The 72089-nt window shown below is 39.7% G+C and overlaps 1 long non-coding RNA gene across 1 annotated transcript; it reads left to right on the forward strand.

The window, feature by feature from the left end:
- Positions 1 to 36722: 36722 nt before the first annotated feature.
- Positions 36723 to 55634, forward strand: LOC142600742 (uncharacterized). Its single transcript, XR_012834304.1, has 3 exons — positions 36723 to 36947; positions 53630 to 53733; positions 54579 to 55634. It is a non-coding gene; the product is annotated as an uncharacterized LOC142600742 (long non-coding RNA).
- Positions 55635 to 72089: the final 16455 nt, after the last annotated feature.

The following is a 72089-nucleotide window of genomic DNA, read 5'->3' on the forward strand; positions in this document are numbered from 1 at the left end:
CCAAAAAACCCTTCCAAAAAACCCCTTGCTTTTCCAATATTCTGTCATAATCTATCTATAGCTTCCCTTTTAACATGAAAAATTAAATCTGTCAGATGGAACAAAGTATGGTGAATATGATAATGCCTGTGCTGTTTTATTATGGGAAGGACAGATATGGCCTCTAAACACCAATGAGATCAAGGGAAGAGAGAAAATTTTCTACTAGAAAAGATATATCTCTGGTCAGAGAAGGTATATCTATGTAAACAACTAGTGCAGTGTGAAGAGGGTAGCATTGGAGTAGTGTAGGTGCAAGGCAAACATGTACCAAAAAAGAGACCCTACCGTGCACTTGTGCAGACAGACTCATTCAGTGTCTCAGTGACAAACACGTGTCAAGTGTTAAATGGAGGGACAGTAAAATTTTCTTCCTCGGGATGCTGCATCAAGTCTAGCAGTGATGATATTAATTGTAGAGAAATTTCAGAAGTCAGAGATGAATGTGTAAATGCCAATAATACATTGTCATGACCCAAACTGGATAACCCAGGGAACCATAACAATTTTGTCCGTTTTGAATCTGGTCGATTGTTTTTCACTTGAATTCTGCTGCTCTCCATTCACCCAGATTACCTGCAAGATTGCTGGTCATTATTTGTCCTTTTCTGCAGGTAATGCCAGATTGAAGAAGCTTTCCTAAATGTGCCTCCTGTAATAATTACCTGTTACATTTTGAGCCCTCTCTGCCTTGCTTATCTGTTTCAGTTTATGACTCAAGCCCACTTAAATGAATGTACAGTTCTCTGGCTCAGTCCTAGTCTGAGAAGTTACTTGCAGCTTCCAGTAATTCAGCCAGAGCTGTCAGATCCCCGCAGTAGACCAGTCCGTTCTCTGTCACTCGGGGAACGTGCTGCAAGGTGGCAAGAGTTTGTTTGCTCTGAGCACTAAGCTTAACGGGTATAGGTTTCTATACATGCTGAAGGCAATCTCTGTTCTGTCATGGATGTCTACCACCTGGCATCCTGTACAGATAATTCCCCAGCTGCAGCGCTTGGGAGACCTATAGAATAACTGTTCCTTTGTCTGTGTCGCTGGGTTTCCTCCCAAAGGAAACCAGCTTATATAAATATGTGCACTTATGCTGTGTCCCACATACATTTAAGAGGTGCAAGGCGTGTGCTCAGGCATGAGAGCATCAGTGCTGTGGTACAGGCACAGCCACTGTTAGTGTTAGATAGACGTCTGCCTGACTCCTTGCTAACTACTTCTCCGCTATCAAAGAATTCTTGTTCTCCTGTGATGCAAATAATTTCTACTGCACACTTGACCTGTAGGAAAGGAGAGAGATTAACAAGACATTCATGATGCTTATCTCTGCTGAGCTGTATTGTATGGCAGAATCAGTTCATTTTGCCAAATTTTATAAATTTTATAGAATCTGAACACTTTCAAAGCAACACGTTTGGCTGCTTTAGCTTCTTAGGAAGTTATATACATAGGTGGATAAACTGACAAAAACATAAATTTGAAAGTGTTTTATTTTTAAACCAGGAAATAATGAAGTGATTGTAAAAATGTATGTATTATAGGAAAAGCGTGAGAAAATTCGATTGTCTTCTTTTTTCTTCACATTGAACTGGATAATTTAATTGTGAAGTTTACCGTTCAGTATTTCTTATTTTAGTTGTAAAATTTGCCATTTAATTTGCCATTGCTTGCTTTAACTGTAAGAGTACAAAACATTGTGCTACCCTGATTGTAACTTAAGTTGTTGAGCCTTTTGAACATAGTGTACATGGCAAAACACAAGACAGGTTGTCAGAACTGGAATGGCAAAACCTGTGTCCAAATATTTTGTTGCATATACTGTGTTTACTGCAATGAATGCTGTACTGGACTGTACACTTTATGTACTTTACCTAAAACAAAAACCCCCACACTTTAATCTTACTTGCAAATGCCACAAATTCTAAACATTTGGCAAGCTTGACTCAGATGTCCTATTTTTATACGTTATTTACGGTGTAAACACAAAGTAGTCACTAGTCAATTTTTTATTATAGTTAGTGAAGTCATGCTTGTCCCAAACATTTGCCTTTGAGAGAAATGAGGGTATAAAAATGAAGGGAAATTTGCTGTGACATGCATCTTTCATTGATTAGCTTGAAAGAAAGGTTGTTACTGTATTATGGCAAAAGTAATTTGACTTGCAAATATGGATTCAGCGTGTCTTTTAAGTATCATTTTTGTGGTTGCTTTTCATGTTGGTTGTAACCAGAGTCACTCTCTTAGTGCAGTTTAACAAGGTTGCATGGTGTAACTGACTACAGAATTATCTACCTAATGCAAAGCCAGTGGAAGAGATTTGGATTTTAGTAACCTTGAATTGTGTCTTCAGAACACTGACTTGGCATAGGGCGGAAAGCAAGATGTTTTCATGTTGCTTGTACAGTTCTGCAGTGGTCAGTGTGTGCAAAATTAATTGCTACAAAGTCAAGAAACTAACATCATGCAGGCTACCTTCCTTGTGAAGGAAAGATTTCTTTCTCTTAGAGGATGATTTAAGAATCTTTCCTCTTTTTTTTACAGTGGCAATCCTTATTTCTAACCTCAAACTTCTCTGCTGATGTAAATATCTTTTCCAGTTAAAAACAACTCTGACCTCTAGGGTAAGGTAAGCAAGCAAGCAAGCAGGACTTCTAGTAAATATTAGGGCTTTTATATGAAATCATGGATGCTGCTGATTTTTTTTTTCCTAGTGATAGGAAAGTCAATGAAATTTCTATGTCAAGTGCCATAGTGATCAGAAAGGCATGCTATTGAAAAGGAGAATTATTTGCTCTTTGACAGAGGTCCCATTTGATGGAAAGTGTAAGAAATACCCTCCTAGTTGAGAGTGGCGGTCTGTCAGTCTTCGTGCGCAATCTCAGGTGGTGACAATGGAAGATGGAGGTTAGGGAGTGCTTGTGTGCTTGTTTGTGTTCTCTGATCCTTTCTCCTTGTACTTTTCCAGGATCTACAGCTGTATTAGACACATAGAGGGTGCATCTTTGGCCAGTCCTTTTAGTACCTACCAAGCACAGTGCCTGAATTTCTGTCACCGTGTCTTAAAGCTGCTAATATTGTCTGCCTCCACAGCTTCCTGTGGCAGCAAGGTCTACAAGCTCTCTGCTTGCTCTCCAAAGAAGGACTTTTATCTGTTTTGGGCTGCCTCCCACTGGTGTCATCAAATGACTGCCTTGTTCTTGTATTGCAGGATTTGCTGAATGACAGCTTATCTATTGCTTTTGCAACTTTGTAAACTGTGATCCTACCCTCCCTCAGGCTTCTTCTATTCAGACTTAGGGGGGACAGTGGTGGTGGGGTTTTTTTGTTGGGTTTTTGTTTGGTTTTTAGTCCCCAAGCTCTGTGTGTGTATCCCAGCCATCTGCCTGTGCTCTGTTTGTGAACATAGCACATACAGATGAAGTCCAGCCCTATGGTGTTGAACAGTCTTGAGGTAACCAGACTGCTGGTACTGAGTTTCAAGTATGATTTCTATGAAGTCTATGAAGTTTCTTCTACTGAAGTCTGTCACCTCCCAGATCAGTGAAACCATTTTTTAATTTTTTTTTTCCCCACCTCTGTAGAAGTTTCCATATGAAAATCTGGAAATGTTTATATAGATATTACTGAGTTGTACTTTAAAGGAGCTTTATGAGGGTTGCAGTAAGAAAGAAAGAGAAGCATAATATATTTCTAAGTGGAGCATCCTAAAATATACTGTACATTAAGTGATATTCTGCACTGTCTAATTCTTTTTGCATAAACTATTAAATCTGATTTTATTACATTATAGGTTAAAATTGCTTCAATCAAGACATTGCTTTGGGATTTGAGTTGGGTTTTTTTAACTATGATCTTTTGATTATACCCATTAAATCTGCAGAGTAAAAGTGATTAAAATGTTGTGTTCTGCATATGTCCCCCAAGTATACTGAGTTTTTCCGCTTGTTAAAATAGGAAAGTGATGACGTTGTTATGAGGTAGCCTGTATATAAGCTACTTAATATAAGATGATACTGAGCAAATGAAACTTAAACGTCAGAGAGCACATAGATTCCTGTATTATAAGTATTTTTAGGATTTCTTAGAAATCCATATTGTTTCCATTATGAATAGAATATTACCCATATTGTGGTTATTAAGGTACAATAACTCTAAAATTTCCAGCTGATCATCCAAATGTTTGGAGAATTTCTTCTTGAAGCTTGATTAAATGCTTGCCTAAAATGCAAGTTTTGCCCACACTTAAATGTAATCCTCAAATTTAATTGAAATTACTTTAAGAATATTTTTACTCTAGAATAATAATTCTGTACTAGAATATCTATCCTAGAACTATTCTTATTATCCAGTGTCATGACAGTATAAAAGAGGTAATGTGAAAAAGGAACGTACTCTCTGAATATACTGTTACTACAAACTAACCTCTGAGTTCAGATTTCAGGAGAATAGGTTTCTTTCCAACTCCAGGAATGTTCACAATTGATGATGGGGAATATATTGTATTTTTTTTCTCTTTGCATGCCAGAGCCACCAGGAATGAGTTGATAAGGGAGGGACATAAGGATAACACTGTAGTACTGCAATTCTAAATAAACCTGATAATAAAAGTATTTGCTCCTATTGAAAGACACTACCTATGCGAAGTGGACACCTGTTTTGTCCAAAAACCTTAATGGTAATATTACAATACATTGTATTATCGAGAGACCTTTTCTTATGTATTGCCTTCAAGTGGCATCCTCCCTTGCAACTATGCACTTACATTTCTAGTGACTAGCCCATTTTAAATTGGCTCCATGGACATATGGAATAGTGCGTGCGTCTGCAGTATGAAACTGTTCATAAAGCAGAAAACAAAGGCTATTTCAAGAAGAAATAGCTGTTTCTTAGGATTCATCTTTGGTTTCCTGGCATTATGTTGCCCACAGATGCTGCAGATTTCTCTAGCTCACCTTGTTGTTTGATGACTGCTTACACACTGCAATTTTATTCATACATCTTCTCTGAATATTGCTTTTTTCTTGGTAGCTTACTTCTTTACCCACTTCAGGAAGAGCCTTTGTACCTGTGATTTCAGACTCTGGACTCCACTAAATACAAATCACTTGCCTTTACTCTGGCTTATGAGAAAATATTTGTCACAGGCAATGCTAGAAGGAGAATTTGCTGCTTAAATAGAGGTAATGAAGAGCTGACCCTCACCATTTTGCAGGGGAAACCATCTGGGCTTGGGGGAGAGGAAGGATGTAGGAGGGCAGAAAGAAGTCAACTCAGGTTTAAGATATATACTGCTTTTAAATTTCCCTACAGGCTCAGTGCATTAGTTGGCTTGTCACATCACATTTTCTGAGCTTCTTTGTATTATGTCACATAATATGACAGATATAACCCTTGTGACAAATCACACAAGCCAGTGTGTCAGCAGGGAAACAGGAAACTGACAGTTTTCTGAACAGTCCCATAAAAACACTCGATAGAATTCTGTAAAAAGGAACTTTTTAGAAATCTAGACCTATGTTTTTTCTTGCTGAAAGCCTTCTCTTCAAACAAACTTCAGAGTGCTAATTTAAAAAAAATTAAGAATAAATATTAAAATAACTGACGCAGTATGGGCTCTGGCTGATGCGTGGGAAAAGCTTAGACTGGGGTGGTGGATAGGGGATTCAGCCCCAGTTTTTCGTTCTGCCCCGACCCCCCCACAAATGTCTGAGCTGCTCACCCCTTGCTCCTGACCTGCAGTTTTACAGTCTTAAAGCACAGCGCTGGAAATTACACTGACTGATGAGCAGCTCATGAGCAGCTTCTGTATGAGGAAAACTAGGCAGCATTTTGCCAGCCATACTAAAACGAGTAGCTGTTACTTGCCCTCTTACAGAGGTGGGCAGAATTGGTAGATCCTCCCTCCCATCCCTAACTCACTTCCTGTCTTTGCACTTAATAGTAAGGAAACGTTTACGCTCTTTTTTTCTGTTATAAGATGCTGATGTTGTTTGTGGATTCATACTCATTATTTGTATTCATTCATGGTTTGCAGTTTCTATTTCAGACCCACCTTTTTCCTCTTTAGTTTTCTCTTGAGCAAGTGGCTCTATAATGGGTGGGGGGGGAGTGGTTTTGACAAAATGTCTTTGATTCTTGGGCGGTACAACCCTGAAGCTGTTATAAAAAGAGAGAGCTATTAGAGATGAACTTTCACATTTTGAAAAACCTTTGCTGAATATTGCACCTGGTTTCTATTCTGCTTTTTATTTTATTTTTTTCCCAGCGTGTGGTGTGTGCCTATAAATTAAAGCAACACATACCTCTGCTCAGTCTGTTGAAATCTAGCTGTAGCATTCTCACTGAAATTACACGGACAGTCATAAATCTAGAAGGTTTGGGGGAACCTTTGTCCTGAAATCAAAAAGAGGAGTTATGGCTTACTGGAAATGGTAGCTATTTACACATGTAATGGGCTCTGTTTAATGTTGTCAGTGGCTCTTTCCAAATAATAGGAAAAAAACAACTTCAGTACAGTCGGTGCTAAAGTTATGTACAAATATAGGACCTAGAACAACTGATATACCATTGCTCTCATTGCTTTCTTGTAGTTTTAAAATTTAAAGGAAGTTGAGTGATTGATAAAGCCCTCAGGCTCTTCAAAAAAATATGATTATGTTTCTCTCTGCTACAATTACTTTTGCCAGTTCTTGTTTTCCATGTTCCTGGACAGCTAAAGTAGTAGCATTACTTAGAGAGCTTTATGAGCAATTTGACAAACTCATCTGTGGGTGGCATATCCCCATTTATTTTCTATTATTGTTTAAAATAAATAAAAGATATCGTAGTTTCTCTATCTCTCAGGGCTGTGACTTATGTTCCCTAAAATAAAAATATTACAGTAGTTTGGGATGCTACTGCAACTGTGAATGCTACTCTTGTCTTCTCCTAGAAGTTATGATTCCCAGGGCAGTCAGCACTTCCATCAATCCTGTTACAAAGCAATCATCTCTGGCAGAGGGGTATAATGGACAGTCGGAAGGGATATCTTCTTAAACTCTTGCAATTAGATATATATATATACACCAGGGTGTGTGCGGAGTTCAGTTTAACCAGGTTTGTATGGATAAGCAGGAGGTTTGTTGCTGTTGTACTCTGTTTGGTACTGAGATCCGAGAGGATGAGCAATGATAGGATGTTTGTTTTTGTAGAACTTCTGTATGTGAATGATGTCTGCATCATTATTCTGCACCAGGAGGAGGCAGAAGATAAGAGGGAGAGAGAAGTGGTGCAGGATTCTTTCTGGAACTCAGTAAGAAAGACCTGACAACAAATAGAGTAATAAAATAGCTGTTTTAATAACATAGAATAAAAAGAGGAATACAGCAAGTTAAATCTTACGTTTGTTCTGCTGGTATGCCGTGGTTTCATGCAGCATCAGGCAGATCCTGGACGGACTTTCCCACAGGATGCTGCACAGATCCCGTTCTTGGAGGGGTTGCTCCTCCCTCACATACCCTTGTGCCTTTTATTTTGTGTAACAACCAGAATCGTGCATCCTCTCCTGAGAGGTCGGATGTTATCTCTTCCTAACATCCACCAGTGTGCAGCACAGGCTGGCGCAGGGCGCTCCAGCACATTCCCTTACAGCAGCTACTCACGCTAACATACGGGTTTCTCACACCAGTTTCTCAGCAGCTGCTCATGCTAACGTACAGGTTTCTCTCAAGGTATAAGGATGAGTAGAGCAGACATGGCCTTTTCAAGACCTTGAAGCTTCTGCAAGGTTCACAGTACAATCCTCTAGTGGATGTTGGCTATTAGTTTTCAAAACATTTTTAACCAGGGCTATGTTGAAGTTGAATGGGGAGGAGAGGCTGGAATCCTGGAGAAAAGGTGGAAATTACATTTTTCCTGAATCCTTCATGAGTGGTCACTTGTGAACTTAAAAGCCATAGTTACGTATTTTGTCATTTCTACTGTAGTGAACCTTGATGACGTGCAAAATAAATCTCTGATGGAAACAGCTCAGGGATTATTCTTTGCTCAGATAACTGCAAATATTATGAGCCAGAGATGTAGTTCTCTGTTCCCAAATTTGTTTTCTGGTGTGATAGAATCAATTGCATTTACTCATGCTGATTCTGAAATAGGAAAATAATTTGTTAGATGACTCTTACTGTTGCCATAAATTTTTAAAAGTTCCTAAGAATTTGTAAAATAAGCTCCTGTTTTGCACTTGCAGAAAACTTTCCTGCACTCACAGGAGACTGTGTAGGAGGTCCTGTAGAATTTGTTACTGACTTCTCTTCTTTAGGAAGATATTGCAATCTGTAATCCAAACCCAATCAAATTCTGTGCCTGTACAGAGGGGAAATTCAATAAGGTGTATGTGCAACACAGACAATAAAAAGAGTTCAATACATTTTGGGGGCAGAAGGATCATTTAATGTAATCTCTTGTAGATCGCAGGTTGTTAAACTTCAATTATCTCTGTTTTGAGCCCAGCAGCCTGACTAAAATACATCCATCAGAATAGGATCCACTATCAACTTCCCTACTTCCATTAGTGATGCCATATACATCTCTGTAAGAGGAAGAAAGAATGTCCGAAATCACAATTTTCCTGCGTTCCTGTAGTTTGGTGTGTCACTTATGTAAAATGGCTTTAGCAGTGTCTCATGCTCCCTCCAAAACAGCTTAATCTGGTTTTTGTTTGTTAATATTTATAAATTGCTCTATAGAAAAAGATTGCCTATTGCTGATTACGTGCAGCGCTTGCATTGGTTAAGATAACTTTATTTTTCTTCATTTTTTTTACGTGATATTTAAAAGCACCATAAACCATGATATATTTCTGCAGCTTTTGCAGGAAAGCATAAGAATAACTCCTTTCTTCCTGGTGTTCAGTGGTGATGTTTTAGGAGTCACTTCTGTTAAACAAATTGCTTCTTGACCTCTTTTATTTCCGTTTTGCAGTCCAAGTGTGTGAAATTCTGTGGACTTCACCTTCAGCTGAATCTTTCATTCTTCCAAGCCAACTTCAGTCTGTGATAGCACCTGGCATTTGAAATTTATGACAATTCTGAACTCACCTTCAGCAGTGGTGTTATATTCCCTCACTGTTAACTATTCTGTTGTACAAACATAAATACTCTTCCATTAAAATATTAGCTAGCCAGGAGTTTTTAAAGTTCAGTGCTGTGCTGTATCAGTGTACGGGTGGGATAGTTACGCAGTACTGCAAAGTGTTAGGTAATTCTGTCAAGTGTGGTATGTCCATACAGTTCTATGATACGCTATTATAACTAACACTTTCCTGATCTGATTTTCTTTATTTTCCTATGTGGTTTTGTAGGATCTGCAATACAATTAATTCCTCCCAAAGATGAGGTTTTGCATGTTAATGCCTATTTGTTTTTAATACTCATTGCCTTTCCTACTTCCTGACTATTTTCTTTTTTGTAGTTCTTACATGTATAGCCTTACCATAGCTATGCTCAGTAGTAATATGATATACTGAATACTGTGTTGAATGCACCCCTTTTTTTTCCCTCTGGAGTGGGGCATTTTCTCTGGTGGGGATGCAGCAACAGAAAAGTGTTAATGAATAGCTCCTTCACATAAATGAGACCATTTAGTGTTCTGTGTACTCTGTTTTACAAAACACACAAATATTACAAAATCGGCATGGTTTATTATGTAATCCCATGAAAACGTCTGGATCATGTGAAGGATATTTGGCTGACAAATTCATAGAAACATCAGTTGAAGCTTAACTAAAATCTTAATCCAGTTTTTGGGGTTTGGGACAAGGATCAGTTAGTTGAGAAGCACCTCAGTAAAGGAAATTGCACTGGTTTTGGCTGGGGTAGTTAGTTTTCTTCATGGTAGTTAGTATGGAGCGATGTTTTGCATTTGTGCTGAAAACAGTGTTGATAACACAGGGATGTTTTTGTTCCTGCTGAGCAGTGCTTACACAGAGCCAAGGCCTTCGCTGCTTCTCACACCACCCCACCTGGGAGCGGGCTGGGTGTGCACAAGGAGTTGGGAGGGGACACAGCTGGGACAGCTGACCCAGCTGACCAAAGGGATATTCCATACCATATGACGTCATGCTCAGCATATACAGCTGGAGGAAGAGGAAGGAAGGCGGGAACATTCAGAGTGATGGCATTTGTCTTCTCAAGTCACCGTTACGCGTGATGGATCCCTGCTGTCCTGGAGATGGCTGAACACCTGCCTGCCCATGGGAAGTGGTGAATGAATTCCTTGCTTTGCTTTGCTTGTGCGCGCGGCTTTTGCTTTACCTATTAAACTGTCTTTACCTCAACCCACGAGTTTTCTCACTTTAACTTTTCCAATTCTCTCCCCCATCCCAATGGGGAGGGAGTGAACGAGTGGCTACGTGGTCCTCAGCTGCCGGCTGGGGTTAAACCATGACAGAAGTATATGTATTTTCACTCTTCCAAGTACTTTTTCAGTTCTTAGCATCTCTGTAACTGTCAGGAAGTGCAAGTGTGAACATTTAGTATTTACATACTTGGTATGCTCGTTGTGTACTCTGTGGTACATACTCCTGATCTTCAAATTGCTGTTAAGATCTCACATACGTATGTTTGAAATAGTAGTGTACTTCAGATTAGAATGTGCTGTTAAATATGAACTTTATTTAGGAAGTACCTTTCTATTATTTCTTGCTCCCCCTCCCCTTCCCTTGTTTTAATGAAACTCTGGTTAATATTTTTTTCAGGGATACTTTTACTGGCTTTTACTTTTTTAAGGTTATTAAACCCACAGGGTCTGACAGACTTAGCAGTTTATTCCCCATTTGGCTTGGTCTTTCTGCCTTCTGTTTATAATTCTCTTCTCTGACAGATACATGTGCCTTACCTGCACTTGGGCAATTTATGCTTTAGTTCCCTTTTCATTTTGACAATTATTTTCATGTTGTGAGGGTGCTAGTTCATTCTCTTTTTAATGATCATGAATAATCAAACATACCCTTTGAGTATATTATCTATTTTCCTATAAAATAATGTGTGAGAAAAAATATCTTGCTGGATTTATTTTCATTTAACACACTTATGTTTAAAGTCAAAATTGAAAAGCTTTTTATCTGCACTCTTCTCTGTTTGTTTACTTATATACTCGTTTGCCAAAGTGCACAAAAGTCTGACTTTTAAATATTGCATGACAGTTGAAGCTGGATATATCTGATCCCACTCGTTTTTATGTAGTTATGATATTAACTGTCAGGAAAATTTTGCACATAGGAAATTCAGTACAGACTGTTTTCCATAATGTTCAATTTTTCACAAACTTTTTATTATTAGTGATTTCAAAGTTTCTGGTAATCTTCATTAAATGGATTGAGAAAGTTCTGTGTCTGTGGACATGTATGGATCACAAATATCAGAATGAACACACTGATTATGTTTGTTTTTACCAAGTTAAATTCCTTTCATTGTCATAGGAAATTATTTTCTTTCCATGTTTGCAGATACACTCTATTGCAGAGTTGTCAGGAGAAATAACAGGAATGTCACTGTCAGCTGAGCGTTGATTCAGTACAGTTTGGTGGTGTTGGATACCAGAGGTGGCTGGAAAAAAATGTCACTGTTGTGACATGTTTGAAAGTTTTGCAACTTTTCAGTGAGCAATGGACCCCCCCCCCCCAACTGTGCATAGTTTCATAAAATGGGATTATGCAGAATACTAGAATCTAAACTGGTTTGGGTTGGGTTTTTTTTTCCTTCAAGTTTTTTTTCTCTTGTGTACTTTTGGGCTTGATAAGCTATCCCTCTCTACCTATTTCTGGCAAAGTTTGACTGAAGTTTCCAGCACTTATACTGGGGAATTGCTGATTAAGTATAAGCTTTTATTTATTTGTAGGAAACCATAATTGATCACTGCAGCTTCAAAAGCTGGATCTTTTCCCTTTATGGCAAAGGGAACAAGATGGAGTTAGAGCGGTGTTGTGGTGATGGATAAGTCTATACACGATTGGCAGTTATCAGGCTTCTTGTATGTAGCTTTTTCCCTTTACACCTTTATTTAGTACTTTTGTTTCTAAGCTTTTTCTAGCATCATGCCAAAGACCTTGCAGCCATTTTCTGAAACCATGCATTTTAAAGAGTCTGACAGTCTAAGCACAAGAGGGCACATCATTGCTTGCACGTTGCTTCCTTTCTCTAACTGCCGGGGAATGCCTTTATGCATGTAACCCTGTTCTTTTCAGGTTTTATTTTTTGGACATATGCCTTTACAGGACATTTCTCCACATCTTCAAACTCCAGATAACAAGGACGATAAAAGAGCAGGAGAACCATCTGGTATAAAGCTTAAAAATGGTCTCAATCTTGTAGAATTTAAAAAACAAACACCAGGAAAAAATAGAAAAAGGTGAGATTATATATACATATACAGGTATGTGCCTCGAGGAGCTATACCTCAGTGTTAGGAAGTTTCAAGCTCTTTAGTTCTTCTTTTCTTTTCTTATTCTCAGTTCTTTGCTACACTGCAGCTTACTTTCCGGTGGCATTGCCTTTGCACACCTTGAGCATCTGAGCTGTGTCCTGGGCAGCAAGTCCAGTTAGGAATCTGGGACTTAATAAAGGTCTTGGCCACCCTTCCCCTGAGTCACATGGCAGGACGTGCAAGTAAGAACATCTTTGTTGGATTTCAAATACAGAATTTCTTCAGAACGTTGATAATGTTTTGGGGTGAAAGAATGAAAGTTTCTACATTTATCAACTGGAAAACAAAAAAAAAAGTAAAGTCTACAAGTTGGATGCTTTGGCTACTCTATTGCTTTGTTCTGATGGTTTCTTTATTGTTTCCTTCATTAACTAGAAATGATCCTTTATTGGAAATAATCATCCAACACTTGAAAGGAATTTTATGTGTGAGACAGTAGTGTGGTTGGGGTTTTTTTTAATAATGAAAGAAGTTTTAATCCTCTTCCTCTCCTTCCCTATCTCAGAAATCTGCAAAACAAGCCTTTTTATATTTGAACCAGCAACAGGAAAAGTGCTGTGTAAAGGTGCATGATGGTGACATATTGCAATATATTTCTCAAATCATAAAGCTATTGGTGAGAAAGTGAAATTTCAAGATCGTTTAGTGGTAAAGGTGATACCCTGTTAAAGTCACTTTCTTATCAAGTTATTGTTGCTAAATGATTACAGAGATATGTTACTGAAAAACCTAGTGACTGGTGAAATTTAAAAAAAAAGATTAAGAAAGCTGTGAATAAAAAAATTACCTTTCACTTTGCCTTGAGCTCTGTTTTTTGTAATGATAGCTCATTTGGTTAGTGAAAACTGTTCTGATTATTTAATATAGTTAATATTTACTGAGCGTGCTTAATCATCAGCCAGTTAAATTGAGTGGTTTAGAGTCAACAACCACTGGTCGTTCACTGTTTCCACATCTCTAAAATTATTCAAAATTACGTCAAGAGAAACTGAGCAGGGAAAGAAGGAACAGAAAGCCTCCAGACACTGCGATTTAATTCGACACAGAAAATTGTTACAGCCAAGCCAAACTGGGAGGCCTTGTTAATCTTCAGGAATATGCAGTGGGCATGCTGATTTTATCAATGTCATTGGTATTGTGGTATAGTAATGTTGTCATGGTAAAACACACTGCAGATTTACTTAAGCAACTGCCTTATTTTGTAAATGTAAAGCTTCAGAAGACACAGGACTGGAGAAACATAATGCTGATGGAACATGCCTGGGAAGAGGAGGTTTTTAGAAGAGCATTTTGGGATGAGAGGCAATAATTAGATGTGAGGAATCTGAGTAAATTTTTAAGTCAATGACTTATAGAAAAGAATTTTGTTTCTAGTCTTTTACCATAGTGAGTTTTGTTTAGTGTTAGACATCTATACTCTTTTTCTCAACTTCTTTGATGATCCATTGAGATACCTTGACATTTAATCTTTTAGCCATTTGAACTGTTTGGTGTTTTGCACCAGGAGGTGCTGGTCCATTATGACTCTGATAATAAAGGCACTTATGTAAGGTAACATTTAAAAAGCTATTTATTAGAGCTAATACTATAAGAAGAGAATAGCATCCATATACTTACATCCCTTAGATGCTGGGAGTCCTGAGCAGTGTGTAGCATTGAAAAGGACTCCAAGCCATACATAGCACACAATGCAGACCTTGTCCAGAGCAGAGATTCTCCTCTTTTGGTCATTAAAACTATTATAAGATTTTCTTACAAGGGAACAGCTCCGTTTATCATGTCTACAGTCAAGCAGAAATGATGTTCTCATAAGAACTTGCCATGCTGTTAGAGAAAGGCAAGGCCAGGCAGGTGGTGTAATCGCAAGTACGGAGCAGGAGCTGCCTGCAGCCTCCTCTGTTAGAGTGAGCTGGTGGAGGTGATCCTGCAGCCAAGGTGTTTGTGCAGCACAGGCCCGAGGGACAGGCTGTATGTGCAGCAGAGCAGGATCAGCATCACTACACTTGCACCACAACTTTATGGCTGTGAGTCATCCTTTTGATTTTTGTGGCCTTGCTATCCGTAAGATTGTGGTCCTAGATAAGGCCTTTCCATGAAAGCAAGGTTTGGGGCAGTAGACTATCAATGTAGACCTCATTGGCCATATCAGTGGACCACACTCGTCATAGGACCACATCAGTGCTCCGTGATCCTTTTAAAAAAGATACTGTCTTCTGTTAACAGTCTAAAATAGGACCCATGAACAAACCAAACAGCTTGAACTGACATGAGAAATGTTCCTTTGAAGGTGGACTGTGGGGAAAAAAAAAAAGAAAAGGCACAGGGTAACTAAGCCTTATCCTTCCGGAGGAAAACTGTATTGAGAATGCCAAACTAGCTGTAAAATTACTGACAGAGTGAGAAGATCACTGGTTGGGATTTCACATGATGTTCGTTATGGGAACCTAAGCTGCATGGGAAATGACATCTACAGAGCAATTGTATGCCAGATGAGTAAATTTGATAAAATATTATACAGCCAGTGTATTTTTGCATACTTCTTTTTGGTCATGTTTCCTTTGAAATATACTTTTTAGTAGTATGTAAGCAGCTTTTGTGGTATAAGTACTATTTATTGTAAAATGTGTGTTAAGCAACTTAAAACAAAATTTTCAACCCTTGTTACTCATGGGTGTGTTAAGTCAGGCTCCTACAAGGTATCGAGCATGGCTGAATTTTTCTACTGACATTTTCAATAAATACTTATCTTTTTGTCTCTCTGTCAGTGAGACAGTGTCTGTGGGATGTTTGTAATTTTTCTTCTTTGTTCTCTGTAAAAAACCCGAAAAAACTAAAGGAATGAATGCTGACTTCCTTGTGCGCAAAAGAAGAAGGTTTAAAGTGATGGAGACGTCATCTGTCCAGACATTCACAGTGTGGAAAGGGAGGAAGGCTTGTAACATTGCTACAACTGGTTGACTCTAGAACTAGTATTTTGTGGGCAGGATGGTTATTATTTTGTTGCTGAAGTCAGTAGGAGACATGCCTTTGAAACTGTTTGCTCTGGGTTTTTACAATGGTTTGTGGCAATGAACTGTGCTGTGGGGTAACCTTGTGTTTTACTGCGTGCATAAATATGGGATACTCACAGTGTCTGGATTCTAAACTCCTACTGCAGGTTCCCGTGTCAGGTGCACGGTCTAGGCCCTCTGCAGTCAGTGAAGACAGTCTTCACCAAATGCAGCTCGGAGAACGTAAATCAGCTCCTCTACTGAACTGACAACAGAACTGGGGAAGAGTAGTCTCTAACTATGATAGGGTGCTGTGGTTTTCCCCAGTGGTAATTTTACAGTGGCCTAAGTAATGAAAATTTTATTTATAATTTACAGTAGAAAAAGAAGAGAAGCTTGTGTCTTTATTTACACAGTACAGCCTGGAAAAGTGCAATATTATTTTGGTAATGGTTGCATTATTTGAAATTGGTCCTGTACTTATATTTTCTATATGTTATTCCAAGAAATACACCAGAAAATCCACAGTTCCTATTATAGGCCTCTTTTTGTCTAAGAAGTTGTTTATGCTGAGTGGTTTTTAATATATTCTGTGCTTTAAATAGTTGTGTGTAAGGAAAAATATAAATGAAGTTTCCTCTGGGAAATGCTGCTATTACAAAAGATCTAGTTTAGAAGCTGTTTTTTCTCTGAAATGCCCCTTAGGCAGTATCAGCTGTATTTATTGATATCTGCATCTGGCATGTTTAAATCAGAAACTGGATCAGACCTGAGGCAGGTTATTTTAAAATTTTTCAGATCCTGATGAGCAAACAGGTTTTATTGTCAACTTTCTTTCCGATGTCAACATTATTTTAGTGCTGAGATCACTTTATTTATTTTTGTACGAGATCTATTTCTACCCTCTACACCTCTAAAATTATTATTTGGACAAGCCAAACAACAATAATAAAAAAGAGATTTAAAAAAAAAATGTTAATTTTGACAAAATAAAATTTCTGCATTCATGCTATGGGAAACTGAGGGTCTTAATCCATTTGCTTTCACTTGAACCCTCTTTGTACCATGCAAAATTAATACATGCTGTGCCAAGAGGCTTGTTCTCAACACTTAACCTGAATGGGAAGCAGATAAAAAGTTTAAAGGGCAAAATGCAAATAAATGCAATAAAGGGAAAGCCTGTTTATCTGAATATGCAGCTTTAGTTCTAGGGCTGTGTCTAATAGCCTGAATAAAGCTGGGTGTCTTGGAGGTAGACTTGTGTAGAGACTACCTAGCGAGCTGTTTCTGAGCACATAGAAAAAAAGTGCTGGGAAGCTTGTTGCTTTCCTTGATGACTGTTGCATTTGCATTTTCCACTCCTTGGAAAACTTTTCTTTGTAGTAGTGAAATGCTCTGTATGCTGTGCTGGTGATACTGCTTCACATTCTTCTGTCCGAATAGTCCAGACTCTGGTCTTAAGTGTCCAAACTTGTGTCAGGCATGAAAGGGACTGATTTTTGTAATGTTTACTCTTGCCTTACCACTGGGTGGGGATGGGGATGGGGCAGGGAGGAAGGCGGTGGTGTTGTGTGCATGTGTCTGTGTGTGTGTAGCATATACATCTGTGCTCTAAATATACCATTTCAGTGGCACCATTCTAGCCTGATTGCCATAGGATAACTGAAGGTTTGTGAGGATCTGTGCTACTAAGACAACTGGAGTTTGGATGCGGGTATATAAACATGTTGTGTGAGCCATGTGGACATACTGTGAAATTGTCACGGCGTAGCTGACTAGGTATGGAGCTGCAGTCCTGGATAGAAGGCGCTGGGGAAGCAGGACAGCCAGAAGGGGTGGGATAGAGGAGTAGGTATGAGAAGTAGCTTATGAAACAAAGCAGCGTAAGACTGGTTGGGAAACACAAAGGAAGAAAAAAAGAAGTAACTCAGAGGACACATGGTGCAGAATTCCCAATAAATCCTTGTTTATGCTAAAGACATTTTGCTAGCTTCTGTGAAGCACAGCACTAGATTCTGGGGGCTTGTGTTAACCTGCAGCCCATTAGCTAAAGATAATGCATAAGACCTAGAAAGCACTCTAGCTTGAGAAACAAACAACATACATGTTGGCTTGCCCTTCACTCCAACTGAAGTTATGCTATATGCTAGTGGATTGCCAATAGATTTTTACCTCTTTATTCTTGAGTAAAAGCTTTTGTATTTGTACATAAGCAGATGATCTGAAAAGAGCTATAAATATAGATTGGGCTGTGTAAGGAGTAAATCCTGAGTTCTTACAGAACATTGCTTGATTTTATTGCAAATACTGGAAGGGGGTAAGAAAAGCAAAGAAAGAGAAGTCATAGAAGGGTAAGTTGACCATATTACTTTGAGAAAGGGTTTTGCTCATGTTCTCATGTCAGGCTTTGTCTGTAGCTATGTAAGAATAGAGGTTTCCAGTCAAAAAGTGGATTTTAAGGTGATTACAATGTTTTAAATCACTCGGATTCAAATTAAATTGAAAAGTTTTGCCATTTTATGTTCAAGGTGAATCCCTTCTCAGCAAATGTCTGCAGATGCTCCGGTAGGTGTCTGAGCCATCTTCTGCCAACCATCTTTGTATTTACCCACTTAATGAGGCGGGGGCATGGACAATAATCAGTGTTCTGCATGGAGCTTTATTTGCTGTGTGGTTTCCCTGGCTATTTCTTTGTATAAGAAAAGGGCAGGTAGAGCTCAGTTCAGAAAGGATACAAAATGCAGCTTTGCCAACTTATCTGGAGGATATTTTGAGGTTCCAGCTTTTATAATGAAGGGGAACCACTCATGATCTTACCTAAGAGATGGCTTATCACCACTGTGCTGAGCCCACACGGTTCTGTCTCTGTGGGACTGGATAAGTGTGTGCCACATCCCCAGCTTAGAGGGAAAGCTTCATCCTTGTTAATGTAAATGGCATTCGTCCCCTCTAGGCAATAAACTTGCTAGAACAGCAGTCAGACATGAGCGCCAACTTCTACTGCAGGAGGAGAGGTTCACTGCATGAATAGGGAGAAGCTTTCCCAAATATCTTCAAAACTTCTGAACTCTCGGTATGAGAGAGATCAAAAGCTGTTGAACTCTTATTGTGGGCATTACAACAAAAATAGACAAGATTTCCAGCTAGCATCAGTAGGCCTGTGGTGTGTGCAGGAAATGGAGATGTCTCTCTTGAAGTAGAACTTGCTCTCTGTTGCCTGTTCTCAATTACAGAAGCAGCACGGGAGTTGGCCTCTGAGCAAATAATCAGGAATGGGAAATTGATAGCAGCAGCACATCAGAAGAGTGTTTTATGTTAATTTTCCAAGATGTTCTTTGTGAAATAAGGACAAACTTGGCCAAAAACCTAAAAATAAATAAATCGCTCACCAAGGAAGGCCAGAAGAGAAGATCCTTCCCTCTACCCTTACAAAGCTGCTGTATATTATACTAGACAGTGTTTATGTTCACAGAGAGTACAGATTGAGCACCAGAGAAATGTCAGTAAATAACAAAAACAACAATCAGTGAACTGCCTGAGAGAGTCCTTTCTCTTTTATTCTGGATGTTTGAAGTGATTTTCATATGGGGTAACTCTGGTTTAGTAGTGAAACATTAATGCAGTGCCTCAGACAATAGCTGTAGGCCGCTGGAAAAGATTCTGCTGTCTGCGTAGAAAAAGGACACACTTCAGTGAAATATTCAAGAAGTGGCAGAGAGATTTTGTTACTGTGTTTTGCAAATGCACAAAGAGATCCCTACAGAGATGGAGAATGAGATGAAGGGAAATCCACAAAACTGATTATGCTGAAACCAGTGCTGCAAAGACATGCTTGAAAGGACAAGGCGTAGGGACTTGAGAAAGTCTGTGTGCATGCACACTTGTATGCTAAAACGGTGGTAGGCCAAATCTCAAGAGCTTTGGGTGACTGAAATCATATCTATTTTTGATTCTCTCATGGTGTCCCTAATCATGTGTGAGAGAGGCATTTTGCAAGGGTGCAGCTATTCTCAAATGTTCTGAGGTCCAGACCGCTGGGCTTCTTTACTAGTGTTTGCCATGGTGCTTACCTTTCCACACAAATGAGCATGACAGCCAGTACTTGAGAGGTGGAAATACATCTTCTTCCTTGGTATTAAGTGCTGTGCTTAGCTTGCTGCACCTGGCTTGGCTTTTTCCCTAAATCTTCTCTGGATGCTATGGATTTAAAGTTTGGAATAAATTAAATCTCTTGTATTAAACAGATGGTTTTAGCAAGCCCAAAATATTAAAGAAAGACACTCATTCCTCCGGTGTTTTGGTGATTTTTTTTTTTGTTTGTTTTAAATACTTGAATTGAACAAACATTTATTATATGTAGTGCTTATTTATAATCAGCTTCATAATCCATATGCTTGAACCTCCCAACCAAAAGCCAGAGCAGCTGTCGGAGTGCTTCCCCGCTTCCTCCAGGACACATTAGTAATAATTTAAAAAGCTTTTATTAATCTGCTAAAGTTTTGCTTGAAGAATTACATGTAATAATGCATTAGTATTCCATACTTCCCTGTCTTGACATTCTTAGCATTACAAACATCAAGGGACAGAGCCTGTGCATTGTATGTGTGCAGAAATGTGACAGTAGTTCATTTGGGTCTGAAAATATATGAATTTTCCTTGGAATGCGCATTTCTAAAGTCTGCATTTCACTCTGCATGTTTGTCTACCACTGCATACAGACCTGTCCTCTCCTGTTCTTCCTTTGCATAGCTCGCTGCTATTATTCTCTCGTTCCTCCTGCCCTTGATGAAAACGGAGCACGTACGGTTAAAAAGGGAACTCTTTCTTGTTTCATTAGGATCTTTTCAGTTTGCCCTATTAACTGGTTGAAGGGGACTTTTGTCCTTCAGCTGACTCCATCTTCCTTTCACAAAGGGCTTGTGTTCCTCTTAAAGGCTTTTTCCTGTCACAGTTGGCTTCTGTGGCCATTAGCTTCAGAACAGGAGTGAGGCACTTTGACATCCAGAGTGCCGTACTGCTCTCTACATCCTGAGACCTCTTTCCTGCCGCTGCAGTGGACCAGCAGCCCATCTCCCAGAGTACTAGCGGTAAGTTTGCCCTCATTTGACCCTCTCTTGCCTTGCTCTCTGCCCAGTTCAGTGTTTATCATTTGATTAAATGCAATTCTTCATTGTCATGAGCTATGTGTTGTGACATAAATTCTATGTTTTGAAGAAAGTGCAAAGAAAAAGAAACCTCAAGCCTTGTACAAATGAAATGTGTCAGACATATATGATGGTCTTGAAAAAATCGTTCAGGGACGAACAAGTGCTGGTTGACCTAAGTGTCAGAAATAGTCTTTTGTGGTGTGTTGGTTTTGTGGTTTTTTTAATTCTTTTTGCTAATAACCCAGAACTGACTCAGGCTGATGATATACACATTGTTCTTTGCTGTGTGATTTCACAAATAAACGCATGACTATTTCCAGTGATAGCTCAGGTCAGCCGTGACTTTGTGTGGCCACAACAAGTCTTGATAAACTCCAAGGATGGAGATTCCCCAACCTGTGCGGTAGATCTAAGTATGTGTACATACACCTCTGAAGGAAGCAGCAGAGAACAAATCACTCTGAATAGTAGGGCTGAAGCATTTTAATAGACCTGAGGTTTATTGCTGCTACAGCCACTGATGCTGACAGTGGTCATCTTTGCAATGGCACAGCACAATTTTCATTCACAAGCGTTTTCCTGAGAGGAATAAACTAGGTGATACTTCTGCAGTGTTTCATCTCTGTTGGTTTTAGGATGTGTGTAATGGCTTTCCCTTTCTTAACACGGAGCTTTGTTTGCAGCTAGTAGGTTGCTGATTATAATCCTTTTGTTTGCTTTTATCAGTGTTGCTCAGTCACTTGTCCTTCAAACAGTGTAATTCTCCTTGTGGGTTTGCACTTCAAACAGTACATCATCGTCTGTCTCACTGAACAGGGTTCCATAGTCACCCAGTGAGCTCTGGGTAATCCTTGTAGTCAACATCTTTGGAGGAAAAAAAAAAAAAAAAAGCATCACTGTATCTTGTTCAAATAAAACAAAGGTGAAGGAATCCAGTACATACCTGACTTCTGCATCTCATCCCAATTGGAGAGGCTAAGCATTCCTACTACTGAAAACAAATGAACAAACAAAACATCAGCACAGCTAAGGCAGGCAGTAGGAATTAAAACTGGAAAATTTGGGTGCAAAATTGGTAACAAAAAGAACCAAATGTATTCAATCATCATAAACTAATTTGTCTCACTGCCATAAATAACAAAAGAGGATTTTTTTTTTTTTTTTTTTTTTTAATGTCTAGAAGACCTAGTTGTGGACAAGGACTCTTTGCACTAACTGTTGTAGCAATGTGCTACAGAACACAGAAGCATTCCCTGATAGCAGCAGAGTTACAAATGTGCAGACAGATGCAAACCCTGAAACTGATTGCGGCCACCAGTGAGGATTTCAGTATTGAAAGACTTGTGCAGCACAGCAAATACATTGGACACCGATAGCAAGGAGGGAGAGTCCAACCCAAAACTCATAGAATGACAAATCTCATCTTGACTCCAAAAAATAAGATTTTGGTGTTTGGGGGTTTGTTTTTTTAGAGCTGGCTGGTAGAAGTCAAACGAAGCTGTTATATGAGTAGCAGAATTAACATCCCTAGGTTTTCTATGGATCTATCCCCCCATCCCCTAGTTTTTCGTCCTTGTCTCCGCTGTGCTCCCCTACCCACTATGCTCAGCTGAGGAGAAACAGCAGCACAGATGTATAGTTACAAATTAACCACAATGTGCTCACTAATGGGCTGGGTGCTGCCACTTGATTACATAAGGACCATCAGTTATAAATTGTTATTTAATGATCTACTCAGCCACCTATTTTTTTAATGAAACTCGTAAGGATTTAATTAATATGTTTAAGGCAGCTCCCTTCTGTCAAACTCAATCGAATGTAGCTAATATATTCAAAAGTTAGAGGAGAGAGCAGTGCGGTGCTACGCCATAAAGTCAATGTGAACGAGAGAACATCTTACAAAGCATCATACGAGTGTCACAGTGAAGTGTGCTCTAGCATGCTAAAAGCGTGGTCCAAGGTCTCTGGGAAATGAGAGGTAAGTAGGTGCCGTATTCCACAAGGGCTTGGTAGCCTCACAGAAGCGCATCTGAAGGCACCAAAAGCAAAAGTCAAAGTAAAGGAAGAGCAGCAGCTGATCTCTGAAATGGAACAAAATTCTCTTTTCAATTAATAAAAGACTGTAAACAGAGACAACTGAGGGCAGATCTGCCGTATAGCAAACTGATTTTTCATATGTGCAGGTTGAGGTTAATGTTCTGACAGACTGAAGAGAATAGTTTGAATTTCGACTAATATTTGAATTTTCTGTAGTGATTCTTAGTGTGTATTTGCTAGCAATAACAGACAGAAGGAGCTGGGAGATAGATAAAACAAATATTGCACAGACGTACTGTCATCACCATAAAAAGAAATGGTCATAGTTTACAGAAAGATGTGACCGGGTGGGAGTAATATAGAATATTTGTGGTAGTTCCTTAAATCTGCCTGTTTTAATTTGAAATACCCACAGTGGCTTTAGTTGTTGAACACATTGTCTGCAATTGGTTATTTTCTTTCTGTAAACTTAAATGCATAGTGAAAAACAAGTAAAACAAGAAATGTATAAATAATGTATAAAGAAAACTTGCATAAGGCATACATTTCATATCTAATAGGAAAAATGCAGTCTTGATTTTCACTTAAAAATAAGCGAGTGACATGTTTAGCCTTCGTCTGTGGTCTGATGCAGTATTTTAGAAGTGTAGTGTACTTCTGTAGTCATTTGTATTTTGAGTAATCACAAAATACTTGAAAATTCCCACACATTCAAAAAGTGACTTAATACAGTGAGACAGATGATTAGACTTTAATGTAAAATGAGCAGCAGTGATCACTATATAAGCTCCTCCTTCACTTTGAGGCTGGCTCATGTAAACTCTCTTGGGCTTCATGATTAAAATATATATTCTTGTAGTAGGAGAAAGCCACAGTAACTTTCAGTAAGTAGTAGTTTGTGCATTTGTGCATTCTTTGAAATCGCACAGCTTGATTTCAAGCAAACAAAACCCCCTAATGCTTCCCTCAACTCTCCCCAGCTGAAGTGCTTTTCTTTAGGAAGTGATGTATAAGCCACAAGTTTTTTTCACAACAATTTTAAGTCACAGTGTTATGTTTATATAACATGCAGTTTATTCAAATCATCCCTCATCTGAATAATACTCTGTAGTTCACTGTGGATGTGAGTCAGGCTGCGTAGAAAAGTTTCAAACTCTAACTTGCTTTTGGTGTCACTTTTTTGGCTTCTTTGTTATATTCTTTTATTTTTCTAAATGTATCTTATTCTGATTTCCTTGGCTTAGTTTTTGTTTCTCTGTTTTCTATTGTTATAATTCAAGCATTTTGTACTGTCTTTTTGAAAGCAGTGTAATCAATTCAGTATAGCATTAAAATAATTCACTGTATAATTAACTTCAGGTCTTTCAATACTTGCTTTTCATATGATGTACAAAGTTATTTCCCTCATGAATTTCAATAAGTTAAAACTCTACAGAGCTTAATGAAACTTTAATGAAATGATGTTTTATCACACTAGTAGTATTTTCTACCATCTTCAGTTTTGAAACGGGTGACAAATCAGTGAATGTAACTCTTGCATTTCCTAAATATCTTTGTGGAATATAAGGCATAAATACAGGCTGCATTAATGGTTACTGGTTGATGATTGTTCCTTGTATAAACATGTGCGCGCAATATTCTTTTTCTAAGTTTTATTCACATTCTTTTAAACTGGAACATGTTTCACATCCTTTAAAAAAGCCATAATGTTGGAATTAGATTCACCACTTGCTCAGTGTGTTCTTTTGCTGTTCATCTTTTTTCTATTTTTTTTTCTTAAGTATCCAGTTCCTTAATTTAAAAAAACAAAACAAAACAAACCCCCAAAAACCAAACCCAAAACCAAACCAAAACCTCAAAACATCAGGAAGTGAATTACTAGCTGGCACATGTGAAATGGCTGTGGGATTTCATTTGGTTTTCTGATATGTGCTATGTAAGGGACTTTTCCTTTCTTTCCATAACCCCATAATAATAGAAATGTGCAGGAGTCTCACAATGCAGTGAAGGGGAGGAGTGAAATGGAGGGCTGAATAATACAGATTACAAAGAGAAAGGTGATTTATATGAATTTACTGATTTGCTGGATAGTTTCTGAGTGACCTTACTAGCTAGCACTTTTTTTTAATAAAATGTTATTTCTAGCATCTTGTTTCTTCTTCCTGAAGTGTTTTCTTTAGTATTTTATCACTGTTCAATTAATGCATGTTTTTCACATTAAAAAAAATAAATCTGTAAGTTAAAAAAGAAATATAAAACAAAGAAAAAAAAGTGGTAAATAACAGGGCAAGAGAATATTTCCATTTCAAGGTACTATAAAATCCACAATTTCCAAGACAGCTTTTGAAGTCGGCTGGAAAAGCTGTTCCCCCCCTAACCCCGCCCCTCCCCCCCCTTTTTTTTTTGGATAAAATGAAACCTTGCATTGTCTATAAATCCAAGCTTCTTCTATACAGCTACATTTGATAAGACAGTAGGTCCATTCTTTGGCATAGGAGGAGATTAATTTTTCCATTGCCAAAGGAGAGATTCTTGCTTTCAGTTTTAATCCTCCATAATCCCCCTACCACCTCCATGCAAAAGTGCACAGAATAATTTAGATATGTTCCAGGCTCAGAAGGGCTGAAGGTGGATTTGGGATTTAATTTAATTTTTCCTCACAACTTTGTTCTGAAGGCATGAATGATAATTGAGTTGTGTGAGCCTGCTTGGTACTGCACTGTGAGGAAAGGCAATCCTTTCTACAGAAGCTGCTAGTTAAAAAACTGTAGGCTACACAACTTGGATTTTAGACTCATGAGTTTTGAACATGATTAGGAATAGCTGAGTTTTGATCTATCAAACTGACAACTGCACCAGTAATTGAATGGAAGTAAAGTTAGACCAAGGTACATTGAACTCTTCATGAAAACTTGTTTTTTTGGCGTAGATATCCTTTCTCTAGCCAAAGTTAGAAGATAAGTAACTGCCATTCAACCCATCAGTTTTTTATTTAAAAATTTGATCTTAGATCCCTTATTAGGTATATTTTGGATAGCCACTTATGTGTAGAAAGCAGAATAGCTTGGTGACTGTCATGGAAAGGCACACCGTCAAGAACAAAGAAAGGGAATGGTCAGGGGCTGCATAAAGGTGGAGTGAGTTTGCAGAGATACACTGCTTAATATTTGGTTATGTATGGAAAATGAGGCTGAGAAGGTAGTTTGGAGTGCATGCTTCAAAAGAACTGTTGTAGGAGCTCATGAGCAAGCCAGGAGAGGGTGCAACTGGAAGATGGCCTTTAGCATCGGTGTTTTGAATGAGCTATATGTTAAAAAAAAAAAGAAAAAAGTTTAAAGGAGATGATAGACAGCATGCAAGGAATGAGTAATTTAGTAAGGATGGGACTAGTCTTGACTTGCTTTCTGTCAGGAAGTTGAACACGTAGCTTAGTATGGTTTGCTTGGATGCCCTCAGTGTGCAACACAACTCTATGGAACGATTCACCCTATGTCTTTTAAACACCTCTGTTAAAATAGAGCCAGTTGTCATTTGGAGGTGCCTGTTTCTCTTTCCTCAAGACGAAGAATGTCTTAAGTGGTGGCCTCAAATGAAGTTCTTATCCTGTAGGCAGCTGGAGCTAGGAGCTTTTCATCCTAAAGAAGGGTTAAAAACTGGAGGACTGTCAAAAAAGCAGAGGGATGAGGGAGTGTTGATGAGATTCCCGACTTTGACAAAAACCTGAGTTCAGTGGTCCCCAACCCATGCTTCCCTGCACACAAAAGTATCTGTCCTTGTGGCCACAGGAAGATCTGTAGCCCCAAAGACAGAGCCAATTGTGGTATAACCTGGAGCATGCTGCTTTCTCAGGAGGCTTCCCCGGCTTCTGATAGGATTAGGCATCCTTGCTTTGGTGTTGTGGTTTAGTCCCAGATGGCAGCTAAGCACCATGCAGCCACTCGCTCACCCCTCCCCTGCCTTTTCCCCTGGTGGGATGGGGAGGAGAATCAGAAGAAAAAGGTAAAACTTGTGGTTTGGGATCAGGACAGTTTACTAGAACAGCAAAGAGAGAGGAAAATAACAATGACAATAGTTATAAATGAATATACAAAGTGGGTGATACACAATGTACTTTGCTCACCACCCGGAAACCAATGCCCAGCCTGTCCCCGAGCAGCTACTCCTCCCTGGCCAGCTCCCCGCTTTGTATACTGAGCATGACGTCATATGGTATGGAATATCCCTTTGGCTAGTTTGGGTCAGCTGTCTTGGCCATGTCCCCTTGTAGCTTCTTGTGAAAATTAACTCTATCCCAGCTGAAAACCAGGACATTCAGTTAGCCTGAAGAGTCTATCTCTGCATTCAAGAACTAGTCTTTATGCATTTTTGAGTAACTAAGGTCTCTCTGCTATTCCTGACAGTTTTTCTAACAGAAAGAAAGAACTATTTATTGATTTCTTGCAAATCACCTGACTCTAAGATTCTGTTTCGAAGCAAATCCCTGGAGGCCACAGAAATTGTAACTAATGCACAGTTTTCGTGCAGTTCAGTGGACTCATTTCTATGAATAATGAAAATGGAACTTTACATAAAACTTAGAGAAATATACTATATGTTTAATTAAGTAAGTTTTCCACATACAGCATTTTCTCTACGGTTATTTGAAATGTTTGTCTTTTAGGGAGGATTTAATCCCCTGGGCCTTTTTAAGTCTCTAGAGATTTCTGTCCTGGAGCTTATAACATTGCATTCATCATACCTATTTTCCTTTCAAATGGCAATTGTTCTTTCATAATTTTAAGGGGGTTTTTTAATGTTACTATCATGTTGAATAACAGAACATTAGACTATACTGCAGTAAATTTGTATTCAATGTGCATAGTTGTATTAATGAGAAATCACACTGAGAAACTTCTCAAAAAATCTGTGTGTTGGAAGGAGGTAAGTTTTTCTTATATTCTGGGAGAAAAATTGCTACTGTGGCGCTTCTTAAAAATCCAACTGCCTTTCTGTGCAGGGAGAATTGCTCTGTTTATTCTAAGCATTTTATCCTGGACATTCAGGAAGACAGACATGGGGGAAGGAATATAGCTTGACTAAGCCTCCATTTTCAGTTGTCACCTAGGTTAACTGAATGTTAATGCGTAACAGAATGATGTCTCACTCTTTTCTTGAATTTTTGCATTCTTTGAAGGGGCTGTCTGAGTGCTTCCCTTTTAATCAGTTCCCAGCCTGTCACAGGACTTCTGCTGTTTTCCCTCAAGGATGCCATGCTTACCTATGTAAAGATGAAGCAGGCATTTAAAAAAATGTCGTCTGTTCTGAACGTTAGAAGTCCTGACCTCCGGTATTCAAATCCTCTAGGAATTTCCCTCTAAATCCATTACCTTCTGTATTATTAGGAAGTTTTATCCCATGAGCGACTTCTACATGCAAATATATTATCTCATGGGTAAGTAAATGACAATTTAATTAAGTCTCATTGCAGTCAATAGGAATTCTCATGCACTTGGCTTTGCAGATGCTAGAGGGTAGGTCATTTTGTGTTTGGGAACAGGGACTAGAAATCAAAAGTAAACATTCATAAAACATGCTTGAGAGTTTGTTCTGGTTTTATATTAAATGCTTGTCAGTTCATATGCTCTATCAGAATAACACTATTGTATGAAAAATGGTAATTCAAAGGTGTTTAAAATATTTGCTCTTTAATGCAAAACAGAGTCAGCAAATGTAAGAATTTAAAAGATGTATTTGAATATCAGCAATCCTGGCTAACTGGGGAGGTCTCAGCTGACTGGAGGTTAGCCAATGTGACGCCCATCCACAAGAAGTGTCAGAAGGAGGATCCGGGGAACTACAGGCCTGTCAGGCTGACCTTGGTGCTGGGGAAAGGTATGGAGCAGATCATCTTGAGTGCCATCATGTGGCATGTACAGGGCAACCAGGCAATCAGACCCAGTCAGCATGGGTTTACGAAAGGCAGGTCCTGCTTGACTAACCTGATCTCCTTCTGTGACCAAGTGACCCACCTAGTGGGTGAGGGAAAGGCTGCAGATACTGTCTACTTAGACTTTAGTAAAGCCTTTGACACTGTTTTCCACAGCATTCTCCTGGAGAAATTGCTGCTCATGGCTTGGATGGGCATACACTTCTCTGGGTAAATAACTGGTTGGATGGCCAGGCCCAAAGAGTTGTGGTGAATGGAGTTAAATCTAGTTGGTGGCTGGTCACAAGTGGTGTTCCCCAGGGCTTAGTACTGGGGCCAGTTCTGTTTAATATCTTTATCAATGATCTGGACGAGGGGATCGAGTGCACCCTCAATAAGTTTGCAGATGACACGAAGTTGGGTGGGAGTGTTGATCATCTTGAAGGTATGAAGGCTCTACAGAGGGATCTGGACTGGCTCGATCAATGGGCCGAGGCCAACTGTAGGAGGTTCAACAAGGGTCAGTGCCGGGTCCTGCACTTGGATCACAACCCCATGCAATGCTACAGGCTTGGGGAAGAGTGGCTGGAAAGGTGCCTGGAGGAAAAGGACCTGGGGGTGTTGGTCGATAGCTGGCTGAACATGAGCCAGCAGTGTGCTGAGGTGGCCAAGAAGGCCAACAGCATCCTGGCTTGTATCAGAAATAGTGTGGCCAGCAGGACTAGGGAAGTCATCATACCCCCGTACTCGGCACTGGTGAGGCCACACCTTGAATACTGTGTTCAGTTTTGGGCCCCTCACTACAAGAAAGACGTTGAGGTGCTGGAGCATGTCCAGAGAAAGGCAATGAAGCTGGTGAAGGGTCTACAGAACAAGTTTTATGAGGAGTGGCTGAGGGAACTGGGGTTGTTTAGCCAGGAGAAGAGGAGGCTGAGGGGAGACCTTATCACTCTCTGCAACTACCTGAAAGGAGGCTGTAGCCAGGTGAGTGTTGGTCTCTTCTCCCAAGTAACAATTGATAGGATGAGAGGAAACAGCCTCAAGTTTCACCAGGGGAGGTTTAGATTGGGTATTAGGAAAAATTTCTTCACTGAAAGGGTTGCAAATCATTGGAACAGGCTGTCTAGGGAAGTGGCTGTGTCACCATTCCTGGAGGTATTTGAAAGATGTGTAGATGTGGAGCTTAGGGACATGGTTTTGTGGCAGTGTCAGGTTAATGGTGCGACTTGACGATTTTAAAAATCTTTTCCAACCAGAACAATTCTATTACTCTATAACATTCAGGATTGCACTAGTCAATAAATATAAAAATATATGTTTAGAGACACACTCATTTTCAAGAATCTAGAAGATTCCACACTGAGACATTGTTCTCAGAAAATTATTCTAAAAGATTGATTTAAAACTGTTTCAAATTCAAATGTGAGTTGATGTTCTTTGCGCCAGTTTTTATAAAATTTTTGCAGCAAACCATTATGCATATATTCATCTCTGTATTTTTCTAAATGAATACAATTTCTTGTTTATATCATATCTGTGCTTTTAGTATTATCCTATTAGGTATATTAGGAAGCTAACCTTTAAAGGACATTGAGTTTTAAAACGTTCTAAGACTGTTGATTATTTTAACATCAGAAAAAAATTAATGAGATGCAAATCAGTCCTTCTGTAATCCTGAATCAAAGTTCTCTTAAAAGTAAATGTTTTCTTCACAGTATTAGGAAGAAGAAAAGCAGACTTAAGGACTCTAAAGGAAATAATTGTGCAGTACATTGATGTTTTAAAACAATAAGTACGAATGTTTTGCTCCAGGGAAAACTGGGTCCATTTCACTGTCAGAAGAATTGGAAATTAAGTATTTTTTTTGTCATAAAGCCCTGAGGCTCCACAGGTCTTCCCATGTTTCTTTTATCCAGCTGAGTATGTGGACTTGGCTTTTTGCATTAATTAACTGTTTGCACCTTTGCTTCTGATTTTTTATGTTATCTGGTAAGGTAAATCCTGATTTTTTTATTGTTGCTGTTTTAAGAAAATGCTGAACTTCACAAGTGAAGTTTGAAGTTTCTCACTAGGTCTTAACACTTGTGTGCTTTTCTGCACTTGTATTTAAATTTGACTCTTTAGGTACAGCTTACCACCTCATTGGAAATGTACCTGGACGTCCAAATAAAAACAAAGCAAACCCAATGCCAATAGCATTATTTATTTTAAAAATGCCAAGCCTGCTACTGTAGAAACAGTATCCCAGTCCTCTTGTCCAGCCAGCAGTGCTGTGTTAGGTGAAAACTTCCTGCATACAGTTGCAGAGCACAATTTGTTTACAGCTGCCTCTGTTTCACAGGTAGGAATAGCTCACCCTCTGCGGTGCTTGGATTGGCGTGCTGAGATTCTGTATCGAGACAGAGTGTGTTCGCATATGTGTTCATAGGAGCTGGCTGAAATGCTAGGAAAGAGATCTCGTGTCAGCTCACCTGGAACACTGGCTGCTTATTAAGCAAGAAAGTCTTCAGCCGATCAGTCCAGTTAATTAAATGATGAACTATTTTATTAATAGCTAAGAGTCAGACTCAAGTGAGAAAAAGTAATAAACCAGCAGCTGTAGGAATTACTTGCTCTTTGGGGCACTTTTTAAAGTTCGTCTAATTGGAATATTTAATCAGAAATTGGAGGTGGCAGTTGCAGATTTGATTAAGGGATGGAATGAATAGGAGATAGTTAGAAACTCATAAAAGGAAACCTCAGGTCATGAATTACAGGTTTTTGCTGCAGTGCATGGACACTTTCTGCATTTTTTAGTAATATTCTGAAATGAAGCAGTAGTTGAAAATTAGCAAGCAAGTAGTAAAGAATAAAATAGACCAATGTAGATATTATGAATACCAGTGTTTACTAGGTATCAATATTGCATAAATATATGCATTTATGTACACAGACACACATATTTTTGTTACATATGTATAAAATCATCTAAGACCCATAGAAGTGTAAACGGCTGCTAACGGCTTTCATAAAACTATTGACTCCAGTTCTGTTAAGAAATTTGGGTGTGTATGAAGTTGCATAGTATGTTTGGTTGCATGATCAGTGAAATGCTGAGTTAAATCAGATATTTGCTTTTACAGCAGAAGTAGACTGTTGAGATGCTACAGAACCTGCCACCACCTGGTGACACACTGCAGATTATGAACAGCAGATCAGATGTCACAACACTGCCCCCCCGCCCCCATTATTTCAGTGTTTCTCAGCATCTTCTTTTTCACATGAGATTGGAGTTTAAATGTACATACATTTATGTTGTTAAATAATGCAAATGAAAATGAATGTGCTTTGATTCTCATTGGAAATCTGCTGATAACAATGAAAGGAATGCTGTTAACTTCAGTAAACACTGGGTCATCCTTTGCATTAAGAAACACTAAAAGTGGAGTCTAAGTCAGCTCATATTTATTGAACTAATTCCTAATGCTGTTACTGGTTCATTGAGAAATACAGTCTCGCTCAAGATATTTCCCAGGAAACTTTCAATCTTCAATTAGAGTCTTGTAATTTCATACCACATTTCTACACACACACCTTCCTCCCCCCCCCCCCCCCCCCCAAAAAAAAAAAACCCCAAATCAGATTCTGAATTCACCACCACAGTCTGTTAAATGTTAGAGTACATCTCACTGACATGTTATTTCCAACATCTAAGTTAATCTAACAATTTTAAAGCTTAAAGTTTGGAACAATTAGATTATTTTTATCATATCATATATGTATGCATACACATGTATGATACTGTATATGTCTATTCAGTTTATCCTAGGAAACTTGAAGCTTTAATGGTATTGGTGTGAACTGGTGTAAACATATAATGTATTATGTATCTGTTGAACAGTATTTAATAAAATATAATTAACATATAGTTTCTGGTGATTTAGACTGGAGAAATGTACATCTTAATCTTCAGTAGCAAAAAACTTAGTAAGGTCCAAAAAAGTTATGTATAAATGATCAATAATTGTAACAATTTTGTTAGTGCATGATGAACCTGAAGTTATTCCTCCACCTAATGCCCAGAGGTTAGTGTGAGAGGTGGTGGAAATTGAAGTTCATTGCCATTACCCCAACTGTGCACATCATACACTTCACTTGCTGCTTTGTGGTCCTTCTTTCAGGCTTTTCTGTTGGTTATGTTGAAGGCAAGATGTTTATTTATGGGGACTCCTGATCCGATTTTCTGTTTAATTTCTATATTTCTAAAGATATTTTTAATTTTCAATGGTTGTTTAAAATAATGTGTTAATTGTACCAATTACCAATGGAGAGAGGAATCCATGCAGAGATGCATGCAGACATGGAAAATGGGACTGCCTAGGGAGCAGGTTTTAAGACACACCTACAGATGATCCTTTTAGTGTGGCTCAGCCCTAAACAGGTAGAAGCAGGTTCCATATCACCAATGGAACAAATTCTTTTCAGCTGGTTGGATGTCTCAACAGAAAATTTTCTGATCAACCTGTGTGTGAGCATTTAGGATCTTGAGGGATGCTTTGGCTACTGGGCTAGTTCACTGGGCAGGGTTGTGTGAGCAAGAGGACCTAGCTGGTACCAGCCCTTATTCATATGGGCCAGATTTAGTCATCCTGCAGTACTTGAGATTATTTTGTGACCAAGGTACATAAAATCCCCAGCACAGCTAAACTACAACTGTAGAACTTAAAAACTACTGATTAAACATTAATTCAGTAAAATTACTTATCAATATTCTGTGGAAGACAAGCCCTTTTAAGGTTCATTTTTTAAATCTGTATAGAACAGATCAGATTTCAGAATACTGGGCAGCTTTGTCATTGTCACCCATCAGCTATCGTGTGCACTATATTGACATCCATGGCTTCGTTTGTTCTGTACCTAAGTGTTACTTTATTTGAAAGATGAATCTATGGTGAAGCATTATCTCATGTGCAGCATAATATACACCTAGTCCTGAATACTGTTGAAGCACTCACACTGAGATCAGGGTGAATTTCTACCCTATGGAAACCTGCACTTGATTAAATTAGTATTTTCTTGACAGCTTTATAACTTTCAGAATCTGTGACTGCTATGTCTGACAAATGCTCTCCTTTTGAGAGAGTGAGAAGCACTTTTCGCAAGCTGTATTGTGGATGCTTCTGTGCCAAATGCAGCATGTGGCGTGTGTTCAAACCAGTTTTATCCCAGTCTGAAAAGATCTGTTTTACTTACCATGAGATTTAACTCAGCCACTGTTGTTATATTCCTTTGGTAATTATACACACAGAGCATGGGCTGATTACGTACAACAGGCCCTTCCTTTTCATTTTGGTGTCCAGCATGCAATGATGGCTTGTACAAGCATGCTCTGATGACAGTGAGCAAAAGCAGCAATGAACAGTGAACAACCCGGAACAAATGTTGTTTTTAAGTGGAAGCTAAGGATATGATGGCTGGTAGCTTCTTGGTTATTGGCCTTTTATTCTACAGCTAAACAACATTACAAATAACATTTTCTGTTTATGCGTTCAAAACATGAATTTGGTTAGCAAGCTTACTGTAGATAAGATTAAAAAAAAGTAATTGGCTATTAAAAATGTTGGTTTAGCACTTTGTTTTAAATCACAGGGCATAAAAGATAGGTGCATACACCCAGATGATAACTCAGTTGTGTCATTCTTACTGTTGACAGGTTACTGCCATCAGGGCCCTGGGCTCACCAGCAGGTTCCAGTTGTTCTGACCAGCCTGTAACCCTCATGTTTACCCAAGACACGTTGGTTATTCATCAGCAATCACACGGTTTTTGAGAGCGGTGGAGGAGGAAGTGGTTGCAGAGGAGGAGAGCTACAGGCTGACCAGAGCCTGCTGGCACACACGGACCTCAGCGATGAGATGGAGCCTTTGAAGTTAATCCAGTTCATGTAGAATGCCGAGCAAAGGTGTCCTGTTGACTTCAATGGATTTTGAGGCAGGTTTAAAGGCAGTAAAGGGGCTGTGCTTGTTCATTTAGCCCTTTTAAAGAACACATGATCACTCTCGCTACTCATCTCTTTGTTAGCTTCAATGGCCAGCATTTCTGTGGGAGGCGGCCTTATTTTTGTCTTTTCTGCAAACAGATATGCGTATTGTCACTTTTTACGTTTTCTTTGTACTTAAAGTTCATTTCATTGCTTAGTAGGATTTTATTTGTGTTTATTTAAATTTGTGTGAAGTCCTAGGTCAGGCTGTTGTGTTGGTTTTGCGTGGCAAGGTTTTGGTAGCGGGGGGGCTACAGGGGTGGCTTCTGTGAGAAGCTGCTAGAAGCTTCCCCTGTGTCTGATTGATAGAGCCAATGCCAGCCAGCTCCAAGACGGACCCGCCGCTGGCCAAGGCCAAGCCAATCAGCGCCTCTGTGATAACATATTTAAGAAAGAGAAAAAACAGTTAGAGAGCGCTTTTGCAGCCAGAGAGAAGAGTGAGAAGATGTAAGAACATCTGCAGACACCAAGGTCAGTGAAGAAGGAGGGGGAGGAGGTGCTCCAGGCGCCGGAGCAAGATTCCCCTGCAGCCCGTGGTGAAGACCATGGTGAAGCAGGCTGTCCCCCTGCAGCCCATGGAGGGAGGATGAGGGGGTGTAGAGATTCCACCTGCAGCCCGTGGAGGACCCCACGCCGGAGCAGGTGGAGGCACCTGAAGGAGGCTGTGGCCCCGTGGGGAGCCCGCGCTGGAGCAAGCTCCTGGCAGGACCTGTGGATCCGTGGAGAGAGGAGCCCACGCCAGAGCAGGTTTGCTGACAGGACTTGTGACCCCGTGGGGGACCCACGCTGGAGCAGTTTGCTCCTGAAGGTCTGCACCCTGTGGAGGAGACTCATGTTGGAGAAGGTCGTGAAGGACTGTCTCCTGTGAGAGGGACCCCACGCTGGAGCGGGGGAACAATGAGTCCTCCCCCTGAGGATGAAGAAGCGGCAGAAACACCGTGTGATGAACTGACCGTAACCCCCACTCCCCGTCCCCCTGTGCCGCTGGGGGGGTGGAGGTTGAAGCCGGGAGTGAAGTTGAGCCCAGGAAGATGGGAGGGGTGGGGGGAGGTGTTTTTAAGATTTGGTTTTATTTCTCATTCCTCTACTCTGTTTTGCTTTAGTAATAAATAAGATGAATTCCCTCTCTAAGTTCGGTCTGTTTTGCTCGTGATGATAATTAGAGAATGATCTCTCCCTGTCCTTATCTCGACCCATAAGTTTTCTTTTATTGTACCTTTTCTCCTCTGTCTAATGAAAGAGGGGAGTGATAGAGCGGCTCTGGTGGGCACCTGGCCCTCAGCCAGGGTCAACCCACCACAGCTGTTAATAGATTACTAATCCCTTATCTCTTTATAAAGGAGGCAGTGTCCCCCCAAAAGATTGGTTGCAATACTAGAAATTCGATCTGTGAACTAAGTACTGCACTTCTGTGTTTTTTGCGGTGTTGCATGTTTTCTTGTATATAAGTATCTATCTCATATGCCCTGAATTCATAAAAATGGTAGAGAAGCATGTTACAATCTGCTGGTTATTTTTATGGTGCCTGAAGAATGTTCTAAGAGGAGGTTTATTTATGTTTTCAAAACGTAATGGGAAGAATTAATTGATGAAAATTTCATGTTGAGTTAATGAACTAATAAACAATCTGTCATCAGATTTCCTCCATTGCTAAAAATGGGATGAAGAGTTGTTAAAGAGAATTTACAGAGACTAGAAGAAATTATGTACTGTATTTGTAATATCATATGGTTACATTAAAAGGCTTGGTTTTAAAATTTCTACATTTGAAGAATTAAATCAAAACATGATAAGTCTGCTGTTTATTGCCAGTATAAAATCCACAATTACAGATTTATGGCTGCTTTCTCCTGCAACTGTATTAATTTCAGTAATTTAAGACTTTTTCATTAACCAGTGTTTTTGAAATGTTCAAGATTGTTCTCTTGTTAAGTGTCACACATTTCTTGTCATCTTTGTAAATTTATTTGCTTTTACTTACTATGTATTTAGCTTAGAAAGAAATATTATCTAACCTTTCATAACATAAAGTGTGATCATGACCATTGTCATCTTGTTTACAGTTTGAGTAGGAAGGGATAAAATAATACTCGATGGTAACAACTTTGGATTGGTTAAATGGGAAATACTGAAATGCAGATTGATAAGCTAAAATGTTTTCAGCCACATGCAATCACTGTGATTGTTGCTGCATTAAGGTTAAAAGAAGTCACAGGATTTCAGAGTGGGTTTGGTTTGTTGTGGTTTTTTTTTTTTCTCCTCTAGGAGAGCAATCTAAATGCAAATTCTATACCTGAATAAAATCCAAGAAGCAGGTATAAATGAGGCTTGAGGGGAAAAATCAGTGGTGATGACACTTGGTAAGTTACCCTGTCCTGCACTTTGAATGTGAAAGCATAGTATTTTTTTTTCTTGATTCATATTACATTTATAAAGTAATAGAACAAAATCAGCTTTTTATGCACTGGTGATCTAAAATTATATGGATGCATACTGGGTGAACTAGTCTGAAGTAAAATCAGAAAGAGGTCTACTGTGATGCCAATACATTAGAGTTCTGAGTCTGTGAATTGAGTGTTCCATTGATTTCATTCAAAGTAAGACTGTAAAACACAGTTTCAATGACAAAGTCATAATAAGGAAGCATAAAAATGAGAAAAGGGAAATTTTGAGTTCTAGAAATTTGGAGAAGATTGGAGTATAGTAATCCAATGTCTGTGACTATTACATTGAAAAACATACCCTGGAAATTGCTGATGTCCCCTATGTCGTCCTGCTCCTCCCAGTCTGATACCAAACTCTAATTGAATAATGTATCCTTGGCCTTGGATCTCTCCAACAGAAATAATTCACTGTTTTCAGAAAGATATGGTTCCAGGCCTGTTAGTATCTTTGCCACATTTCAGACATGACAAGAACTTCTGCAGTTACTGCTGGAAAACAGTATTTTTTCTTAGGACCCCTATTATTGAAACTCTCAAACCCTACCAGTGAAGTTTTGAGCAAAGACCTGTTTGTTACCTTCTGCATACTCTGCACCGATTTGCTGGGGAGCGTGTAGGCAGCATTAAGGATCACTATGTGTGAAGGTCTGGAATGCAATGAAGTTGAACAGTTACCAGGAGATCATTCTTAAGGTAAGCCAATTTAAGATAAAATACCAGTTTAAAATAGTTGCTTACAAGATTTGATATAGCATATCACATTTACTATGAAAAATACAGATGAAGAAATGAGAGAATATTCATCATCTGCTTTATTGGGATCGAACTTAAATTAGTCCCTCCCTTCAGTCTGTGTGGAGTGGAGTTGCTGCAGGTATCAGGGAACCACCATGTTGCAACGCTGTTTGGTACTTTAATCACATCCACAAGACAGACCAAGTTCCTGGTGAAGCGTGTAGTTTTTACAGCTAGTCTTCCTTGTGGTTTCCAGACGTTCTGTTTACATCTGTTTTTTCTTCCTTAAAGCTCTTTTGTTTCTGAACTTCTGAGGGAGCACTCTTGCTGATTCTCCCCTTATCTTGTGAACTGCCCTTCTTCATTAGAAATACCAATCTTCTTTTATCTGATCTGTTGTAATCCCTGAGTCAAAACTGGCTGATTGATGCCTTCACTTGAGGCAAAGTAAAACTTTCTTTATAGCAACACAATGTGTGAATATATCCAGCATGTTTATTCAGTGTCTCAACCTGCTGAACCTGGTGTTTCACTTTGACATGTGGAGGGTGAAATAGTTTATGTAATCATTTAAATTGCACCTTAATCACTGTTTTTTTGCTTGAGGTCTGGTATGATAGCAATTACTCACTGTGAGCCATAGCAGTTTTGGGTGTGACTGATTGCAAGCTGTAAGTGCAGTCTATTTAAAAAAAAAAAAAAACAAAACCCAAAAAACCACCAACCCCCCCCAAACCAAAACAAACAGCCTCCCCCCCCCAAAAAAAACCCCAAACCCAAAACCCACACCAAAACCCAACCAACAAAAATCCAAACAAAAAATCTCTTACAGAAAAGCTTGGGTGATTTTCAATCTTCAGGTCTGTTCAGAAAAGTTACTTTACAAATGGCATTGAGAGCCTCTTTTCTTGTTCCTGCAAATCTGCTTGAATATGAGAAAAATTTAGGCGTGTCTTTTATTTCACGTGCACAATTGGTGAACTGGAATTAGGAGCTTTCACTGACCACCTTTCACAGAATCCCTGGGAGACAAACTGATACTGGCCATGTATGCTAATATCCAATGGTTAGCATAAGGATCAACTACTCAAGCTCTTCCATTTTCAAAGTGTTCATTGAGCGACTGGAAAATAATGGAGGAATCCGGGTGTGCATCTCCCACTTCCTAGGAACGTCTGTGCCCTTTTGTGCCTTGATATACATAAATGTATTTTTTAATCTATGAAATTTCTTCGGCGGTATGGTTTGTGAATAAGATATGGAAATGTGTCAGAAATATATTTTTAGAGGAATGGATGTAGAAACAAGCAATACTTTCTACCCCTTTCCTTCCCACACACAGATGAAGAAAAAACCCTGTCCAAACCAAAAATCTTACCATGCAGACAACATTATCAGTCGCAGCACTGAACACCAAAGAGTGCTTTTGTTCCAGCTGTAAAGCTCTTCTCCTGCCTATAAGTAAATGAGTGATCACTGAGCATACATAAAAAAGAGCAAGGGAAGGGAAGATGCGTCATACACCGAGTTTCTTTTTGGGATGTTTGACATGTTTAAGTTAATTAGTCATTTGTAAAGAGACAGTGTATTAATGAGAAAAGTTAATGAGTCTTTTTGTTTCCTGCTGAAGTTAGGCTGGCTGAATGTAATTTTTGGTTTTTTGATACTGATCTCAAGTTCCTCCATCTTTGCTTGTCTTGTCGTATATTCATCTTCCAGACCTACACTTTGCCAATTTATTAATCTATACATATGGCATTGTGAGAGAGACTTGGTTTTAATTAAATTGTTGATGGATCTCATTAAATAATGAAAAATGGTTTTAGACTTTGAACTGCAAAACCTCCATAAAATAACATATAATATAAAAACAGATAGTAAATTCTCATACTAGTATTTCTATTTCAGCAAACTGTATCATGTGGTTAAAATAATGTTCTTATTTCTGTCACAGTTTCTATGCATATTTCTGTTTTAAATTTATGTTTATCTACTAATCTGTTCTATATTCATTAGGATTAGAGGAGCTTCCACCATATATTTAGTTTTATTTTAAAACTTTACAAAATGATCATCTGTCATAGAGGATTTAAACCTCTTGGTGCCATATATACCAAAAGCACTGGTGAAACCACATTGGTCAAGCTACAGTCCTGAAAATAAGTGGCTGGTAGCTGGCTTTGTCATTGTTACCTGTCAAACCATCCATCTGTGACATGACATCATGTGATATTTTAGCTATCGTATATGAACAGTGAAATGTCAAGTGTTCTGCTAAAGCTTTTACATATGGATCCAATGCTGGAAATATATTGCAAAGATGAAAGTCCATCCTGTATTGCACCAGCCTGTATCTTACTTTGCTTAAGGCTTACAATGGAGTTATGAGAGATCCTGAAGGATTGTTCCAGACAAAGAGCTAGGATTCAACCAAAGATTACTCATCTCTGGCCATGTAAGAATGGGTCTTTTGTCATTTTATCTGCTCTTGATTGGTTTGTAGCCCTTCCAAAATAGATTCTCTACCAGTTTATCAGCTCACAGTAAAGGTGGTACCAAGTCAAGAAGCAGCCTAGTTTCTTGATTAATGGCTTAGTTAACCCAAAGTGCGAGGATAGAAATAATTAAAATTATATCTTCTGCTATTTTTGTTCTGAAAATCATAGAGAGAAGTGAGAAAAGTAAAAGTTTTCACAGTGTACTTGAGACAAAACATTATGCCTCTGAACCAGTTGGTTATAGTACTGTCTCACCAGGTTCAGAATCTGGCTTTTTGCATTGCCTGGACATGAAAAATGGCCATGCTTTAATGTATTTGCAGTCTAGATCAGAGTTAAGCAGACTGACAGTCTGAAAAGGAGACACTTCTAAACCAGTGGGGTTTTTTAATTCAGTAATATGGATTCCTACTTGGTCCAGAAATTTTATTATTTCAGTTGCTAAACACATGTTGTGTTATAATCTTTTAGGTCTTTCCTGGAAGAAATAGATCTAAACTTATCAATACTATGATGTTTCTTCAAATGCAAAATTGGAGATCATATAAGGAAGGCACTTGGAATTGCGTGTCTTGTATTTTCTCAATCCTAAAAGTGGTGTTAGTGAAAAGAATTTTTAAATGTAATGTTTTACTTAAGTGGTAAATATACAAGGTGTATTATTCATATAATGATTTTAGGGAATGTATTGGTAGTTGGAAGACTTAATAAAAAAATGAACAGTCACTGGGCATAATAGTATTGTTTTCTGTTACTAGTAAAGACAGCTTCTAGTAGCACATAGCACATCAATGACTTTTGCATTTAATTGTATTGCTTAGAGGGAAAATTGTATCCCTCTGTAAGCCAAAGGTAGGTGGATGAATAGGTAGATGGAGAGACATATGAAAACCTAGATTGCTTCATTTGATGACGGACACACTTGTAATAATAAAATGAAGGGAAGACATGCACAGGAAAGGATGAAAACTGCATCACTCACAATTTGGGACACTGCATATTTCCAATTTTCATTTTTAAAAAAATTGAAAGGAAAATTGCTGTAATAGTCTCTGTGTGTGCATGGTAGGAAACCAATTTTAATAGAAATAATGTAAAATGTTTCTGCAGGACTTTGAAAGAGAAAAAGAAAATCCCTTGGGCTTTTCATGCCTTGCTTCCTTTTGTATGTTGACAATATTATTGGTATCTGGAAATGGAAAATTATGAACTGTGATTTTACATCATGTTTTGGTAAATAATTAAAAGAGGACATGTGTTTTGTCAGCTTTTAAGATGTTTTGGACATCTTAGAGGAAAAAGAAAAACTTTGGATTCACTTGGACCCAAGGGATTTCCTAAAGATCGGAACAGTTAAGAGCAGTTAAAATATAATTTAAAATTTAAAATATAAATTTAAAGACATTTTCTAAGAATTAAGAACTGACCCTGGTGGAGAGCTTGTACAAGGAGGAAAGCAAGTAGTTTCTGAGAGCAAAGGAAAGTTATGTCAAATCATGTTCCTCACATTTGGATCACTGACCCAGTGAAAGATTCTGTCTTCATTTGCTAAAGGTCCTAAATTTGTACCAATTAACATTGTTCAATGGCAGAAGTTTGAGACCAGTGTTTGAAGCAAAAGAGAAAGGAGGTAGGAAGTAACTTGCAGTCAAGTCAAAAGATGGTGGAAAGACATTGTAGTGTTTGGTAGGAACAGTAAGAGTGAGGTGGAAGTGGAAAAGGACCATAAAAGATGGAAAAGTTATTTTTTTTTTTTCTTGAGTTTCACACGGGAAAAGAAAATTACCAGGTATGGAATTTATATATATGCGAGCAGAGTTTATCTGTATAGTAGACTTTTCAGTAGATTTATATATGTAAAAATCTACTAAATCCCCCAAATTATAACAAAATGTAGTAAATGGAGAACATTCAGTGTTTTTGACCGCTGGCATAAGGTGTAAATGAATTAGGAGATGAATATTGGAGAGAGATCTTCTCTTTCTTAGCATGCAGATAGGAGAACAACTGTGGAGAATAGGAGAAACTTTAATTTGGCCCCAACTGAACTGGTTGTATGATCTGGTTAGTGGTCTGGTCTTAATTGTGATCAGAAGCAGACTGCTTGCCTGCAAAATAAGTGAGAGATTGATGAGCAGACTAGAGTGTTATCTTAGCACAGCCCATCACAAAATTAATAAAGTCAAATGGGATTTGAATGGCAGTTAAATGATCCCTGCATGCAGATGTGTTTGTTGGGGTTATTTTAAATCGCATTTGTTCTCTTTTTCTCTTCCCTCACTGATATTTCTAGATGCTCAGTTTTATACTGGTACAGATTTGGAATGATGTTCATCCATTTTGGCAAAATTGGGTATAAAGCCACAGGAAAGAAGAGCAAACTGTTTCTCTTTACTAGACAATAATTTGGAAGAAACAAGAAATGAGATGGAATTTTCAACTTTAATTGCTTGTAAATTGGAACATTGTATAGGTGGAGCAGTTTTAGGAAACACCATGAATTACCTAGGAAAAAAAGAAGGTAAATTTGCAGAAGAAATTTAAAAAATAAGAAATGTTAAACCATTTATATCCTGAAACAAAAAGGTGACACTGAAACGTTGAAACACTAACTAAAATGGCACTATGAAGAAATATCTAAGAAAACAAAAATATGAGACAAGTGAATCAATAAATAGGACAAATGGGAAAGGTGGAAGCTGGAAGATATACATCGGGTAGAAGTGTCCAAGAAGGTGACTAGAAATTCTGACGGCAATACTAGTCTGATTGAAGACAGAACTGAAGAATGGAGGAAGATGGAAAAGATGAATTTGAGTGTTTTGAAAAGTGATTTCCTGGTGTAGCTGCAGGTGGTTGCCTGAATTCCATAACTGGTGTAGTAATCAAATTTTATTATAATACTTGGATGAAACAAATTATGATATTAAGTAAATATGCAGATGAAGAGCACTAATAACACATCAGGAGGTCGTACCATATCAGTAGGGTTCCTGAAAGTAAGAGGACCCTTTGTTGTGAAATTGTTTAATCCTTGGATAAAAGAAATATAGAAGAAATTAAGGTCTGGAATTTGAATGACTTATTACAGTAGTTTAATTCCCAGATAACTCTATTGAAGATTAAGTTTTAGATGGTAAAATTTTGATGGTTATCTCCTGCTCTACATCTTAACAATAAATGATCTCTCAAAATTTATTTTCAGAAGAGAATAATAATTTATGTGCAATCGTGCTTGCTATTTATGTAACTATGTAGTCCTAATCATGATTATATCTGGGTATGTACTTGGAATCTGGACTCCCAGATTGCATTTTGTATACTTTCTTTAACAGCTACAAGTCTGATTAAGATGAAGATGTCTGACTCATTTAAATATTGAAAATAAAACAATTTTGAGAGCATTTTTATTCAATTACCAGAATAATTTGCTGCATAGTGTTAAGTATTCAGAACAGAAATTAAAATTTATTTATGTTTAATTGGAGAAGTATGGAAAAGAAACAGCCAAGAAAGACTTAAAACACACTATGAAAGTTCAAAGATTCCTTTGTCACCAGCCCCAGCCTTGTACATTTCCCATAATTATTTCATTAACCAGCATCTCGGCATCATCTCTCCCTTGCGTACTTGTTTATTCATTTGACAAAGAAAGGTTTAAGAAGGCTTTTCCTTTCAAAATTGTGATCTTTGACTCCAAGGCCTGGAAGTTTGTATCTTACCCTCTTAGTCCCAGTTAATGTTAAACCAGGCCAGCACTCCTCTCTCTATTTGGTCTGGTGAACTATATTTGACTTTGTCCCTGCTCCATCTAATTACATCCAAACTTCCCCTGATGGCTGCCTCCCCTTTGCCTACATTGGATTCCCCCAGTGCTCTTGGAGGGTGACTTATACTTAACTCTGCTCCTCCTATTTTTGTTTTCTTCCCTTAGAAAATTATATTTCTCTCTTTTCTCTGTTCTTATCCTGAGATACTGTTTTTTAAAATTGATAGGAGTCAACTAGTATGTCTTTTGACAACACCTTAAACCTTCCCAGGAGGAATCCTCAATAAGAAGCCTTTCCTCACAGGTTATTTTATACCTGGTTTCTGTAGAACATATACCACCTTTGGGAAATGGACATGTCAGACGGACAGCTTCTGGAGTAGAACAAGAAATGCTAGAAGAACAATATTGAGGTATCTTTTGTGTGCTGAGGCCTCAATTTCAGTCTTAAGCATATGAAAAGGCTTGTTAACATGCTACTTGTCCCAAATGCTTGACTGGAGTAGGTTTGAAACTTGCTGTTTGTAATTCTGTTGTTCATACTAAGCAAAGAGGATTCCAGAGGGAACCCTGTTACACTTTCAAGATGCATCTAAGGAAACCATCTTGCACTTGCTGAAGACCATGAGCTGTGTAGGTTCATTGATACAGCTGTCATAAAACCATTGTATTTGGCCGTTTAGTTCTACTTGGATATACATTTAGCTTTGTTAGACAGAAACTTTTGAAGATTTTTTTTTTTTTAATGAATTATCACCAATACAGGCTAAACTATTTTGTAGCTCTTACTTCTACAGTTTACATTACTGCTGATGTATTTCTGCTGGAGTACTTAATTTTGACGGCTTATTTTTGTTTGATAACATTTTCCTTTTTATGTACCATGTAAAGAGGTCCAAATCTGTTCTGATATCTTTTTTGCAAAGATATTCTGCACAGCTTTAACAGCTATTTCAGTAACTACAAAACATGAAATTCTCATACTATAATCTTAGACATCATTTAGTGCATGCTACACAGCCGTCTAACCTGTAGCCCACTTACAGCTGTTAGAGTGGTGCTGTGTGCTACCTCTTATAGAGAAAACAACATTTTTTGAGACTCTCTTACCTACATAAAATAACAAAGTTCAGAGAGAATATTGGTGCATACTTAAGCAGATGATAGTTGGCTGTAAAGACAAATATCAGTGTTTTTATGCATCGGTAATGATTCCTAAGATTTCATTGTAAATCAGCCCAGGAAACAAACAGTAGGTGCAAGGTCTGATCTGCATCAGGGGTTTGATTTGTCACAATTTCTTCATGTCTCTAAGCAAGTACATTCAGCTGGTGGTGCTGGATAAGCAGTACTGAATCTGTCTAAAAACACAGTAATGTAAATACAGAGAGGTAATTAACCCTTATCAGACAGGTTACCTGAAGCAGATCCTCACATGCTTGTGATAAAAAATTAAAGACAGAATTTATCTTCTAGCTTACAGGGGAGACTCTGTTTTATTATATTTCTCTCACTGACACTAAATATGCCACTTTTTCATTCTAATCAGGTTTGTTACTTTCTGCTGCTTTGATGAACAGAAAAGGTAGTACAACAGACTTGTGTTGTGTTCTTTCATAGTCTCAAATGTCTTCCACAATTGTTCTTTTCTGTTTCTGATAAAGTTCTTTACTTCTTTTTACTATGGTCTTGATTCTAATTAGAAGCCTTTTCCAAAAGGAGTTTGCTGGTTTCATTTTTCTCTACAGTCATAAGGCTCTTCTGTCTTAATAGCTTGTTTGGCTACAGGGCTGACAAAATTAAGCATAAAAGAATGTATGAAAATCAGTATGTTTAAACAATGAAACATAGAAGAAATATATAAATACTGAAGTGTAAGGAAATTGTTATTTTTTTGCAGCTGCTTACTGCTACAATATTTGAGGACAGAAGAAGGACTGCTTCAGTTTGAATGTGCTGATGGAATATAAAAGCCCTTTGTGGTTTAGCTTGGCAGGCAGCTAAATACCACACAGCCATTCGCTCACTGCTCCCCTCCTAGTGGGATGGGGGAGAAAATCACAAAAAAAAAAGGTAAAACTCGTGAGTTGAGATAAAGACGGTTTCATAGGACAGGAAAGGAAAGGAACGAAAAAGGTAGTAGTAGGAGGAGGAGGAGGACGACTGGTTTTGTATATATTATTATTAGTAGTAGCAGTAGTATTACTACTACAGTGCAATTTCTCACTGCCCAAAGCTGATGCTCAGCTAGTTTTCAATCATCAGCCCCCAGCCAACTCCCCAGTTATATACTGAGCATGACGTCATATGGTATGGAATATCCCTTTGGCCAGTTTGGGTCAGCTGTCCGGCTATGTCCCCTCACAGCTCCTCGTGCACCCCTCGTCTCCTTGCTGGCAGCGCAGTATGAGAAGCTGAAGAGTCCTTGACTGCTTGGCAACAACCAAAACATCAGTATATGATCAATATTATTCTCACCCTAAATCCAAACCACAGCACTGTCCCCACTGCTAGGAAGAAAATTTACTCTATCCTAGCCAAAACCAGAACAACCCCATATATACGTGTGTGTGAAAGGGCATCTTTTGTATTACCGAATGTTAAGAGTTAACTAGAAAGTAGAAAACCAGAAAAATGGATCTTTTTTTATATTAAACCTCATCAGTTTTAATAGAATAAATTAAGACTGATTTTTATGTTGTTCTTAGGAAAAGATCCACAAAAATGAATGTCCTGGTTCTGGCAAGGATAGAGTTAATTTCCCAAGGAGCCAGGACAGGTGAGCCAAGCTGGCCGGGGGCTATTCCATACCATGTGACATCATGCTCCCCATAAAAGGGGGCCAGGCGGGGAGGGGCGGGTTCGGCGTGTTGGCGGGGCTCCGGGACGGGTCGAGCGTCCGGTCGGTCGGTCGTCGGATCGGTAAAATCGTTCTCTGTTATCACCATTGTTACTATCTGTTATCAGCACTGTTGTTGATTGTTCTCCCTCTCCCTTGCTGTCCCAGTAAACTGCCCTTATCCCAACCCTCGAGGCTTTGCCGTTGTTTTTCCGTTCTCCTCCCCATCCCGCCGGGGGAGGGGTGAGCGAGCGGCTGGGGCTAAACCACGTCAGTCCTTTTTGGCGCCCAACGTGGGGCTCGAGGGGTTGTGATAACGGCAAGTCTGACCCAAGTGTGTTAAAACAAAGTTGTTAAAAGCATTTATGATGTTATTGAAACAGTCACTGGTTATAATGATGTTCTGTTTGCTCACATGGCTCTGTTTTGTAAACCCATGTTTACTCTATGCAATCCCTGCGGTGCTGTTTATCACCTCTGGGAGAGGGGTTCGTGTTCTCATGTTGTTATATTGTGTGATAATGACTTATGATAAGATATCATTGACAGTCATGGGTCTGAGCTGGTATGTGTATGTAGCATTTAGGTCAGGCCCGTACCTCGGTCAATATCTTTCAGAATTGATTAATAATTGGACCCAATCTATGGGGAAGACAGGGGGGGATACCTTCTCCCACTCTTTCACCTCCTCTTTTCCCTTTTGGTTGGTTACAACAATTTTTGAGTATTTTGAATACCCTTGGAATGTTCAGGCCATTATATTCTTATTGCTAGGTCTCCTGAATGCTTTCCCACTCCTGTTCAGGGTTAGCAAAAATCTTTTCAAGAGTACCACCCAGGGATCTTCCCCAAGGCTGAATGGTCAGGGCTGGCATGGCATTTGGGAGAGTATGGGTGGGTATCTAGAGACCTTTTCACCCCCAATGGTTTGGAGCTTCACTCCTGAACAATTGCAAGACCCTGATAAAATGGTAGAATATTTGAAAGGAAAATGCTGTGGGGATTCTAAGGAGACACAACTTACTGCGCTGTGCTGGGCCCTGGCCACAATCTATCAAACACTGCTGGATAGTAGACAGCACCATCCAGAGGGAGAGAGTGGACCCACAGGCACTGCAGCTGCCCAGGCCCCTGCGACAGGCACTGCAGCTGCCCAGGCCCCTGCGACAGGCACTGCAGCTGCCCAGGCCCCTGCGACAGGCACTGCAGCTACCCAAACCCCTGCGACAGGCACTGCAGCTACCCAAACCCCCGCAACAGGCACTGTAGTCGAGCCAAAAGATCAACCCACACCAGTATCAGTTGCCCCTATACACAAAAAGAAATACACAAGGAAATCGGTTCGCTTAGTGAAAGATGATGATGAACCGGGGCCATCACGAGAACAAGAAGAAGAGCCAGAACCAGAAGTGATTACTCGATCCCTGTCCCTGAGTGAGCTGCGAGATATGCGGAAAGATTTCAGCCGCCTTCCAGGGGAGCATATTATTACCTGGCTGCTCCGCTGCTGGGATAATGGGGCCAGTAGCCTGGAACTGGAGGGCAGGGAGGCCAAGCAGCTAGGATCCTTGTCTAGGGAAGGGGGCATTGACAAAGCAATTGGGAAGAAGGCACAGGCCCTTAGCCTCTGGAGGCGCCTCCTGTCAAGTGTGAGGGAAAGGTATCCTTTCAGTGAAGATGTCGTATGTCGGCCAGGCAAGTGGACCACTATGGAGAGAGGTATTCAATATCTGAGGGAATTAGCTGTGCGGGAGATGGTTTATTATGATCCGGACAATGCACAGTTGCCCACAGACCCTGATGAAGTCCACTGTACCCGACCCATGTGGCGAAAATTTGTGCGAAGTGCACCATCTTCGTACGCCAACTCACTGGCAGTAATCGACTGGAAAAGTGAAGAGGCACCCACGGTGGACGAAGTGGCTGGCCGGCTCCGGCAGTATGAAGAGAGCCTTTCCTCCTCCCTAGTCTCGGCTGTGGAGAAACTGTCTCAGGATGTCCGGCAACTCAAAGAGGATATATCTTACTCCCCACCTGTACAGACCCGCATTTCAGCTGTTAGGAGTAAGCGTTTTTCTGCTCCAGAGAGGGGATATAGAGCATACACACCACGAGGTATCCTGTGGTTTTTCCTGCGTGACCACGGAGAAGACATGAGGAAATGGGATGGGAAGCCCACCTCAACCCTGCGGGCACGCGTACATGAGCTACAAGGCAAGACAGCTGTAAGAAGGGACTCTTCCAGAAAGAATGCTGCTCCAGTTTCCACCGGGCAGCCCCCCAGACCAAGTGAAAGGCCAGATCGCACTTCTGATCCTCTTGAAGGGACCTCTAAGTCCTTTTTGCAAGACGTGAGTAGTGACTATGACGAGCAGGACTAGAGGGGCCCTGCCTCCAGCCAGGTGGAGGAAAGGGACAATAGGGTTTATTGGACTGTGTGGATCCGATGGCCTGGCACATCGAACCCACAAGAGTACAAGGCCCTAGTGGACACGGGTGCACAGTGTACCCTAATGCCATCGAACTATGAAGGGGTGGAACCAATATCTATTTCTGGTGTGACGGGGGGATCCCAACAGTTGACTCTGTTGGAGGCTGAAGTAAGTCTAACTGGGAATGAGTGGCAAAAGCACCCCATTGTGACTGGGCCAGAGGCTCCATGCATCCTGGGCATAGACTACCTCCGGAAAGGGTATTTCAAAGACCCAAAAGGTTACAGGTGGGCTTTTGGAATAGCTGCCTTAGAAGCGGAGGAAATTGAACCATTGTCTAGTTTGCCTGGTCTCTCGGAGGACCCTTCTGTTGTAGGGTTGCTGAAGGTTGAAGAGCAACAGGTGCCGATTGCTACTACAACTGTGCACCGGCGGCAATACCGCACCAACAGAGACTCCCTGGTTCCCATCCACAAACTAATTCATCAACTGGAGGGTCAGGGAGTGATCAGCAGAACCCACTCACCCTTTAACAGTCCCATATGGCCAGTGCGGAAGTCCAATGGCGAGTGGAGGCTGACGGTAGACTATCGTGGCCTGAATGAAGTCACACCGCCCATGAGTGCTGCCGTGCCGGATATGCTGGAACTTCAATATGAACTGGAGTCAAAGGCAGCCAAATGGTATGCCACAATTGATATAGCTAATGCATTTTTCTCGATCCCTTTGGCAGCAGAGTGCAGGCCGCAGTTTGCCTTCACTTGGAGGGGCGTCCAGTACACCTGGAATCGACTGCCCCAGGGGTGGAAACACAGCCCCACAATTTGCCATGGACTGATCCAGACTGCACTGGAAAAGGGTGAAGCCCCAGAGCACCTGCAATACATTGATGACATCATTGTATGGGGCAACTCAGCAGAGGAAGTTTCTGAGAAAGGGAAGAAAATAATCCAAATCCTGCTGCAGGCTGGCTTTGCCATAAAACGAAGTAAGGTGAAGGGGCCTGCGCAGGAAATCCAATTTTTAGGCATAAGGTGGCATGATGGGCGGCGTCAAATCCCTATGGATATTATCAACAAAATAGCAGCCATGTCCCCACCAACCAACAAAAAGGAGACACAGGCCTTCTTAGGTGTTGTGGGTTTCTGGCGAATGCACATTCCGAATTACAGTTTGATAGTAAGCCCTCTCTACCATGTAACCCGGAAGAAGAATGATTTTAAATGGGGCCCTGAGCAACGACAAGCTTTCGAACAGATTAAACAAGAAATAGTTCATGCTGTAGCTCTTGGGCCAGTCCGGGCAGGACCAGATGTAAAAAATGTGCTGTACACCGCAGCCGGGGAGAATGGCCCTACCTGGAGTCTCTGGCAGAAAGCACCAGGGGAGACTCGAGGTCGACCTCTGGGGTTTTGGAGCCGGGGATATAGAGGATCCGAGGCCCGCTACACTCCAACAGAAAAGGAGATATTGGCAGCCTACGAAGGGGTTCGAGCTGCTTCAGAGGTGATTGGCACTGAAGCACAGCTCCTCTTGGCACCCCGACTCCCAGTGCTGGGTTGGATGTTCAAAGAGAGGGCTCCTTCTACACATCATGCAACCGATGCTACGTGGAGTAAGTGGGTTGCGCTGATCACACAACGGGCTAGAATAGGAAGCCCCAATCGTCCAGGGATTCTGGAAGTGATCACAGACTGGCCAGAAGGGAAAGATTTCGGAATGTCGCCAGAGGAGGAGGTGACACGTGCTGAAGAAGCCCCACCGTATAATAAACTACCAGAAGATGAGAAACCATATGCCCTCTTCACTGATGGGTCCTGTCGCATTGTGGGAAAGCATCGAAGGTGGAAGGCCGCTGTATGGAGTCCTACACGGCGAGTTGCAGAAGCTGCTGAAGGAGAAGGTGAATCGAGCCAGTTTGCAGAGGTGAAAGCCATCCAGCTGGCTTTAGATATTGCTGAAAGAGAAAAGTGGCCAACGCTGTACCTCTACACTGACTCATGGATGGTGGCCAATGCCCTGTGGGGGTGGTTACAGCAGTGGAAGCGGAGCAACTGGCAGCGTAGAGGCAAACCCATCTGGGCTGCCCCACTGTGGCAAGATATTGCTGCCCGGCTAGAGAAGCTGATTGTAAAGGTACGTCATGTAGATGCCCACGTACCCAAGAGTCGGGCCACTGAGGAACATCAGAACAACCAGCAGGTAGATCAGGCTGCCAAGATTGAAGTGGCTCAGGTGGATTTGGACTGGCAGCGTAAGGGTGAATTATTTCTAGCTCGGTGGGCCCATGACACTTCAGGTCATCAAGGAAGAGATGCGACATATAGATGGGCTCGTGATCGAGGGGTGGACTTGAGCATGGACGCCATCTCACAGGTCATCCATCAATGTGAAACATGCGCTGCAATCAAGCAAGCCAAGCGGGTAAAGCCTCTGTGGTATGGAGGCCGATGGCTGAAATATAAATATGGGGAAGCATGGCAAATCGACTACATCACGCTCCCGCGAAGCCACCAAGGCAAGCGTTATGTCCTCACAATGGTGGAAGCAACCACTGGGTGGCTAGAAACATATCCTGTGCCCCATGCCACTGCCCGGAACACTATTCTGGGTCTTGAAAAGCAAGTCCTGTGGCGACATGGCACCCCAGAGAGAATTGAGTCAGACAACGGGACTCATTTTCGGAACAACCTCATAGACACCTGGGCCAAAGAGCATGGTATTGAGTGGGTGTATCACATCCCCTATCATGCGCCAGCCTCTGGGAAAGTTGAAAGGTGTAATGGGCTGCTAAAAACCACCCTGAGGGCAATGGGTGGTGGGACTCTCAAACACTGGGATACGCATTTAGCAAAGGCCACCTGGTTAGTTAACACTAGGGGATCTGCCAATCGAGCTGGCCCTGCCCAGTCAAAATTCCCACGCCCAGTAGAAGGAGATAAAGTTCCTGTAGTGCACATGAAAAATATGTTGGGTAAAACAGTTTGGGTTATCCCTGCTTCAAGCAAAGGCAAGCCCATCTGCGGGATTGCTTTTGCTCAGGGACCAGGGTGCACTTGGTGGGTGATGAGAAAAGATGGGGAAGTCCGGTGTGTACCCCAAGGGGATTTGATTTTGGGTGAAAATAGCCAATAAATTAAATTGCATGATATTAATAGCGATATACTGTATCAATGGTATGACCATAAGAATCACCCAAAACTAATGAAGGATGGACTTTGAAACTGAGCAAAGTGCCACGATGATGGAACTAGAACTGCCTTCAACTGGTGCCCAGAAACTTCATCGAAAAATCACATCTTTGGCATCCAGACTGTGAGCATGGACCATACCAGATACACCGGCTGTGAAGACTCCGGATGCAGCGTGCAACAATCCAGCTGCACGCACCATTGCTCCTGCTCTGAGAGACTGTAATGGCAGATGGAACCCAGAACCCTGGACTAAATGAACTCGACAGACATTTTAGAGCAATAGCCCATAGAGTAAGGCAATGAGTTCTGTAAAATAATCTGGGCATGACGTAGATGGTATGGAATAAGGGGTGGATAATGTCCTGGTTCTGGCAAGGATAGAGTTAATTTCCCAAGGAGCCAGGACAGGTGAGCCAAGCTGGCCGGGGGCTATTCCATACCATGTGACATCATGCTCCCCATAAAAGGGGGCCAGGCGGGGAGGGGCGGGTTCGGCGTGTTGGCGGGGCTCCGGGACGGGTCGAGCGTCCGGTCGGTCGGTCGTCGGATCGGTAAAATCGTTCTCTGTTATCACCATTGTTACTATCTGTTATCAGCACTGTTGTTGATTGTTCTCCCTCTCCCTTGCTGTCCCAGTAAACTGCCCTTATCCCAACCCTCGAGGCTTTGCCGTTGTTTTTCCGTTCTCCTCCCCATCCCGCCGGGGGAGGGGTGAGCGAGCGGCTGGGGCTAAACCACGTCAATGAATTAAATATTTCTTTAGATAATATTGGAATGGTATTTATACATTTCTAAATTGTAATATAGATATTTTTCTAAATTTTCTTCTTTGTATTATTTTGAATATGTTCACTTTGAACTGTTAATTTACTGGATTATGACATAATACTGCTATTATTCCTATCACTTTTATTTTTCCATTTATTACAGGTAGTTAAGAACAATTGCTTCTTGATTCAAATAAAACACACCTTTCTGCACGCACTTGTCTCTATTTGATTTATGATATGACATAGCCCAACTGGGTTATGTGAAAGAAACAAAATTTCTCCTTTGCTTCCATCCTACCACAAGGTAATCAAATGCTGGCTGCTGACCTATTCCTCTCTGGATTTTTCTGTGACTAAACAGGGATGGAAAATGGATGGCTAGAGACTGACTTCACTGTCTCCTCGCTTGCTGCTCTGTATAGTTGGCTGGATATTGAAAAATGAGAAGGATATGTACTTCTTAAGGTGACACATTTACTTTCCCTCAACTTTTCATCAGTGTAAAGGAAAGGGAAGCATGTGGAATGGGGTAGACGATCATTTGATGTCCTGGGCATTGTTATTTAGTATTATTTTATTTAGACAATCTTTTCTTAGAAGCCTTGAAAATTCAGGATTCCACACTGACCGGATTCCTCCTTCCTTCCCTCCTCACTCAGTGAAGTGCAGAGTTACAAGAGATTCATCCTCCCTTTCTCCACCCCCCCTGCCCCCTCAAATTCCCCTCCATATCCTAGCAACAATATTTGCATAACTATGGTCCTAACATATAGAGGGGCTTTCTTCTGTCATAAGAGTTGATCAGCTACTGCCTATGAAACAATAGGCTGATACTTCCTCAAAAACTAATAACGAAAAGAAGAGCTTAAAATTATCATGTTCTTTTGCAGATGATGATGCATTTTTGCCTATCTACTGTTTCTTATTTCTTTGTAATATAAATGTATTTTTAATCAGGTTAAGCTATGTGGTTCAAGTCTTATATTCCAGTAGGTCCACAAACATTGCTTTTTTAATATGTTATAACTTTGAAAACTTCATGTATAGAAGGAAGGCTAAAATCATTCTGTGTTGCTTCAAATAGTCTGGTGCATGTGATGTTGCTGTTCTCAATTAAGAAAGTTGATAAAAATTGTCATTGGCACATAACAGATGCCGGGTAATTTTGGGTAAACAGTTCACTTCAATCTACCATACACTGGGGAGTAATTAGCGCTCTTAGTGGCTCAACATACTAAGTGCTTAATAGAACATATTTTTCTTATTGGTCTCCATGTGGCTGTAGTTCATCCACTTCATTATTCCACCAGGTTTAACTGCATATGTTTGCTCAGCTTGTCTGGAGTTCAGATATTTCTCTGCTACTGAAGAAAATGCAACTTCAAGATGTACAAATCGGTCCTGGATGATGCTCAAACTGCTGTTAGCTGGTTTTGGAGCATTGTTTCTCGTGCAGTGACGTCAAGTATCAAATCCTTGTTTGTGAACTAGATTCTATTTCTTTTAACTTGCAATTTTTATTGCTTGTCAGAATGCTCTTTCATGCTGTTGTGAGAGTAAGAAGTGAATTCATAGTATGATCTTAAATTCAATTTCAGCTCTTTCACAAGCTGTCTTTATCCTTTAATACTTAACTTTGAAGGCCTTTAGACCTTAGATTGTATCATAATTGATACAAATTGTATTTAGACTACATTAATTCAATTTCCTATGGTGGTGAAAACTTCAGATGTACTCCTTTGTGATTTCAGTGAAACTCTCTTACTGTTTTTATTGCCCAGTTGACAGAATATATATTTAGTAAACCGTGTACTGATTTTTTTGCAAATAGTTTATTGAGATTTTCTGCAATTTTGGATGCCAGTGATTTGAAGTCTTAGTTCATTATTGCCATCTCCTAATTACAAGTGCACAGTTCACATACTAAATTTACCAAGGCTAAGCCTCAGAATTAATTTCCTGGGAAAATTTCTGTAAAGCACTATAAAACTTCAACTTTATAATTGTTCTGCTGCTGTTCAGCATTGCACATTCATGTTCATGTATTTTTAATATGTTTGCTAATGTCTTTCTTATGTGGTGTCTGAACAGCTACTAGCTGCTGCTTATTTTGATTGTGTATAAATTTAATGAAGTAATTGTGATCTCGAGCTCCTGTCTCCCTTTGACTCTCTTCGTAAATGTTTTTTCAAGCAGAGAAGTGACCAGCAGGAATTCAGTGAGCTGGCTCTCATTTGATAATTATATTCCATGGAGTTTTTTGCTCTTCATTGTTCGTACTTAGGTGGCTGAAATGTAAATCGCCCTTCTTTTAGCTGTCTTTAAAACTGTACACATAATGTGTTTTATGGTCTGAACATGGTTTGGACAACAGTACAGCTATTTATTATAGGATGACAGAGGCCATTCTTCAGAGATTTTTGTGTCTCTACATTACAGGACATTCTTCCTTAAGCCATAGCCAGAGAACAAAATAATGAAAAGACTCTTTATTTTTCTGATCTTGCGCTATTTATGAAACTGATGTCTATCCATCAAAGTCATTAACCTGGTTATTGACTGCCTGAAGAAAATTATGTTATGAAACCCCGATCTTTACATCCAGAATGGAATTAGTTACTTTGTGATTCATCTTAGATCAAGTGTGATTGTTGTGGCTAGGTGGTGGTGGTAGATAGATAAACCAAACCATTTTCAAGGCATCAGTGTTGATTCTGAGATTCCACTATAATATGAGGAATGCAACATGTCTCGTTGGAGAGATAAATGTTACAGAAAATAGAAATTTGGTGTGATTGATTGTGAATTCATGAATTATTTCGAAGTGAGAGAGATACTCACTCATCATTAACCTGTGGAGCATTGCATCGTGTCTTTTGAAAGACTTAGAGTACCCTTTACAAACTTTGGATTGGAAATGATCCTGCATTAAAACTTTCACTTATACTGTAAATTTTTTCCAGATTTAAAGTTCTAGAGATATCATAAATTGTAAATACTGCTGTGTATGTTGTTGCATATTTGTATTTCAGCTAGAATTACCTATTTCATTCATATGTCAAAGAATAAAATTCAACTTTTTTGAGTCTACTTTAGGTGAGTTTTAGACTTGCAATTCAAAGAGGTCAATCATGTTAACTTTATCTGCTAGATCATTACATGGAAATGTTTAAACCCCTCCCCCAAATAAAATTTGTTGACTGCACACATTTACATGTTCACAATATCTCTTGTTCAAGTAGCATCTATGATGTTGACACCTGAAGTGGCATGTTTTCCACAGAGAAGGAATAAGAGGAGAAATAAGAAAGAGAAAATTATGAATGATGGAGATTTCCTTCTTGTGACACTACTTTTCCAAAGCCTGGCTCCTGGTGAAGAAGAGGGCAATATCATAATTTTCTGATTAAAAAAGTAAAGGAGGCACACACCACACAGGTCATTAAAATAGAGATGGATATTGGTGTGGAATTTGGTAGCAGAGAAATGGGAGAATATCTGGGGCTAAGAGTCAGATCATAATGAAGGTTTCTATGGATCTGAGATGAAAATGAGAGACTCAACTGATCTTTGACCTCAGAAATGTAAGACAGAATAGAAAGGAGAAGCAAAGGGTCCTCCCAGATGTGATTTATACAGATCTGGTACTTTAAGGGATTTGCATAATTCCATTTTACTTAGAAGGGGTTGTGGTATAATGTAACTTTAATATTACTTTCAGGTGCAAAACAGGAAAAAACCTTCTGCTTGGGTTTTAGCTGTCGCAGGACAGAGCTCCGTGATATGTGACAGCCACTGTATACATAAATATATGTATGTAAAGGTGAATGTATTTTTTTAGTTTAAAGGTCTGAAAAGGCTTTTGTGTTGAAGATAAAATATGTTTTGCTTGACTCCCCTAAGCAATGAATTTGGGGATTCTGTGCAAAAGTTTGTAGAGAAGCTTTGGTGTTTTCAGTGGCCTTGGTTTCTGTACTGTGCACAACCGTCTATTGTATAGTATGAGCACCTGTAGCTATTGCCGCATGGCGTTTTGCTACTCAGTCTGGAAAATTGTGTGAGGCATGGTTGCCATTTCATCACTGTGCAAAACACAGGTGGTAATGCACTCTCTTGATCAAAATTATTCTTTACTTTTTGTAGTAAAGTAAAAGAGATCAGAGGGGAAAGAAGGCCCTGCAGTAACCTAAGAAGAAACGTGCATATTTTCCTAGGAGCTTGCCTAGGCCAACAAATTACCTCTGACTCTTTGTGTTTGTGTATCCTAGATTCAGGTTTGCATGGAAAGCTTTTGGTAGCGGGGGGGCTACAGGAGTGGCTTCTGTGAGAAGCTGCTAGAAGCTTCCCCCATGTCTGACAGAGCCAATGCCAGCCGGCTCCAAGACGGACCCACTGCTGGCCAAGGCCGAGCCCATCAGGAGCAGTGGTAGCCCCTCTGGGATAACAGAGTTAAGAAGCGGAAAAGCTGCTGTGGAACAACAGCAGCAGACAGAGGAGTGAGAAGATGTGAGAGGAACAACTCTGCAGACACCAAGGTCAGTGAAGAAGGAGGGGCAGGAGGTGCTCCAGGTGCCGGAGCAGAGATTCCCCTGCAGCAGCTCATGGAAAAGACCATGGTGAGGCAGGCTGGTCCCCTGCAGCCCATGGAGGTTAATGGTGGAGCAGATATCCACCTGCAGCCCATGGAGGACCCCACGCAGGAGCAGGTGGAGACACCTGAAGGAGGCTGTGACCCTGTGGGACGCCCACATTGGAGCAGGCTCCTGGCAGGACCTGTGGCCCCATGGAGAGAGGAGCCCAGGCTGGAGCAGGTTTGCTGGCAGGACTTGTGACCCTGTGGGGGACCCACACTGGAGCAGTCTGCTCCTGAAGGTCTGCAACCTGTAGAAGGGACCCACGCTGGAGCAGTTTGTGAAGAACTGCAGCTTGTGGGAAGGTGCCATGATGGAGAAGTTGGTGGAGGACAGTCTCCTGTGAGAGGGACCCCAGGCTGGAGCAGGGGCAGAGTGTGAGGAATCCTCCCCCTGAGGATGAAGAAGCGGCAGAGACAATGTGTGATGAACTGACCACAACCCCCACTCCCCGTCCCCCTGTGCCCCTGCGGGGCAGGAGTTAGATAAAATTGGCAGTTAAGCCCAGGAAGAACGGAGGGGTGGGGGGAAGGTGTTTTTAAGATTCTGTTTTATTTCTCATTACTAGACTCTGATTTGAATGGTAATAAATTACATCAATTTTCTGGAGTTGAGTCTGTTTTGCCTGTGATGGTGATTGGTGAGTGATCTCTCCCTGTCTTTGTCTCAACCCATGAGTCTTTCATTATATTTTCTCTCCCCTGTCCAGCTGAGCAGGGGAGTGATAGAGCAGCTTTGGTGGGCACCTGACCTCCAGCCAGGGTTAACCCACCACACAGAGAAGGAATCTTCAGTCTTTTTTTCATTCTGGTTTCATTGTTGCCCATAAAACCAGCCAAACAGCCGTAACAACAATTATTAGAAATGTCTTGTAGATTTTTTTTTTTAAGTCTGTATTGCAATTCATACATGATAAAAGATGAGAAGAGGGTATTTGCAGTGTTACTGGAAAAGGAGCTGGTCTAGAGTGAGGATTTATAGGGAACAGAAGAATGACTGCCTATGTGACAGGAAGTAGCATCCAGGATTTCAGAAGGAAGCCAGTGACAGCTCAATTATACATTCAACTGGTCAAAAAGTTAATGCAGGAGGGAGCAAAACAGCTCCACATCCTTCATTGTTTGTAAGCAAAGCGCTGTAATCTAGGGGCAAATCAGTACAAGTGTTCAGGAAGTCTGCTTTCCCTTTTCATGCTGATAGCCACAGCACTAACATGATACAGACTCTTTCTAGTTCTGCTTTCTGTTGTGATGGTCCAGTTGGACAAATGAAACAAATAATAGCATGGAAATACATGAATTCCTCCTCTTGGTGAAGGAGGAGGAACAACCTGTAGAACAAATGAATGCAAATCAATATGCAGTAATTCTATCAGATACTAAATGTTCAATCTCATACATAGTAGTTACCATCATTCATGGTTCAGCCAGAACCAGTCATGACTAGCGTAATCTGTAATCTCTGTAAAGTAAATCTTCAGAACAAATCTAGTTTAATATAAAGACACCTTCTCTCCTATAGCAAATCATAAGTTTGTATTCTCTTTTTATGGCAGGTAATTAACTTCTTTGTGAGACATCTAATTCTTCTAAAATTAGGTACAGCTACATGATTATCAGTGCATATTAAGCACAAATAATCTCTTTATAAAGGACTACTCTCTAATCTAGATATAATGAGTTACTAGTTATAACTACATAAAATTAATATAGCCTGAAACAATATACATTATCAGTTGTACAGTATGGCAATGTGCATTTAAATTCTTTTGACCTATTTTATGTCGGTGGGTTTCTTGTTTGTGCACATGTGGCTCCAATTTAGTTTCTTTTCCAAAGCATAGTTACTTTTCATAGTTTTTGTTCCTGTTTTTCTACTTATTTAGCTAATAGCACATAGTTCCGTTTTGTAAGAATCAGAGTCCTGGAGTCTTGTCTGTAGCATGCTTGGTGTCATTGAGACACCAATAAAACTTTTGCAGACCATGCCTTTCAGCCTGGACTACTGGATTTTGGAAAACTCCTGGTCTACTCTATCATTAGAGATGGAATATAGCTATAACAATAACTCTTTAAGAGCAATGAAATAGTAGAGATTTACGGTTCAATAAGCACATTACTTCTCTTTGTCTATGTTGAACTTTCCACTCTTTTACCTAGTTTATTTATTTCAAATATCAGCTGGGGAAGTAGGATGACTTTATTACTAATATTTTTGTACTACAACCATGCATGAGGAGCTAAAGACTTCTCAGATCCCAGTTACTAACACAACATGCCATAAAAGCCTCTATTGCTAAATAGCTGACTGTAGAGTTGGTTTCCATACATCTCCTTCATATACTGTATCCTACTGCATTGATTCTGGTTTTATATATAAGAATACATTGCGTATATAATGTGTGTCATGTGACAGAATACAATAAGCTGGAGTTCAAGATAAATAGTTTGCTTACTTTTATCTTTTCCCTGTCCCAAAAAGTTCAGGATCTGAAAAATAACAGTATAACAGAAATACAGAATTCATAAAGCATCACTTTGGTCACCTCCATCCCAGGATAGGACTGCTTTTACAAATGTTATGGATTCTAATTTTAAATATAAAAGATGTTTTTATGCCACTGTTTGCCATGCTTAATTCCTCAGCCTAGAAGTATGACTTGTTACTTAGACTGAACAGCCTTTTTAACTTGAATTATTTTAGCTAGCAAGAGATCTTCTCTTATGCTTAAATAAGTATCTACTTTGCTTGGGATTTGACCTAATATAGGTGTGGACATCTGATTAGCCAATGCATATGTAATTCATCTAATCCTCCTTGTAAATCAGTCTTCCAGTTCTACCTAAGTATAATTAGCCACTGATTGCAATTAGATCAAATTAATACATCTTTAAGAAATATACATCATTAATTATGTTCTAGGAAAATATGTGATAATATTCACTCTAATTGGATAGGCATCTTGATTTCATGGATGTAGCTGTGTTTTAATTTTTTTTGGAAGCAAAGGCAGTCCTTATGTAAGTCATCACTGAGTTCTGGACTCAGCTTCTAACATTTGATATTAGCAGTGTATCTATCTAGGACAATTTCAGACGTAAAAAAATTCTTTATGAATTTACTTTAGGAATGAATCTACAAGTTCACATCTGCTGTCAATTACACTGCTGTTATCTGCATGCCAGCAATTGTTTGTAGACACTGGACAGAGACCCAACATAGCACAAAATCCCTTCAGTCATACTTCAAAAAATGACCTACAAGTGAAAGATTTTCTAATTTTCTCTGAGTTTACACTGCTGCATTTTTTTCATGAATACTGCAGCTCTGTTTTGGTCTACACATTTATGAAAGTAATGTATTTCCAATATGTATTTTTCAAAACTATATTAGATGGAATAAACTCTAAACCTATTTTTTGTTGTTGGCTTGTGTTCTTTTTTTCCAAGATCTTTAACAGACAAATAATATTTTACGTTCTCTTAGGACTACAGATATAACTTAAGTAATATTTGGACATTATTTCACACAAGCTGATAAAACTTCTACTGCTCTCTGGGATGCTAGGTAACTTATTAAACCTTTTATTGCTTCCTATACCACATGCACATAAATACTGAAAGCCACAGAGAAAAGACACCTTCTGACATTATTACCTCAGCCCTTCCTGACCAGAAAAGCTCATATTTGCCCCTTTAAATAGCGTATTTCTTTCCATTTGGTTTTCAAATCTTGGAAATAAAATACTCATGATGATAAATAAACAACAAAAAGAAGGAGTTCTAATTGTTAAAGCCATAAGTAAAGAGGCTATCACGTGCCAAACAGCAGAAGAAGAATATCCAACACCTGTATTAGTCATTTCAATATCATGGCATTAGTCAACTGAATACTGTAGCAAGGTAGTTTTAGAGATAAGTAATAAAACCACAGTCTACATGCAAGCTCAGGGAAAAATATCATGTCTTCAAAATGGGGAGGAAGCAGATTTGCTTTTGGTAGCAGCTCATGTAAGCAGTGTACTAAATCTCTAAATTTTTTAAAAAGCTATTCCCCTAACCAGGACCTAGATAATTTTTCTTATTTGTTGCTATCCTAGTATGCTCAATATAATTTGCTTATAAGGAATAATATTGTAGTGGGTTGATGCTGGCTGGACACCAGGTGCCCACACAAGGAGCTCTCTCACTCTATCATGGGAGACAGTCGACCATGAACTTCTCCAAGATGGATCCTTCCCACAGGCTGCAGTTCTTCACAAACTGCTCCAGCATGGGTCCCTTCTACAGGTTGCAGACCTTCAGGAGCAGACTGCTCCAGTGTGGGTCCCCCAAGGGGTCACAAGTCCTGCCAGCAAACCTGCTCCAGCCTGGGCTCCTCTCTCCATGGGGCCACAGGTCCTGCCAGGAGCCTGCTCCAATGTGGGCGTCCCACAGGGTCACAGCCTCCTTCAGGTGTCTCCACCTGCTCCTGCGTGGGGTCCTCCATGGGCTGCAGGTGGATATCTGCTCCACCGTTAACCTCCATGGGCTGCAGGGGACCAGCCTGCCTCACCATGGTCTTTTCCATGAGCTGCTGCAGGGGAATCTCTGCTCCGGCACCTGGAGCACCTCCTGCCCCTCCTTCTTCACTGACCTTGGTGTCTGCAGAGTTGTTCCTCTCACATCTTCTCACTCCTCTGTCTGCTGCTGTTGTTCCACAGCAGCTTTTCCGCTTCTTAACTCTGTTATCCCAGAGGGGCTACCACTGCTCCTGATGGGCTCGGCCTTGGCCAGCAGTGGGTCCGTCTTGGAGCCGGCTGGCATTGGCTCTGTCAGACATGGGGGAAGCTTCTAGCAGCTTCTCACAGAAGCCACCCTTGTGGCCCTCCCCCACTACCAAAACCTCACAAACCCAATACACTCTGGAAAAAGGGTCATTCTAGAAAAATGAGGTTTAGTGACAGAGATATAATAGCATCTTATCCAGAAAGTAGTAATATCATCTACACATAATATTAATATCTACATACAATATCTAATATTTTAATTTTAATAAATGTACCTTATCACTTGGTGACTGTAATTACAATGTAACATTTGGCAATTACAATTCATTACACTTCTGTTGTTTTTTATACCAGTGATTACTGTATATTAATCTGGCCAGAGATATAATTATATAAATCAGAATATTTCAAAGTAAATTTGGTGTGTTTTCTGATCCTCAACTTTGAAAAAGTCAATAGGAAAATATGAACCCAGACAATGAGAATAATTTAGTCTCCAGCTCATATAACTGACTCGAGATTTGACTTAGAAATGGTAATTACTTAAAATAAATTCTATGGTAGGGTTTTTGCCCTACTATGATGATGTATTTAGAATGTCACCGAAAACACTGTATTGTCATGTAAAGCAGTGATTAGAACATGTAGATTGCTAAGTTTGAGCATGTAACTTTTCTTAAAGATACAGGATAATTAATTGGGTAGATAAGCATATGTTTCTTGCAGGTTTTTGTTATAGAAAACAGCCACTGTTAGGTTTCAAAACACAAGAGCAAACTTTTTTGTTTCAGTCTGTGTTGTTTTCAAGGAAGATGAGGCCTCTTCTAGAGTTGTCACCTGCCCACATTACTGAATAATATAAATTAACCAGCTTTACTTTGGCTTCTTTCATGGATTAATTAGAATTTGTTCATAAAGCATAACCCCCGCCCCCCAGATTCTGCAAACCATCAACTCATAAATAGCAGTAGACCACAGGACTGGAAATCAGTAGTATTGACTCACAGTCCTAATCTGATGTTTGCGATATCATTTAATCAGTTTTCCTTACAATTCTTGACTTTTTATATGCATCTGTAATGCTGCTTCCTTTCTTCCATGCAGGGGACTTTATTAGCTCAGATTTTTAAAGCATTTGAATGTAAAAAATGTTATTTAAACCCTCAGTTCTGAGCTGTCAATGCAATTGCATTTACACACACATAAGGAGTTGCCAGTGAAAATTCATTTGCATGTACCAGTGCAGTATCTTTCCAAAATGAAGGTGAGTGTTCAGAAGCCCTGAGAAAAAAAGTAAAGGGAAAGGAAAAAAAGAAGAAACAGCCCAATGTATATGTTACAACCGCAACACCGAAGGCGTGGTTATAGGACAGTTAGTAGCGACAATAGCCATGGAACTGTATAATTTAAACACCCACCACAAGAATTATATCTTCATCACTCAGTAATTAGCTAAAATCTATTGATCAGCAAATATATCCATAGGTGAATTATTGGTTAAAATCCTCAGGCATGAGAAACATCTGAATGAAAATTCCCAAGTCACATGAAATTATCTTGGAATACTGGGTGCTTGGCATCTCTTGCAATTTTTCTCCAGCAAGGGGACAATACAATACTATTTTCTCACAGTTCTGTCAATGTAGACAAGTCCCCTTTCTATATTTGTTTCAAATCCAGGCAACCATATTGAGATATGTATTATGTCTTGTTTTTAACTGTAACTCAGAGCTTTGTGTTGTGCTTTGACCTTGTCACAGGCTGGCAGGTAAAACCGAAACAATTACATGTTATGTGACAAGATTCCCTTATTTCTACAGTCTGAGCACCTGACAAGCAGCTGTAGGACAAGCTTTGGAACCGTTTTGATCCAAGTCCAAATGTCAGAAGCAGAATGATACTACTGAAATGGAACTTAAACATTTAAAATTCAGGGAGCACCTTCACCAAAACAAGTCTTGGGTATCACCCTCCCAAAAGGAGTTTAATATGCTTTGATTACTTTTTTCCTAAGATAAAGAAAAAAAGATGAAGATAGAGAATTCTCTATTTCAGACAGAGAAGATGTTCTTTGACCTTAAATCATGCTTCTACCAACTAATGAATGTCAGTAGCTGGAAGACATTCACTATGAGTCTGAGTGCTCCCAATCTAAGAACAGCATATGTCAACACCTTTTGGCTTTTTTTTTTTTGTTGTTTTTTTCATACTCATGAGGGATCATATAAGAATGTGGCAGAAAAAATTGCTGGTAAAAAATAAACCACTACATTTAGCAGTTGTTTTAATTTTATCTTCCCTCATTCCTGTATCTTCCTACCCCTAAGGGCCACCCACACACTTGGCCTCCACAGTTCCCTGAAACACTTTAATAGCCACATATTATGCTGTAAAATGAGCCAAAAATTTGCAGTGCATTAATTACATTGTAGAGCTTGTGACTAGAGATATTAATAAATCATAGCTACCTACTTATTGCTCATTAGAAAGGCATGAAGAAGGTTCCAAGGACAAGTTACTTTATAGAGGGACCTTCGTTTGGAGGCAGAAGTCACAAGTTGTCTGAAGAAGGAAGGCTGGGAGTAATGAAGCCCATGATTCATTTTCTGCCTGTTGGGGTATTTACTGCTACTGAAATCCTAAGCAAGAGAGAGACTCTGACTCAAGCAGAGATGCGAGTGAAGCATTACTGCAGCAGAAAAACCAAGGGGAGTTTGGATGCCCTTGTAGTAAGACAAGTTTGTGCGAGTTACTGCTCCCAAAACTATTTATTGTGCATTTTAGGTCAGACACTTCAGATACTACTTTTAAAGCACTTTTAAATACTTTGAAAAGCATGCACTTGCTCTGAAACGTTAGTCACGATTACTATTACTGAAGTTTGGTTTAGAGGTCACCTTTAAACAAGAGTCTTTAGGTACAATTTTTCCTCCTTCATTTCTCTATGTTGCAACTTTCACCCACCTCAAATGGAACCAATAATGCTATCCTACCTTTTTAGAGCATTTTCCTCATTAAATTAAGGTTGCATAGAACTGCAAAGTTTTAACACAAAAATCCTTGTACAAAAGTTACAGTAAGGCCAAAAGTTTTACTTCCCATGCCCAGAGCTCCTTTGATCATCCCCACTCATCAATCATCTGCAACCTCAGTATTATTTTTTCCTGCCATGAGAAGTTACTCTGAGTAAAACTTGTCTGATGGATAGTGAAACTGCCACCCATTGAATTTATTGTATTTCAAACTCAGGACTTCAAAGTACTCTGAGTTTCATTTTGTGTGAGGTCACACACTTTTATTGTTCTGTACAGTAAGACATACTCTTTCAAAAGTATTAAAAAAGCAGAACTTTAAGGAGACTTATTTTTTCACACTTCTCTCACTCACCATACATAATCAAAAAAGGCAGCCTTGATAACTATTTCCCATTTAAACATTGCTCTCAATTACAGCTATCAAATATTTTTCTCTGACAAAATCCATAACCACCAGAAAATGCAACATAATCAAAGTTTCATAATAGCATATTACTTAACCCACACTTTTAGAAAGAACTTAACATCTTTTCTCCTTAAAGTCGTTATTTGTCTATAATAGAATGCTGCATAGTGTAACATGTCAAAATGAAGATGGTATTTTAGATTTATATGAAAAAAATTCCAAGATCTCAACTTAATCTCATATGGCCACAAGACAAGCCTATGAACACTTAGAAGTCTAAAAGGAACAAAAATTTCATTTTTTAGTGAGCTCTGCCACTATCTTCACATTTGGAATTTGAAACTGATTGTGAAAAACTGTTACAGTTCAAGCTTTAAACACAACGCTTAGATTGAGAATGGTCAAGATTCATCTGGGGTGGAAAGGTAAGGGAGACTTGCATCATAACAACTTCAGGCTTTGAGAAGACTCTAAGAAATTCCATAAAAATTCTACAAATTCTACAAAAACAGAAAAGCCTTGCTCATTACCTGCAAGGCTGCAAAACAGCTCTGGCCACAGCTGTGCAGAGCACTTTCACACAGACCTTAGGACACAAAGGTGGACCAGAAGTTTAGATAGGCAACAAAACCGTCCAAGTTCTAATATTTAAACTAAGCATAAAGCATTTTAGGACTGCAAAAAGCCTTATTTTAGATCTTATACGGTTCTAAATATTGGGCATTACAACAATGCTTTTACTAATAGAAAATTACCACACGCTACTCTACTACAAAGTTACTTTGATCAACTTTTAAACAGCAAATGCAAGAAGAAACCATAACAATAGATTGCAGGACCCATTCTCTTTATGACTTAGACTGGATGCTCAAAATCCTCAGACACTATTGCAAGTTTCTGCCTATAAGAAAAAGATAATGATTTAGAAAGAATTTAGGGACCCTCATCTTGCAGAATACAGTAATCCTATTAGCTTTGAAAATGCACACCTACACTCTTTTTCATCTAAACCCCTTTATAGGCCTTTTAGTTTTAACCTAAAATAGAGAACATATATATTTCATCATTTTAACCCGTTTCATTCTTATTCAATTTAAAACAATGAATTACCCAGAATTATAAAGTAATTTTAAAATAATTTTAAATTAATTCTTCCTGAACTTTCTCTATAATTTTTTAAGTAAAGAATTGCACAGGGCCAACCCACAATCACACGATATTTTAATATGTGACTTATGGCATAACCATTCACACATTTGTGCATTTAATGGTACTTGACTTCTAGCCTTATACTTCATAAGTGTTCTATTGCATCATAATTCACACTCTGTCACATCCATGGCAGACTCAGAGAATTTGAATTTAAATACACTAGAAGACTCAGCAAAGAATGACAGCTGAATTGTAACCTTATGAAATATGTAATGGGAACCATAATTTGGTCTTTTTCTAAGATGTCTCTAGGACAGACAACATAGGGTACATGGAGAGAGAAAATACAAGTGGCTAGGAAGAGTAGGTAAAGAAACAAAATAAGGATTTATTTACAAAAAGTGTGATACTGCAGGCACTGAAAAGCAATCATCATCCTACCCATTATACAGCTGGGACAATAATACATCCAAGATGCAAGAAATACCATATTTTCAACTTCTTTTTTACATTACTGCTATATAAATGCAATATGCACGACACATCCAGACGTTACGGTCTAACTATACTACTGTCATCATAAATCATAAGTGTGTCCTTCCCTTCCTATCCCCAGACCTTTTGGAGCAAAGAACGAACATCTTTTTCTTTAAACAAAATGCAGAGGAATAGCCTGACCAGTTTAACTGACATCTCCATAAATTAAGAAAGCGTGAACCATCACAAAGCACAAGAACACAAAAGCACAATAGCAAGTGGAACGGAAAAATGAATAGGGATATTTATTACAATCTAATAGACCAAATCTGCTCTTTATCTAACTGCTAATAAGCTTTAGACCTCTTCTCCTGTTGATAATCAGCAGAGTTGCTCATACACCTTGTTTATGCATAATAATCTACATCAGTTACTTTTGTACACAATGGCTGGTTATTGGTATCTGCAAATTCAGTCAGTTGTCTCAACCCATTTTATAATATACAAGAGTGCATGCGCCCATAACAATAAAGTTATTTATGGTACTAGCACTAAAAAGCAATCTCATCAGAACTTGGAGCAGAGGGCAAGCACTGAGGATGTTCTATCCACAAGAGAATTGATAATTCATAAATCAGTTACAGATAGATACCTAGTTCTGAAAACCTCTGTATGGGGGGGACCAAATATCAACATTTTCTAGGATCAGTGCTTTCTGAAATTAAAGATAATAACACACAGTTTTGAAAAACTTGGTCAAGAACAGAATTGCTCAGAAAGCACTGGAAAAATATTACCAAAAAAATATAAATTTTTTTTCATAAATAAAAAACCCAAAGCTTTTCAGTTTGCAGCTGAATGTTCACTATGCTGATATAAAAATGACCCAGCCAGCCACCCCTCTTTCTTCAAATAAAGACACTGCATGCAAATTTCAGATAAAACTCTGTAGCAAATGCTTTAGATATTTTTATAGTCCTGTAATTTTGGAAATATCTAATAAGCATGAATGGGCTCATACTGTGGTGGGTTGACCCTGGCTGAGGGCCGGGTGCCCACCAGAGCTGCTCTATCACTCCCCTCCTTCTCTAGACAGGGGAGAAAAAGTACAACCAAAAGCTTGTGGGTCGAGATAAGGACAGGGAGAGATGACTCACTAATTATCATCACGAGCAAAACAGACCGAACTTAGAGAGGGAATTCATCTAATTTATTACCAAGCAAAACAGAGTAGAGGAATGAGAAATAAACCCAAATCTTAAAACACCTCCCCCCACCCCTCCCATCTTCCCGGGCTCAACTTCACTCCCGGCTTCAACCTCCGCTCAGCGGTCAGCTCATCACACGGTGTTTCTGCTACTTCTTCATCCTCAGGGGGAGGACTCCTCTCATCCTTCCCTTGCTCCAGCATGGGGTCCCTCTCACGGGAGACAGTCCTTCACGACCTTCTCCAACGTCAGTCCTTCCCACGGGCTACAGTCCTTCATGAACTGCTCCAGCATGGGTCTCTTCCATGGAGTGCAGACCTTCAGGAGCAGACTGCTCCAGTGTGGGTCCCCCACGGGGTCACAAGTCCTGTCAACAAACCTGCTCCAGCCTGGGCTCCTCTCTCCACGGGGCCACAGGTCCTGCCACGAGCTTGCTCCAGTGTGGGCTTCCCATGGGGTCACAGCCTCCTTCAGGTGTCTCCACCTGCTCCAGCACAGGGTCCTCCACGGGCTGCAGGGGAATCTTGCTCCGGTGCCTGGAGCACCTCCTGCCCCTCCTTCTGCACTGACCTTGGTGTCTGCAGATGTTCTTACATCTTCTCACTCCTCTCTCTGGCTGCAAAAGCTCTCTCTAACTGTTTTTCTCTTTCTTAAATATGTTATCACAGAGGCGCTGATTGATTGGCTCGGCCTTGGCCAGCGGCGGGTCCGTCTTGGAGCTGGCTGGCATTGGCTCTGTCAGACACAGGGGAAGCTTCTAGCAGCTTCTCACAGAAGCCACCCCTGTAGCCCCCCCCCACTACCAAAACCTTGCCACGCAAAACCAACACACATACACATACTTTATCACACATGAATTGGATGTCCCAAGTTAAAAAGAAACAAATGCTAGTATCTGAGAAGTTTGAAAAAAAATTCATGCTATACCTAACTTTATATAGAACATTTTCACACTGAGCAATTGTTTATTGCACACATATAATCCTTCTGAAATATTGTAGAATGTCTTCCTCACTCCTTTTATAATATACAGAACTGATGTATCTTTTCACGTATGTGTAAATTTCTACCTAAAATCATATAGGTTTTAGTTTAACAACCTGCTTTTTTTGAAGCCTTCCTCTTTGTCTCCTGGTGTCCTACAGTCCAAAATGCATGTCATCTTTTTAATATGGTCTCATCAGAAACCATCAAGCCATGACAACAAACCATTATTAATCTAGCATGAAGAGGCAGAACAAGCCGTGAGGTAGAGGCAGACAGGAGGTAGCGGCAGACGGGAGGGCAGCTGAGGACAGCATCTAGCAACTCCTGCTGAGCCCACCTTGACCCACGTGATTGCTCTACTCTACGCACGTGATGCATTTGCAATGCCCCCACTCAGCAGCTGTGTCACCAGGAGAAAAGTAGTTGATCTAAAACATTTCTCTGTTCTCCTTAGCATACACAATCAGAAGTAACGTACCTGCACTGCACAAGCCAACGCAGGCAGAATTTGGCCTGTTACAATTACCAAAACCTGAAATACCCACACACAACGTGCTTGTTTACTGCTGGCATCTGTCCCTTGCGCAGTCTGCAGATTGAAAGTAGGCCATAATCCTCTCCTAAAAAACTCATATGACGGTGAGTAATGTCCTAAATTGCTTTAAGTAGGACTATGCAAATGGTTCTGTTGGCACATCTGGAGCTGTACCTGTTAGAGGCCTGGTCCAGTACCCATTTAAGAAGAAATGTAAGAAACAAATTTTAATAAGTTCAGGATTGAGACTTAACACATTATACAAGGCAATACAGTATGAAACATGGTGACTGAAGCTTACAAGAATACAATTCTATAAAAATTACTACATAATTACATAGATCATACATTTTGATTCCCATTTCCTCTAAGAAAAAAACCACACAGCCTTCTATGAGAAAAAAATCGTTCATGGAAATGTCAACACATTCATTTCCAACAGCAATAAAAATGCACATTCTTTAATTTAAAGTATTACTTCTTTTCTAAAACCCATCAACCTAATTTTAAATGAATACTGGATCAACTGGGCCGGAAAATCTAAGGCAGTATAATGGGACTGCTGGTCACAAAATTGAATAAATGCAGAGTCACAGAAGGACTTCTTAAAAGGATCGTCTAGGCTTATGAGGCTTATACAACCTGGGTTGAGCTCATTTGCTGTTACTAAAGTTGCCCAAAATATTCAGAACCAACATGTTTCTGAAATTGTACAAATACAAAATTTATTAGAGGGTCAAGGGAAAAGCAGGAAAAAAAGGGGCATATTAGTTTTTGCATATCTGTGAAACTCCTGAGGGAATCAAAAGCAATGATTTATAAAAATAAAAGAATAAAGCTAAACCTTGCCTATTCCTTGGTAAGTACTGTAATTGTTTATTACCATTGAATTAGTGCCTGCTAGAACACTGATGGAACACACTTGAAGAATTAACCATGGTTTCCTCAAACAGAAATGAGATATTGAGAATTGTTATTATGGGATGGGCTACAAAAGCAAATAATCTGTTTCTTGCTTTTCCTGGAGAGGAAGGACAGTGTACTCCTACCAAAAATATCAGAAACAACATCTGTATTTACTTAAACTTATCAAACCTGTCTCGTTCTGAGATCCTATTTTCCCTTCAGTGCAACTCTTTGGCAGTATTTGCTGTAGGTTGAGCATTTGGAAAAATCATTAGGAAAAAAACCCAGCCTATTTTAAAAATGCAATTACTTAAATATAAAAATTCCAACAGTCATTTAATAGGAAAACTCTAATTGTCTATCTGTGGGACAAAGATCAGAAGTTTGTGAAAGACATCATCCACCCTATACCAAGCATGTGCCGTCTAACGATGGTTGTCTGTCTCAACATAATAAACCACAGAAAAACTGTATTTTGCATATACTGAGTGCAGCTGCCTTTTCCGAAGACTTTTTAGGATTTGGAAGCTGCCTTCTCCAAAGAACACATATCAGTTAAGTAGCTCACCCTACGGCTAAAGCCAGCAATTTTGCCCTGCAATGTAAGCCCATGAGCTGTTATAGGGACAGAGCCAGGGAAATAATTAATCAGTGCTGCTGATGCCCCTCCTCTGCTGATGTCCTCTGACATGTGGGGAAACAACCTGCCTCAACGT

The sequence above is a fragment of the Balearica regulorum genome, chromosome 2 (genome assembly GCF_011004875.1).
Source record: "Balearica regulorum gibbericeps isolate bBalReg1 chromosome 2, bBalReg1.pri, whole genome shotgun sequence".
In the NCBI taxonomy this organism is placed as follows: Eukaryota; Metazoa; Chordata; class Aves; order Gruiformes; family Gruidae; genus Balearica; species Balearica regulorum.